At 32.3% G+C, this 72,089-nt stretch overlaps 3 protein-coding genes and 1 long non-coding RNA gene across 4 annotated transcripts in view; 1 reads left to right on the top strand and 3 right to left on the bottom strand.

The window, feature by feature from the left end:
- Positions 1 to 5,402, top strand: part of LOC105780451 (uncharacterized) — a 10,411-nt gene extending 5,009 nt beyond the window's left edge. Inside the window, exons 4-8 of the mRNA XM_012604798.2 lie at positions 3,316 to 3,407; positions 3,533 to 3,876; positions 4,245 to 4,308; positions 4,770 to 4,832; positions 4,992 to 5,402. Coding sequence (XP_012460252.1) covers positions 3,316 to 3,407; positions 3,533 to 3,876; positions 4,245 to 4,308; positions 4,770 to 4,832; positions 4,992 to 5,177 — 749 coding nt within the window. The 3' untranslated portion in view covers positions 5,178 to 5,402. The remainder of the gene's footprint in view (positions 1 to 3,315; positions 3,408 to 3,532; positions 3,877 to 4,244; positions 4,309 to 4,769; positions 4,833 to 4,991) is intronic.
- A 1,193-nt stretch (positions 5,403 to 6,595) lies between these two features.
- Positions 6,596 to 7,265, bottom strand: LOC105779306 (uncharacterized). The gene is made up of 2 exons (XR_001128950.2): positions 7,144 to 7,265; positions 6,596 to 6,856 (listed from the first exon to the last, which is right to left on the bottom strand). It is a non-coding gene; the product is annotated as an uncharacterized LOC105779306 (long non-coding RNA).
- A 36,700-nt stretch (positions 7,266 to 43,965) lies between these two features.
- LOC105779008 (uncharacterized) lies at positions 43,966 to 52,357 on the bottom strand. The gene is made up of 3 exons (XM_052629225.1): positions 52,288 to 52,357; positions 52,085 to 52,218; positions 43,966 to 44,418 (listed from the first exon to the last, which is right to left on the bottom strand). The coding sequence occupies exons 1-3, from the start codon at positions 52,355 to 52,357 to the stop codon at positions 43,966 to 43,968; spliced, it is 657 nt and encodes a 218-aa protein (XP_052485185.1).
- Positions 52,358 to 64,123: 11,766 nt separating this feature from the next.
- Positions 64,124 to 68,597, bottom strand: LOC105780162 (probable LRR receptor-like serine/threonine-protein kinase At2g23950). Its single transcript, XM_012604328.2, has 11 exons — positions 68,221 to 68,597; positions 67,992 to 68,124; positions 67,809 to 67,880; positions 67,585 to 67,728; positions 67,384 to 67,455; positions 67,229 to 67,288; positions 67,049 to 67,149; positions 66,827 to 66,958; positions 66,393 to 66,737; positions 65,422 to 65,801; positions 64,124 to 65,169 (listed from the first exon to the last, which is right to left on the bottom strand). The coding sequence occupies exons 1-11, from the start codon at positions 68,303 to 68,305 to the stop codon at positions 64,765 to 64,767; spliced, it is 1,929 nt and encodes a 642-aa protein (XP_012459782.1). The 5' UTR covers positions 68,306 to 68,597; the 3' UTR covers positions 64,124 to 64,764.
- Between the last annotated feature and the right edge of the window lie 3,492 nt (positions 68,598 to 72,089).

Raw genomic sequence — 72,089 nt, 5'->3', positions numbered from 1 at the left:
GGTTTGCTAGACTTAAGTTCTAGCCCCATGGCATAAAGATGTAGACATTTTTGTGATGAAGTGTCTTTGTTAATTTGACAAGGGCAATTCACAAAATTCAAGGCTCTACATTCTGCTGCTACCTATGCCAGATGCGCCTTGGAATAATTTGAGTATGGATTTTGTGGACGAAAATTGGGACCAATTTATATTTTCCAGCATTTTTCATCTACAAACAGATAGTAAAACAGAAGTTGTTAATCAGAGTTTAGCATATATGGCTAGATTTATTGTTGAGAATCATGTGAAGCATTAGTATTTGGTCTTCAAGCTACAATTTCATACAAGAACTCGACAAACAAAACAATTATAGAGACACCTTTTGTTGCTGCCTATGGACTCTAACCTCAACATGTGCTTGATTTAGTTCCTTTGCCACTTGGAACTAGGATGAGTTATGATGGAGAAGCTTTTGCTAATTATGACAAATTCTTCAAGAGGTGATAGTGATAGTGCCTTGAAAGCAAGTAATGAGAGTTTTGCTAATACAACATATCTACCTTGTCATATTAAGGAGTTTGAAGAGGGAGGGAGACTTAGTTCACGTACATTTGAGGCGAGAAAGGATTCCTTAAGGTACTTATCACAAGTTGAAGTCAAAGAAATTTGATCCCTAAGGTTTTAAAGAACATAAGCTCTAATGCTTATGATCTAGTTGCCTTCAGATTTGTATACTAGCCCAGTTTTCAATATTTGTATCTTGTATTCTTTAAGGGTTCTGATGGGTAATTTGAAAATTTGATCAAGTGCAGCAACTTATGTGAAGGTCCTGACTAATGAATCTTGTAACTGAACGATTCACAGGCAATCCGTTTGTCTTGCCAGGACTCTTTCCGTAATTTTTACCCTTTCCTTGCGAATGACCTATGTTGAACAAGTGAAACATGTCGAAGGGAATTCTAGACCTAAAGACTCGTTAGAGAGAATCGTAAATCTCGTAAAAAATTGGTTTAATCTGACTTCATTTTGTTGCTATCAATTGGCCTCTTAAATAGAGGTGACATAGATTTACTTATTTGAATAAAAGACTTATAAGCTAATGAAACGAAAATAAAGACTCCTAATATCTCTCTAAAAAACTTTTAATTGGAAGAAAGTCTCTTAAAAATATAAAATACTCATAAATTAAATATCCTAATAAAATAATTATAAACTAATCTAATAATAATTAATCAACATGTAACATTACTCCCCTCTTGGAAACAGAGCTTGTCCGTAAGCTCGAGATTGAAACTCCTCTTGATTTTGCGCATGATCCTCAAGATCTTTTATCTCCAACCAAAATAATTTTTTACATTTTTGTTTGAACGAGTATGGTTCATCACAATTGTAACAAAGACCTTTGTCTCGTTGTTTTGCCATCTCTACATGAGTCGATTTTTTAATAAAAGGATGATCTTTCTTCCTAGTACTAGAGTCTTTTGTCAATTCCCAACTATGCAGGTTAGCAGCTTGAGTTAGTTGATATTTTGTCTCAAAAGTTTGCACCAAATTCATAGCATGATCCAAGTTTTTAGGTTTCAGCATCTCCACATTTATTTGGATTGAATCTGTTAGCCCTGCAACAAATAAATTAATTTGTTGATCCAGTCTCATGGAATCTACACAGGCTAACAGTTCTTGAAATTGGCAAAGATAGTCTTCCACCGATCCTGTTTGAATCAACTTTGCTAATTCCCCCAAAGGATTCTTGTGCAGCAGTGGTCCAAATCGTAGAGTACAGTATTCTTCGAATGCCTTCCACGAAAAATTAAGCTCTTCTTGCTCCATTTGATAATACCACAATTGTGCCTTTCCTGTCAAGTGAAAATCAGTTAGACTTCACTTTGTCTAATTTTGTTGTCCTCTGATTCGCAAAAAACTTCTCACATCGGTGCAACGAAATTAGAGGGTCTTCTGTCCCATCGAAAGTCAGAAAATCCAACTGTGTATAATGGAACTACACCAAATCCTGTCTCTTATCTGTAATCGGTTTTCCTATTTCTCTAATCAACTCATTTTTGTCAACATTGTTGTTACTGCTGTCAATCCTTTTTCGCTTATCAAAGCTTTGATTGGAAATCATCAATTCTCTCATCTGCAGCATGAACTAATCAATCTTCGACTCTATTTCTGTTTTAAACGACTCCAAATCCTTTCTCATAACGAAATCGCCCATTGTTTCTGTTTCTGATACCAAATTGTTACGATCTTAATTGATGGATCTTGTAACCGGATGATTCACGGGCAATCCGTTTGTCTTGTTAGGGCTCTTTCCCTAATTTTTACCTCTTCCTCGCAAATGACCTATGTTGACCAAGTGGAACTCGTCAAAGGGAATTCCAAACCTTAGGACTCATTAGAGAGAACAATTGAGGCATTCGTAAAAAATTGGTTTAGTCTGACTTCATTTTTTTTGCTATCAATTGGCCTCTTAAATAGAAGTTACACAGATTTACTTATTTGAATAAAAGACTTATAAGCTAAGAAAACCAATAAAATAATAATAAAGACTCTAAATAAAGAAAGATCTTCTAAAGAAATAAAATACTCATAAATAAATCTCCTAATAAAATAATAATAAACTAATCTAATAATAATTAATTGACATGTAACAACTTACTAAGGTTAAAACAGAGGTTATTGAAGATGTGTTAGATTTTAAAGAAGCTATGTCTAGAAGGGGTGATCAGTATAGGAGATTTTTGGTGAAATGATTGGGAAAGCCAGCTAGTGAAAATACTGGGATAGCGGAAGAAAAGCTACAGAGAGCTAAAGTGGTGAAAGTTTTCCTTTCGATGTTGAGTTTTCCAAGCCAGAATGATACAGGAGCTTTTAATTATTTTGTTAATTATCGAACATAAGGATTGATGGCTAGGATTATAAGTTATCTTTAAGGCTGTAAAGTAGATTTCCAGCCACATTATTATTTTCTTTGAATTAATAAGCTTCATAAACTTGAGGTTTCTATAACCCTATGTTTTGTTAGAATACCAACTTCTACCTTACTCATTTCTCACCTTTAATTTTATTGATTTGCTGTTGTTCTCTCCCTAAACTGCATCATTTTCTTTCCTATCAATTGAATATTTTGATTTATTATGGAAATTTCCTTATCTTATTTGGTCAAGGCTCAGTTATCATAGCGAATGATGAAGCAACTATTTTGTAAGATATCTTATGATAGAAATAGAAGATGTTCTGGTTAAGCTTATTGGGGGTTGTATGCATTGTTTTCCCACATTTTATTTTTACAGTTGTATCTTATTTTTCTCGACTTTGTGTTTTTATGTTTAGATACTTGGAGAAAGGATGTAAAACCTTGTGATATTGAGGGGGAAATCAACAGTGCAGCACCTGGGAAACTCAGAGTTGTGTCAGTTTCTGAGGTAGTAGTTGTTTTAATGAATGGTGATTACCCAAGGGGAAAAACACTCCTTGATAACAGCCAACTGCAAAGCTTATCTGTAGTAATTACTCCTACATGCTTATAACTATTGTTGAATTATTGTAGGTTTCGCGTGTATTCCATCCCAACTTTTCTGCAAAATGGAGGCGCTATTTGTATATATTTCCTTTGAATGATCAAGAAAATGAGAAGCAATGCTGTGAGAATGAGAAGGAAGTTGAGAGTTTTAGTTTTGCTAGAAACTGTAATGAGCCAAGTAACAAGTGTGTTGAAAGCAGTAGTTCGGAAAATGTTGAGAATTTAATTTTCGGCAATAATAAAGAGTTTGAAGCACCAAACAAGCCAACTTGTTTCAGTGTATGCCGGGTTAATCAATTACTACGGCATCTAGAAGGAAAATTATTATCATACAAAATGTTTGCACGTGATACCAAAGCCTCTAGAAACATGTAAGAGTCGAACAAAGTTGACATCATTGAGAAACTCATAGTTGAGATGATGTGCATATTGTCATACTCTTGTTCTTTTGGATTTATTAAATATATCTGAATCTTGCAAGACTTTTGCAAGAACTGAAAACTGAAAATTTGGAGGACAAGAGGCTTGAAAGCTTGGGTTTAAACCCTAGCAACCCAAACCGACTTCATAAGAATTCTGTTGGTAGATTTATTGCGTTTCATATACATCATGTATTTTGTGTTATACAGGGTACTTTTTTTTTTCTATTTTACCCCGTAAGGTATCTGAGCCAGTTGTTTATTATCATTGCATTTTCCGTATAACCGTTTAATGACATTATTATTATTATTAATTTCAGAGGGCCACCAACGGAGTGCTTCATGTACCATGCTCGAGCTGCAGAAGCAAGAATACCCTGTTTGGTAATTATCTCTCGACTGTTATCAATGTTGCAAACTTATTTTCATTCCTCACTATTCACCCGAGAATGAACACGTCTGTAATTTTGCTTTCATGAGATTTCTAAAAGATTTTGCGTATAGGCTGCACGTGCAATTAGATATATAAGCTTTTCTCCAGTTTTGTGTTGCTACAACTTCATCTCATGTAGAAGCGTACCTTCTCCTAGGTATTATCATACGAATTAAAGTGTAACTTTTGAATACTTAATTCCAACTTTTCCTTAATTTGCTAGATTGATAAATAATCATTTCATTACAACTTTATAAATAGAAGGGATTGAATGAAGCTGATAAAATATTTAATTCCAACTAATCCCTATTTTTGCTAGCTTGATAAATAATTATTCCAGAAACAACTTTGCATGTAGAGAAGGGATTGAGTTTAGGTTAACCATTTACTAATAAAGTTAAACTTTTTGTAGGTTCATGAGGAAGGAAGGAAGGTTATGTGTGTTGAGTTGGTTGCAAATCGATTCCTACGCAAGGTATACACTGGTGTGCTTGTTTGCATGCATGCATGCTTGTGATTTCTTTTTATAATACTAGATCACATTGTTTGTGTTTCTAAGTTTATAATGGCATTACATCATGTGGTTACCGTTTCTCCAACTTGCTTTCTGATGGTATGTAACCAAATATGACAGATGGTCCGTGTGCTTGTGGCGACCTCTATAAGGGAAGCAGCTGCAGGAGCAGAAGAAGATGCATTGCTAAAACTGATGGAGGCTACCTGTAGACGTGCCACGGCACCCCCCGCCCCCCCTGATGGGCTATGTCTTGTTGATGTTGGCTATACTGATTTCAACCCAAAAAATTGTCTCATCCCATGAGGTGTGTTGTAAGTTCAGATGTTTACATACGTTAGTTTTGAACTTAGAACTTAAAATTTGGGATTCTTTAGGATTGTCAGGCAGATGAAAAGCCTAGCATGTACGGAAAATGTGGTCTTAAGCCCAACCATAGATGTATAACTCAATTCTTTAAGATACACTAGGATTACTTCAAGTGTTCTTAAAGTCAATTTAATTATTCACATCGGATTGGATGTTCAAGAATGATTACTTTTTTTCACATTAACTATTTACAGAACAATTAAGTAATATATATACAATAGAAAAAGAATAGATTAGCTGAATATAATGATACAAACAAATCGATCGGATTCTTATAATCATCTAATTGATTAGCAATAATATTTTAAAATTTTGAATATTATAGCTAGGACTTTTGAAAATCATAAAATCATTTGTTTTTCGATACGTAAAATCTTAATATTTATACAAAGGAGGAATTCAATAATGGAGTTGCCTTGCCTTAATAGGATAGATATGCTACATGTCAAAAAATTAGGCTGTTTTGTCAGCTAGAAACCTAATATCTTGAAATATATAAAACTAGTTTTTTAACTGTATCGCATAGGTTTATCGTATATATTAATTTACATTTGATTATTTCTTATTCTTTAAAATTTTGTAATGTTTCACTAATAATGTGATTATGAAATTAAAATATAATAATATATAAATTTAGTTTTAATATATATAATTGAATGTAATTTATTCAATTAAGTAATATATTAAATTTCCTAAATTATATAAATTCATTTTAAATATTCACTATATATATATATATTGTATTTGTAAAAGTGATAAATTTACTAAAAATTTTATACGATACTTGAATATAGTCTAAAAATTTTGAAGTCAAATTCAACTCAAAATCAACGATTCATAAAAACTTGAAACTTTTGGTCTTTGTACCATGGGAAGCTAATACGGTAGATCAAGCAACAGTTTTCTTTGCCTTTCATATTGGACATTGTTGATGCAAAGTTTGGTTGGCGGTGGAGTCAATCGATTTATCTCGTTTAGAACAAGACGGAGAGTTGATAGTGATGGTCGGAATATGATGAAAAGTGAATTCCCTCATAAAAAGTTTGAGAGAGAAATGAAGAAGACTAAGAAAAACAAAAGACAAATAAGGAGGAGCCCACCTCATTTGTCTCATTTTTTTTATATAGGTCTTTGGTAAATGATAGCCTAATATATTTAGGTTGTCATATGGTACAAGAATATGATCAATAGAACTTTTAATAAGATTGATTCATAAATATAATAAATTTTTGACAAAAATTTAACTAATATCGATTATCTTATCGTAGTCTAAATATCTCTCAAGGGTATTACTTTAAAATTTTAAACTAATATCGTGTTTTACAATGTCATCATTAATTAAATACATCCAAAAATTTAATTATTCTAAAATATAATTAATACAACGCTTAGGAGTTGTATACATTTTACCCATTTAGTTGTGTAAGAATATTCACAATATAATAGTTTTATTTAATTTTCATCTTTAATTGTTTAATCTCATTTGAAAAAAGTAAACCCTAATCTGCTAGCCCAAAAAACACAAAGGGTATAGCAGAAACCCTAGTAGCCGCCGCAGCAATCTCACCCTCGCACGCCGCCGCAAATGGCGCGCATGTGCTCCTCCAAGCATGTACCTGCAAAAGGCAACAAGCAGTATAGGCAAGAAAATCAGAAAATTGCAAATCAAGCAGATAATAGAATGGTTTTTTTTCCTTTATTTCCTTGTTTCATTATGGCTATAAAAAGCCAATTAAAATCTGTAAAATGGGGGATTCAGTGTAAAGAAATACGAAAATAGAGAGAAAAATACTGAGAATACAAAAGAAATTTTTCGAAGGTGAATCGAGTCTTTTTTTATTTTTTATTCATTTTTTATTATTTTATTTTGTAACAAGAATAAAAGGGGAGAAGGGAGACTTACTCGGTCTTATCGCGTTCTGCTCCATTTTCCGTCACGATCGGAGGCTAGGACGGCGATTAAAGCCATGGGGAGTTCTTGAAAACGGCGGCGCGGAAGGGTTAATAAAACCCTAAGGAAGCAGTTTCTGCTTCAGGGAAAGGGAAACAAAATATTTTCCCTAAATTTTTCTTTTTTTAAAAAAACTTAAAACAGAAGCAAAACGGCACCGTTTGAAGGGCGAGATCCGCCACCGACCGACCATAAGCAAGGTCCGCGTTTTGGCCCTAAATGGGAATTTGCGTTTGGTCCCCGTTTTCTATTTGATTTTAATGCGTTATTTCATGTACTTTCAAATTTAGCCATTTTTTTTGTTTTAATTTGGTCCATAGACCATGTGCATGCGCCCACTGGAACGGTGCCGTTTGACTAGCGTGGGAATATTTCCCTTTTGGTCCTCATCCTTTCTAACTCATTGTGATTTAGTTTTTTTTATTTTTAATTTTGGCCCTAAAATTTTGTTTAGTTTCGATTTAGTCCCCATTTGTTGTTAAGTTATTATTATTATTATTATTATTATTATTATTATTACTATATATACATACGCATATTTTTTACAATAATATATATACATACATTTGTTTAAAAAACTTTTATAAACACATGCACATATTATATATATATATATATATTATTCTATTTGCATAACTTTTATATACCTATATATACATTTACGTTTTATATACATATACATATACATATTTTTATTTTATTTTATTTCCTAACTTTTATATACATATATATACACTTTTATATTCAGGTTTCAATTTTTTTACTTTGATAAATATGTATATACGTATGTTTTCTTATATTATTCTTCATAAATTTTTATATATATTTTTAAATTAATTAATTTCAATATATGTAATTATATATATGTAATCATCTTTTATAATCTATATATATGTGTATAATTATTATTTTTTATATATGTACATGTATATATTTATATTTTTTTCTAATGAATATTTTTTATATTTATATATATACATATATATCTATGTTTTTATTTATTTTCAAAATGCTTAAATACATACTTATATTTTTAACGCATATTTTATAATTTATATATATTTTATATATTTTCTTTATTGTATTATGTATTTTGTTTGTATAAATTTTATAATCCAAAATTTTATATGTAAATCATATGTATGTCTTTTATTCTTCATAATTTCAATGTACATTATATACATTCTTTTCTTTATTTATCTTGCTTGCTTTCTTCATTCGCTATTTAATTGTGCTTACATTTATATTTTTATTCATTGGATATTTTGCATGTCATAGATTATTATTTTTATATATGTTCATTTCGTTTATTTATTTGTTTATATTATTTCTATGCCATTGTCGTATTTGTCATTGTGACATTTATACATACAATATAACATTACATCATCTTTTACTCGGGTTTAAAAATAGAATTTTTCAAAATAGAGATAATACTCGTATTTAGGATTTTCAAGAAAATTGAGCCCTAACGTATTGGGTTCTGATTTTCTTCGTTAAATCTAACAATCGAGAATTGCTCTTTGATTAAAAATAAAATGAAAAAGCTTGTTGGGAATTTAATATGTTGTGTCCTAACGCATTGGACGTGACATATTGATTTCTCGAGACAAAGATTTTTTAAAGATATATATATTAATAAAGGAAATATTCAATGTTTGGGATGTTAAGAAATTGTGCCCTAACGTATTGGGCTGCGGTTTCGTCATAAATCTTAAACAATTGAATATTCTTTTAAATTTTATCACACAAATCTTTTGGACAAACTCATCTTAAAGAAATAAAATATCGTGCCCTAACGTATTAGGTGTGATGTTTTCTGTTTCAAAATGAGGGAGTCCTAATAAATAATTTAATTTAATTAAGGATCATATTTTTAACTCTCAACGTTAAGACATTAATTCATCAATTTGGTACAAATTTTTGGGCGTTACGAGGGTGCTAATCCTTCCTCGAACGTAACTGACTCCCGAACCCGTTTTTCTAAAAACTCGTAGAGCAAAGTCGTTTTAGGTGATCCAATCATACCTTAATAAAAAATTGGTGGCGACTCCAAGTTTTCACCGACAACTATTTTTTATTTTAAAAAAAAATAAAGATGGTTTCGACATGTCAAATTTGTTAAGTATAAACGAATAAGTTAAAAAAATTGAAGTGTTTAACTTTAGTTTTTTTGTATGAAAATAAGATTTAAATGTTGAAGAAAGCATAGTTAATTATAGTTGTGCTTTATAGACCTAATGCCATTTTTAACATAAACAGCAGTATAACAAGAGCCAAAACAGTTTTTCTCGGATGATGCAGCCCCTTGGCCGCCGTATTGATCCTCGTCCTGGGTGGAGCTTGTTGCTCAACGGTACCGTTTTGTTTCATTGCGGTATCATCATCACCTGTAGGTTGTTCCATTTCCATTGGGATTTGGACATGTTTTTGCGATGATTTAAAATATTAAATATTCATCACGTTTTGTTTCATATGAATTAGAATTTATTAAATTTGTTGATATATTTTAAAAATAATAAAATTAGTTTATCAAATTTTTTAATAAAAAAACATATTGTAATTATAAGAATATCCATTATGTTTTGTTAAATATTTTATTAACTATTAATTCTATCTGCTTAAAAACATATATAGTTTTGAATATTATAATAATTTTATATTTATGTATTACGTTTTAACTTACTTATAATTATATTATAAATAGTATTTAATTAAGGTAAAAGTTATAGTTTGTTTATAATAAATTTAAATTAATAAAACATATTTAATTAAGTAGTATTTTGTATTAAATTGTATGCTTTCACATTCCTAATAAGTAATATTTTACTTACAATAACTTTAATTTATTGAAATTAAAATTAAAATATTTATTATAGTAGTTCTATTTTTTTTCAACGGTGGTTTTATTGTTATTTATTTAAAATGGTTAAAAAGTTATAATTCTATGAGATAAATTATATCATTCACATCCTACATATATTTTTTAAAATTTATATATTTCTAACTTTATATTCTGTATTTTAAATATATATATTTGAAGCTTATCTTGTGTATTATATTTAATTTTGAAATAAAACAAAAAAATGTTATATTTAATTTATTTGTGTGATATTCTCAACCTCCTAATTTTAAATTTGAATATTTTAAATCTACAATGATAGTATAATGATAAAATGGTGATATAAAATATAATTAAAAATAATGTATTATAAAGTTAGTATATAAAGAATTGATAAATCCTAAATTCTCTTTCTAATTTCAATGAAATGAAAACAGAATGTAACAACCCAATTTTAATCGGTGTTGAAAAATGCAGTTTAAAATTTTATTTTTGTAAATTGAGTCCGTAAAATTGAAATAGGAGGAATTTAAGGAGTTGGTATAAAATATATTAAAGATCGGTTAAGTAATTTAACCGAGAAAATCATTAATTAAGTACAAGAACTAAATTGTAAAAGTCCAATCACTATTAAATTTTAATTTAAAATGTTTGATGACCCAAAGGACCTAAATGGTTATTAAACCATTGTTTTCACATGTTAGTGGATGATTATGATAATCTGCACTTAGCTTACATGTTATAATTATAATTTAAATTAAAGTTTTAAATTAGTAAAATTAAGTGGGGTTAATTAAGTTAATTAGGATGTTAATCAAGTATACATAATATAAGTTAGTGGAGAGTTAAAATACATCATCTTATTCTCTCATTTGTGCCGTCCAACTAAGTGGAAGAAGAAGAAGGATTCAAGCTTCTAGTTTCATCCGTCCATTGAATTTCTTAAGGTAATCAAGCTATTTTCTTAAAAATTTTATAGATTTTTAATTATGAGAGTTTGATTTAACTAACTCATGTGTTAACTTGTTCAATTATTCGATGTTAAGCAAGTTACCATTAAAGTGTAACGGATGAATTTAAGCTTGGATTTGAAGAGATTGCTAGTTAGTAAGCTTGGATTATGCCAAGGATTAAGTTAGAAACTAAGCTAAGATTTATAGATAATTTTGTGACATTAGGGGTCAAATTGAATAAATTAAAAATTGTTAAGAAATTAGGCTATAGATTAAAGGTACAAGGTTTCTAATGAAAGGATATAAAATCAGATTTTGATTCGATGTTAAATATTGAAAAATATTGGTATTTCTGATATAAAGACTAAAATGAATAAAATGCAAAATATGTTTGATTTTATGTTTTCATGTGAATGAGTAAAAACTAATGTTATTTTTATAATTAAATTATCGAACGTAGCTAAAGACGATGTTGGGTCATCCCGAGTGGATGAAAAAACAAGTCATAGACAAGTAACAAATACGGTTTGTACTTTCATGGGTTGAATTCAATATATATACACATAAATGACTTGTTACAAACTAGTTTATGTGAGGTAAGCATCCTATTTGTCTCATGATTCGATTTGTATGTGATGATTTAAAATATTGTGAACTGAATTAAGATGAGCATGGTACAAATGAGTATTATGCGAAATTGTGATATGTGATCATGAGTATACATATGTTTGGAACATTGTTTACCCTATTAACTGTTTTGAGCAGAGTCAGGTATAGTTGACATGCCATAAGATTAATGTACGAGATTTGCTTCAGTTTATATTGATGAGGCATAGAGCGCATATTATACTTTGGACGTTCCAATGAGGTTTATACCGTTGAGGCGCGGAGCCCAAATTATATTCAAGACGTTTCGTTGAGGCACTAAGTACCAGATATATCGGTGTGATGGTTGGATGATCTGTGTATTTGTCTTGAGTTCGTGTCCAATTAATAGGAATTATGAAACATATACCATGCTATGTGACATGTGAAATGAGATGTTGATATTGTATAAGGTATCATGTATGTTAATGTTAAAGTAACAAAATATGGCATGTGAAATATCATGCGAATCGGTTAAATGAGCACTGATGGCTGATATGGATATGAAATGTACCAATAGATTGGAGAAAGAAATGAGAAAAATGAAATGAATTAGTGATATGCTATGAAAAATAAGTGTATGTGACATGATGATAGAAAATATAATATGATGTGTATATGTGATATAGTAAATGAAATAAGGTATGAGTTGTGTTGGTAATGAAAAAGAAAAGGGCAATCCCATGTTGGTTAGGAAAAGACTTCTAAGAGGTTTTAAATATAGTCTTGCTTCCTATCTTCATTGAGTAACTGAGGCTAAGGCCCAACACACGTGCGTCGTTGCCACTTGCTCGGTCCGTGTCCATTTCCTTTTGGACAATTTTTTTGTTATTTTTTTTACAAAAATTATTTCATTTCAATTTCTAAACTGCTATAAGTTTGACTTGATCTGCCAGACTGTTGCTTTTTCTTAGGAAACTAGCTTCTGGCCATTGTGTTTTTTAGGAAACTGACTCTTCAAATTTACCATTATACCCCTTTAGATTTATCGTTTTGCCCTTAAAAAATTATTATAAATAACTAGGTCATTCTCCTCATTAAAAACACAACAATACAAAATTCACTTCTTTCTTAAAGCTTCTCTGTTCTCGTTTCTAAAAACTTTTTCTGGTCAATTTTTTCGATCAAGTTTTCAGCCTTGCTTTCCGGACGTATTTTTCCAGATCTTTTTTCGAGAAGAGCAATACCAATTGTGTTCCACCTTCTTTATTTGGGTGTATGAATATTGAAGTTCTGTGTTAACCTTGGGGCGACGTCCACTACACGATAACACCGGCCAGGGAAAATTTGCTTCTAAATTGTTGGATTTATATTATTGCAAAACAAACCATTAGCACTGATAAGAAAGAATAAATTGTGCATAAATAAATGAAATAATTACTATGACATGGAAGACATGATAAGTGATTCTATGACTCGTGCATTTTAATAGATGAGGACCCAACAACCTATGATGAAGCTATAAAATCAATATATGCTAGTTTTCAGATAGATGTCATTAATGAGGAGCTAGAGTCTATTATATCCAATCACACTTGGGAACTAGTAGACTTGCCTAGAGGTTCTAGACCTATTAGAAACAAATGGGTTTTTAGAAAGAAACTTAGACCAGATGGGTCAATAAATATAGAGGTATAAGGCAAGACTAGTTGTAAAATGGTTCACTTAGAAATTTGGAGTAGATTAATTTGATACTTACTCTCCTATGACTAAGATCTCTACCATTCGTGTTTTGTTTTCTTTAACTTCCTGTAACACCCCCTAACTTGTATCTATCGCTAGAATGGGGTTACAGAGTATTACCGTAATAACGTAACATAAAACATACATTTCACACATTAATAAAATCATGAATTTAAATCATTTATTCACATGTTTATCGTCTCTTAATCGAGCCCTTGAGGCCCTAAAAACACTTTAGAAACAAATCGGGACTAAATTGGAAACATTTGGAAAGTTTATGAAAAATTTAGAAATTTTGGACTGTAGGTGCCACACGGCTGAGACACACGCCCGTGTCTCAGGCAGTGTAACAATCGAAATAAGGACACACAGTCGTGTCCTAGCTTGTGTTCGTGTAACTTTCGAAGTTGGGTCACACGGCCAAGCGACATGCCCGTGTCCTAGGCCGTGTAATAGCTAGACTTGCAAACCTTGAAACCTACAAGAGACACATGGCTGTGTTGCGTGGCCATGTGTCACACAAGGCTGAGTCACATGCCCATGTCTCAGGTCGTGTGGACATGAAATTTCCCAAAAACAAGCCAATTCCTTCATCAAATCATGCACTCACTTAATGACCTTTTGTGCATATAACTAAGGTATCAAAACATGATCAAAACCAACATAAATTGACCAATTCAATAGTTCATAACCATTCAACCAATATGCCATACAAGGCACCTCAATTGCAACGTTCAAACTTACCTAAACATATGTATATACTTGACCACAACTCATTCATAAACATCTAGTTCAATACCATTTTCAAAACATACCATAGCTTGACCATATTGAGGTCAATTCATCATATACCACTTTGGCCATTCAAACATGCATTAACACATTGCCAAAATAACACATACTAGAATGGCATCTATAAGTACCAAAATGACACTAACCAACCAACCAACCAACATCAAATGGTACCAAAACAAGTTATACATGCCAATATCATCAACTAGATTTCAATTAGATACCAACCCAAGTCCACCTATACATGCCATTATAACCTTGACCAACACATCAAAACTACTGATATAATTGTTGGATAGTGTGATAGATCTTCGAAGAGCTTCCGATAATCTGTAAAGTAAAGGAAAGTAATTACGTAAGCAATGAATGCTTAGTAGGCTCATATAAACTTTAATCATACATTCCATTTTAATAATAAACTTTATAGGGTAAATATAAACCTATACCAATTGCCAAAAGATTTATCGACTATATAACCATCAACTCACAAATGAGTAATTCCATCAACATCACATATATTTTCATTCCTAACATAATAGGATTTTATAAGACATATTACACAATCATTAACCTTTTCATAAGACTATAAACCACTCCATTTACTTACTTGCTATTCTATTTACTTGCTTGCATTTCATTTACTTGGCATAAGCTTCAATAACATTATCAATTCATGAATTTGTGTATTTATCCATGTCATAGGTAAATTCATCCATAGCATAAGTAAATTTCTCACATATTAGTACGTCATTTAACTCATCAATCCTTTTATATCATCATATTACATTTCAATTATGAACTTACTGTTTCATTACCTTTTCTTACCCGTTTCATTTGCATAATATAAGACATAAGCATACACATCAACCATAAGCTTGGCACAAGCCTAAGCACCATCAACAACACATATTAGTGCATCAACTCATAATTCACTTGAATTAACATAAAGTAAGTCATTATACATGAACAACTTCATTTGAAATCATCATTTACATGAACATAGCTATACTTTCATTGAACATTTCCTTTTCAATCCTTTTCATAGATTCATGACATAAGTCATTTAGACACTTATCATTTATTTCCTTTTCATGCTCGTTGAACCATTTAGAATAACATCAGATACGCGAGATCACACAAAGTGTGCTAAACATATGGTTGTAACCTTTCCTTTTCCTTTACATCATTGCTCACTCGAGCTGTGAAATGGGTCTGCTCACACAACTGACGGCCAGAATGTAAGCTACGCGATGCTGCTCACACAAGCTGTTGAGTATCCACAATAAATGCAGGACCTTAGCCATCGGTAGGACATTCAAGACCAACACCCGAAACATGGTAACCCTAATGACATGTCATTTGTATCCTACGTATTCCTAAGGTTCAAACGGGGCTCGATAATCATCGAACATCGTTGGACTTCCATCATTTAATTACATGAAAAATATCACATAAATATATAGATCAATATAACATTAAAACATCATTTAAGCATACGAACTTACCTGGCTAAATTGCAGCAATGACTAAGTACAAAGGCTATTTGGTAACTTTCTCTTCTCCTCAATTTTCCACTTGTTCTTGATCTAAATTAAAATTTTCATTCAATTCATTAATTTAGACAGAAAAACCAATTCATTTTATGCAATTTATTCGTTTTTGAAATTTTTACAAAAATTTCCCCGAACATTTTACTTTTATTCAATTTAGTCATTGAGCCTAAAAATGCAAATTAACCATTTTTACTCAAATTTAAGCTTAATCAATTTATTGGGACCTTAATACAACTCATATTTGTTGTTATTACACATTAAATCCTTGTACTTTTACTATTTCAATAATTTAATCCCTAATCATTAAATTCATCAAAATCACTTAACAAAATACTTCAAATTCATCATTTAACATCTAAAATCACAAAGATTTATCAATGAAAACATTCAAAATCTTTAAGAGTCTCAAAAATGAAGGTACGGGCTAGCTAGACCTAGTTGCAACGATTTAACAAACATAAAATTATTAGAAACAGGGAAAAAAGACCATACTATGCATGAAATTTCACCAAGGCTGAAAGCTTCCTTCCCAAATCCATGGTGTTTTCGGTTGTGTTTGAGAAAACTAAAAAGATGATAGCATTTAGGCCATTTTGTTTCTTTTAATTACTTTAATTATGAAATTACAATTTTGTCCATTTAATAATCAACCAAATTTCAAGCTTTTAATTACCCAAAACCGTCCACCAACAATTCAATTGGTATAATTACAAACTAAGTCCAACAATTCACCTTTTCATAGCTACTAGACACCTTTAATTAATAGAACTCAACTTTTGCACATTTTTCAATTTAGTCATTTTCACCTAATTAACCCTTTAAACATCAAATTTTTTTAACGAAACTTTAATACAGCCTTAATAACACTCCATAAATATTTATAAAAATATTTACAGCTCGATTTATAGAAATACGGTCCTGATACCTCATTTTCTAAAACCACTAGACTGTAGAGTCATACCACTTGAACCTAATTATTCTTCCATTTAACACAAATCATTAAATCAAAATTTATCATTATACTATATCTTATTTGTAAATATTAAATAATAATATTTTTAGACTCACACATCAGATTTGTGACCCCGAAACCAGTGTTCTGACACTTTAGAGAAATGAGCTGTTACACTTTCATTCACAATTTACTAGTATACCAGATGGATGTGAAGATAACTTTCTCAAATGGTGATTTAGGCGAGGAGATCTACATGGAGCAACATCTAGGATTCGGGCACCTAGTATGGAAGGTAAAGTTTGTAGACTCAAAAAATCTTTATATGGTCTTAAACAAGCTCGAAAAAAATGGTATGAACAATTTCGTAAAACTATTCTGAGTTTTGGTTTTATTGTCAATGGTGTAGATTGATCGGCTAATAACGTCACAGTAATAATGTGCAAGTGTACACTATCGATGCAAGTATAGTAGACAGATGTGAGTCTATCGGATATCGATCCTACAGGGATGGTTGTCTTTTGTCTATTAATGTTGGTGCAATAGCTAGCTAGAAACGAGTTGTCGGAGCAATATCTTGAAAACAATCAAATAAAATATGATGATGATAAATTGGGATCCCTAACATGAATCTTCAGCAGAATACTAAATGTTCACAAGGTATAAAAGGATAGGTGATTATCGATGCAATAAATTTCAATGTATATCTTACCAAGTGTCACTCCTCTAATTAGTCTGAGACTTAAAAATGCACACTAACCCCACCTTCCGATGGTGGCAATATGACACTATTAAGAACAAGTAGACTAAATTCCTCTAATCCTCACTCAACTTCTGTTGTAATGCTTGTTAGCTCGAACTGTCACTGCACCTTCTGGTGTCAATGAATGCAATAACACTTTCGTGCTAAAAACATTCAAACCCACAGATTAAATAGTTGAAACAAAATTGTATAAAATAACATTTAACCCAGAAATCATGTGTACTTCCATACAAACATGAAATAAAGAGTACTCACCAGTGTTTAGAAAGAAATGTAGAAGAAACAAGTGGAGAATACTATTCTTAGAAGAACTCGACTTAAATCTTTCTATTCCCTCTTGTGTCACACTTAGGACTCCTCGCCAGGAGTTGGTCTGCATCATTTTCACGTTGCTCACCTAGGGGAGACTTAAGCCGCCATGGCCGCAAGCTTCCCCCCAAGATAGGTTAAGGAAGATGATGGTCAAGAAAAAACTCTCATCTTTTTTTCTTTTCACGTCAATATTTATACCCTTCCAAATAGCACAAGTGTCCTTTCCTCAAAATCATGTTGTCCTTGTACGCACAGGTTGGTTATACCAAACTTGACAGCTCACGCATTTTTGTTCTTATCCGGACAGCTGTCAAATGAGGCGACAACTCTGGACGCAATCTGGAATTACTAATGCAGCGACATTAGTACCAAAATATGACAAAATTAAGGATAAAATAGGCTAAGATCCATTGAGTTATAAAATGCAATTTACTAAACTGAATGCTAAAATATGTGCTAAGGATAACTAAATGGGAACAAATTAACCAATAAGTAGGGAGAAAACATATGTTCTTTCTCGTACTATTACACCCTCAAACTTGAGTTTTTACTTGTCTTCAAGTAAATCAGAAACTAGCAAGGCTACAAAAATTCACTAAGGCAAATGAGCATTCTAGCAACTTGAATCACCTAAAATCCCAATGAATGAATAACATTTAGATGAAATAATATTTTTCCTCGAAAATACATAAGCATGAATGAATAAGTTTGCAACTTCGTCAAAGCCAACATCATGCTTCAAATCCTTAATTTTATCTACCAATACAACATTTATTGTACAATACTAAGTATTTTTATCTCTTTTTTTTGGAATAAGGGATACCGTTGCATTACTGTACCCTTGTTCCTGATAAGTAATGATGGAGTGCAACAAAACCCTAGGGAGGATGTAATTGCACCGACACACACTCATGCAGCGGCAGCCTTTGGCCAGATTCATTTTTCTAACACTTGTATAGGAGTGTTCCCTCTTTAACATTCCACAATGCACCCACTTTGGAGTGTCTCTTATTTATAACTATATATATATGTAAACAGCTGTAAAAGGCAAATTCATTCAAGATTCAATGAATGCTACTAGTCATTCATTACTAATGCAACCTAATTCATTCATCAAAGAATTGAAGCTACAGCATTCAGTCAAATTTATCCAACTCATTCTCTAATAATTCACATGATTCAAGAATTAATCATCTAATGTAACAAAAATTTTCAAACACATTTGCATTAACCATAATTAAACCTTGCATGATTCATTACCGAAAAAAATATTTTGAAATATGGGTGCATTTCCAAACCCCAGTGGATTCCCCCAAACTTAAAGTGTGCATTATTCCCAATGCACTAACATGAAAATGCAATGACAATAAAAATACAATGACAGTGTGTACTTAACAAAATAAAACTTACAGATTCATGAAATGCATGAATACTACAGCTAAAACTTAAAATAAACTAACTCAGTTGTCCTCAGCCGTCGATGTGGTTGCACGATGTTTCTTCCTTCTCATTTTCTTCTCCTCCTTCTTTCGTTTTTTTATCCTTAGAGCATATTCTCTTCTTTTCTTTAAGCTCTACATGGTTCTCAAATTGCTTCTCAGTTTTGGCTCTACCCCGGCATCATCAGCTGCTTCCTGTGTAGGAGGTGTCACCTGGAGTGGTTCGGTCTACACCACAATCGCCAATGAGTTGTGGTGCTCCTCACTGGTTACCTCAGTAGCTTCTGCCGGTCTCGCTCTATCTTGCTCCAAATTATCAATATTTGCACCTACAGACTCGGGTGCAGTGACAATGTTCACAAAGGCGTGATGTTTTGTATAGAGATATAAAGTTGGCGGGAATAATTGTGTCCAATAGGAATTGTGCCCGTTCAAAAGGATCAAACGGCTGGGTGATTTTTTATCCAACAGTGGAATGTGAGTTGCTCTGAATTCTAATGAGTTATAAATTGTAGTACGGAATTCGTTGACAATAAAAACTTCAATGCGTCGAAAATGATACCTAATTATTTTACAAAAAGGAAAGAAAACAAACTTTAACAAAACATAAATAAAATAAAATAAAATCACGGAGTGATAATTAAAAATTAAAATTTGTTCTCTAAGTATCCACCGAACAGTTTTTTTCAATTTCTGGATCAACATCGACAAGAAAATTCGAATTGCTTCGGGTCATAAAACACCTAAAATGAAGTTGAAGAAATAGCAACAAAGAAAAAACAAGTAAGTGACAACTAAATATTATATAAGAAAGACAAAGTGTAAAAACACACAAGAACAAAAATAAACATCAAACAAATGCCATCCCTGGCAATGGCGCCAAAAACTTGATCGACTGATAACATCATAGCAATAGCGCCAAAAACAATGGTATGAACAATTTCATAAAACTATTCTAAGTTTTGGTTTTATTGTCAATGGTGTAGATTGATCGGCTGATAGCATCACAGTTATAATGTCCAAGCGTACACTATCGATGCAAGTATAGTACACAGATGTGAGTCTATCAGATATCGATCCCACAGGGATGGCTGTCTTTTGTCTATTAATATCGGTGCAATAGCTAGCTAGAAACGAGATAAATTGTGAGGATAGTTGTCGGAGCAATATCTTGAAAACAATGAAATAAAATATGATAATGATAAATTGGGATCCCCAACACAAATCTTCAGCAGAATACTAAGTGTTCACAAGGTATAAAAGGATAGGTGATTGTCGATGCAATAAATTTCAATGTATATCTTACCAAGTGCCACTCCTCTAATTAATCTGAGACTTAAAAATGCACACTAACCCCACCTTCCGATGGTGGCAATATGCCACTATTAAGAACAAGTGACTAAATTCCTCTAATCCTCATTCAACTTCTGTTGTAATGCTTGTTAGCTCAAACTGTCACTGCACCTTCCAATGTCAGTGATTGCAATAACACTTCCGTGATAAAAACATTTAAACCCATAGATTAAACAATAGAAACAAGATTGAATAAAATAACATTTAACCCAGAAATCATGTGTACTTCTATACAAACATGAAATAGGGAGTAATCACCAGCGTTTAGAAAGAAATGTAGAAGAAACAAGCGGAGAATACTATTCTTAGAGGAACTCGACTGAGTTATAAAATACAATTTACTAAACTGAAAATGCTAAAATATGTGCTAAGGATAACTAAATGGGAACAAATTAACCAATAAGTAGGGAGTAAACATATGTTCTTTCTAGTACTATCATAGATGCATGTGTGTATTCTAAGATGTTTGGTACTGATTGTGCCATCATAAGTTTTCATGTGAATGACATGTTAATTTTCAGCACTAATATAGAAGTCATTAACGAAACCAAAGATTTCTTATCTACCAAGTTTGATATGACTTATTTAGGAGAGGTAGATGTAATATTAGGGGTTAAGGTTACTAAATTAGAAAAAGGGGTTTGTTTTAAATCAATCTCACTATATAGAGAAAGTGTTGAAGAAGTTTAATAGATTTGATGTAACCCCTATGAAAACTCCTCTTGACTCTAGCATAAAACTGATAAAGAATAAAGGAAATAGTGTTTCTCAATCAGAATATGAAAAAATTATTGGAAGCCTTATGTTCTTGATGAACTACACTCAGCCTGATATTGCTTATGCAGTCAATAGACTAAGTAGATATACCAACAATCCTAACAATAAGTATTGTAGTGCTCTAAGGCGTTTCCTTAAATACCTTAAAGGTACTATAACTTGAAAGTTGGAATTTTTTGGATACCTTGTTGTCCTATAGGGATATTATGATGCAAATTGGGTAATTGTGAATAATGAAGTTAGCTCTACAAGTGGGTATGTCTTTACTTTGGGTGGAGCAACTATTTCTTATAAGTCTGCTAAACAGACATACATTGCTTGTTGCACGATGAAATCAAATTTTATAATTCTAAACTTAGCTAGGCAATAAGCGAGTGGCTTAGGAATCTACTTGCAGAGATTCCTTTATGGGAAAAATTGACACCTCTCATATCTCTATTATATGACTCACAAGTTGTAATTTGTGTTGCAAAGAGTCAAGCTTATAATGGTAAGACGAGACATATTCGAATAAGGCATGAATTTGTGAGACATTTAATAAAGAATGGAGTACTTGCTTTAGAGTACGTGAGGTCTGAAAAGAACCTAGTTGATCTACTAACCAAAGGTTTAAGTAGGAAAATGGTTTTTGATTCGTCGAGGAGGATGGGTCTTAAGCATAGTAGTTGAGGAATTAATGATGGATACCCAACTTAGTTTTTACACTTAACGAATTCATATCCTAGGGTTTGGGTGGTCTTATTGAGACAGACTTGATGAATTCAACGACATGCAATGTTGAGTTTTTTACTCTTAATGAGTTCATATCCCAAGAGTTTGGGTGGTCCTATTGAGACAGACTTGATGAATTCACCGAATTTAAATTTGAGAGGTTGAGCTTAATAAATGCTCTTAATGATTTCATAGTACTAATTCAGGTAGTCTATATTGAGATAGAGTTGATTAAATCACCTACGTAAGTGTAAAGAACTAACCACCTTCTATGAAATACATTGGACAGTCTTTCTAGAGCACTTACCAGCATCCCGAGGTGTACTGGCTAAAACTTCTTGATCTATCGCAAAACATCAATTGGATCTATGATTAGTTGTGTGTCATGAGTTAACCCCTATCTTAACAAGTTCAAGATTTGTTCACTTGTTAAGGAGAAGGATCACTCATTCACTCTATACTAGTTCAAATCCATAAGATAATAGTGCTTAAACGGCTAATTTTCTTATTGTTCTTCTCACGTTTTATCTTTTCTCATGTTTACAAAAAGTTTTTCTAATTCTTTTGCATTAGTGAGGTAATGTTGATAATGCAAAAGAAAAGGGCAATCTCATATTAGTTAGGAAAAGGCTTCTAAAAGGATTTAAATATAGCCTTACATCCTACCTTCATTGAGTAATTGAGGATAAGGCCCAACACACGCGCACAGCCGCCGCTCACCTGACCCGTTTCTTATCTTTTTGGATAATTTTTTTGTTATTCTTCTTTAATGAAAATTTTATCATTTAAGTTTCTAAACTATTACAAATTTGACTTGATCAGCCAAACTGTTGCGCTTTTCTAAGAAACTAGCTTCTGCTATTGTGTTTTATAGGAAACTGACTCTTCGGATTTATCGTTTTACCCCTTTCAAATTTATCGTTTTGCCTTTCAAAAATTCTTAGATATAGTTGGCTCATTCTCCTCGTTAAACACACAACAATACAGAATCCACTCAATTTCCTGTAAAAGTTCAAGTTTTTTTTTGGAAAAAAAATAATATAAGTGACCAAAATGAAAACCTATTAAAGTTGGGTGAATAAAATGAGTGCTCAATAACATTTAATTAATTGGATGATCAAAATGAAAAATTATTAAAGTAGGGTAACAAAAATGAAAATTGTTGTTAACGAAAATGCCTAATTTACAATTTTTTATTTTATTTTCGGTGCTCAAAATGAAAACTTCAAGTTGGGTGATCTGCTTTATAGTTTACCCAATGTTTAAACCTAATAATTTTGGTTCCCATATTGTAACATTTGATAGTAGGGTGGCAAAGTAAAAACTTAACTTTAGTTACGATTTGTGTTGTTTTCCTAGAAAAACAAAGTTATTCTTCTAATGGGGTGTTTGGCTTACATAATGCAATATTAACTTTAGTAATAATATTACTATAATATAAGGTTACTTAGCACATTGCCACATATGTTTCATTACCTTATTTGGTTCATTTAGATAGAATGTTAGATTTTTGTTGTTTGCTTGATTGAATATAAAATTATTTAAAAGCACATTTTAATAAATTGTCCTCGTAAAACTTGTTTTTTTTTCTAATAAATGTTGGCATGCTTTTATTACTTTACCAAAACCTAAAAATACCAACAAAACAAATAGTCTCTCTGTGTTTCAAAAGAACAACCAAAACTAGCAAAATTAAAAATTCATCTCCTTCCCTTGCATGCCAGGCAAGAAAACCACTTCAAATCCCTTCATAGATTTCAATGACATGCTCTAGTTTGAAGTGACTCAACGAAAGCACTTGCTCTTATCCCCTGTTGCAACGCTGTTGTAACCCCCAAAACTCGACCTAGACGTTATGACCAAACCTCAGAAGTCACATTAAAACCATTGGAAAACATTTACTTGTTGAAGGTAGTTAGGTTTCAAATTTTTTTGCGGAAACTCAAAAAAAATAAGAATATTAATATTAAGTAATTTTTGAAACCATTTATTAAAATTTGAATGTTTCAAATTTTAATTACTATATTGAAATACCGTCTTATATCATTAAACCATGAATTTTAATATTTTGAATATTTCGAAAAATAATTTTTCGTAAAAGCCTTTCACAGTGAACTTTCAAAATACTTAGAAAATCACAAATTTATAATCATGTATTAAACCAAGTAAAATCATAAATAATTTAAATAAACTCAATAATTTAAAATATTTGAAATCTCATCAAGCATGCATGCATAGCAGTTTAAATTTGTAAAATAAAGAAACAACCCAATAAAAATCTCCAATGTCTAAAGTCCAAAATAACATCCCAATAGTTTATAAACTCATTAAAATCCATCGAAGAGGTTCCACCGAATGCCGAATCCAAGTCTGATGTCCGAGTATTACTTAAAAGTTAATGAAACTAAGGGAGTGAGCTTTTAAAGCCCAATGTGAGCCTTTTAAAAAAATAAAAATCAATAAACATATAATTATCATACAAAATAATCAATTCTCTTTATGCACATGATCATGGAAATGCGATTTTTATGAAACATTTATGCAGATTTATTTTAAAAACATCCTACCCATCACCACTACAATCCAAAATCGAGTTCCCAGAACTCATCCATCCAAACACTCCAATTTCTGGACAGGCCACTACTAATGCAGACAAGCTGCCAGTAATGTGGTCAAGCCACCAGTAATGCAGATAAACTGTTAGTCGTGTGGAGAAGCTGCCAGTAAAGTGGTCAAGCCACCAGTGACTCAAATAAACTGCAAGTACTTTCTCCTTACACATGTCCCACCCCATACATGTGATATGGGCACAATAATCATATTTTCACTTTGTTACAGAATTTCATTTTTAGGCATATGGATCATGCTCATCCAATCTTTTAAATAGTATCACATAGGCATGTTTTGACATGCAATTTACACATTATCGATATATCAAAACATCACGTTTTAACAGTCATATAAAACATTTATGCCATAATGTCACATAACATAAGAATAGGAACAACATGCTTTTTAAATCAATATTAAACATAACCACACAACATACTTTCACAAAATAGTTGGTTCAAAAACACTAACTTGTATAGTCCGTTTTGACGGATTTAATCTCCCATTTTAGAATACTTAAATTATTTGTATAAAACATAAATCAAGCAATAATATTTTATTTAATCATTTTTAACAATATTCGTATAAAACAGAAATCAAGCAATTTAATCTTTCATTTTAGAATACTTAAAGTATTCGTATAGCGAGGACCTGACGGAGGAGGAGGGGAGAAGGGTGTTGCGGCACTAGGGAAAACAAGGAGAGAATGAAAAGGGAAAAAGAAATAAAGAAGAAGAAAAGAGAGAAAGAGAGTTATTTTCGATGGTGGTGGCCACGGTGGTGCTAAGACGTTGATAGAGAAACACAAAGGAGAGGAGCGGCAATAAAGGGGAGATCCGGTGATTGTTCAATTGGAAAGGGAGCGGTGGAGGAGAGGAGGAAAAATAGTGCAAAGGTGGTTGATGGCTAAAACAAAAGAAGAAACATTGAGAGAAAGGGAGGAGCTAGAGAGAGTGACAGTAATAGGGGGAAGAGTGTAATGAAAAATGATTCAATATGTGAATTGTGTTTGTCTAGGTACAGTGAATCAATTCATATGGCAAGGATAGAGTAAAGGGCATGTTGAGGGGACAAAGGAGCAAAAATGGGATTATGTTTGAGTAAATAAGGCATGTTGGCTTGAAAAGAAATGAAAGAATATTCCTCATGAATGGTAAGTGAGTTGGACGGCAATTGAGGTGTTGACATGCTAATGTTGGAAAATAAAATTAATAGAAAGTTTGTGAGTGTGGAGACTTGAACCTAGGACCCTTAGGAAATTTTTTAAGCTCCTAACCATTAAGTCATTTAATTTTTTGTTCACACTTCTACCACAATTATTTTAAAAACATGGTGTGACCTTCGCTAAGGTTGGAAGCAAAATTGCACCACATAGAAAATAATAAGAGGGAAGGGATTCAAACACTGATCATCAAGGACAACTCTACCACTATTCAATCACTATACTTGATACTAATTTATTAACAAAAGAATGAAAGGTAATCTAAAAAAAATCCAGTGTGACCACTCTCGGTTCATTAACCCAATTTCTAGTAACACGATTTTGAGATGTGACATCTGTCTCCATTCCTATTGTGACCATTATGTGGCTCTAGACAGTCCACTTTCCTTGATCGCCACTATCTCCTAAATCGTCGTCGACCCCTCCTCGACCCATTGAATGTCCCTCTTTCGAATGAAGCCCTCCTTCACTAATAGGTGAGCCACCCTATTACCACCCCTTTCGATATTTTGGAATTTGAAACTTACAAAACCCATTACAATATGTTTAGCTTTCCAAATGTAGTTACTAACCTTTAATCTGTCTAACCCTTGCATCCTGAGCTTTGAGAAAATCACAAGTGGGTCTCCTTCAACCTCGACTTTGTGAAACCCGATCTCTTGGGCAAATCGAACGGCCTGAATGCCTGCCAAAGCTTAGTTACCTTGGAAGATGGTATGTTTCTATTCCAATTACATGCCCCCCATCATCAAACCTAAGGTGTCCCTAATGATCATTCTTGAACTTGATGCTTCCAGGTCACTATAGAAACCCCCATCGAAGTTAACCTTAACCCATGGATCTGTTGGAGGCTACCATCTCTCTATTTCATTAATCACACTTCTCGGGTAAGAATCCTCCAACATTTCCAATTCTCTGATATACCCCATTATGAATGTGTTAGAGTATGCCCAAAGGCAATGTCATTGTTATTTTAGTTTCTTTTTCTGTGTATATAGATAAACTAATCAATAATAAAGTCCTAAGAATAATATGATTATTCTTAAAAGTTTCTTAGTCAAGTATTATTGTGGGCTTGGATAATAATAATGCATTGAGACTAATGTGTAGTTGATTGATAATAAAGTGTTGTCATTGACATAGGATGTCAAAATCAATACATGAGTATGTGTCAGGGAACAACATACCAGACTAACCCGCCATAAGCATTTTTCTTGGATTATTATGTAATAGTCACAAACATTACTCATAGTGATATTATGTATATGATCCTCCGACTTGAGATCATCATTGTCCCAATATCATGAGTTGTATATTTTGATATAGTTAAACGTCTACTATAACAGGTTAAACTATAAAGACTGATGTTGGATATACCACAATCCATGTAGTGGGATATGATTGATCAAGATAAGATTTATCCCTCCTACATAATGGGAGTAATATCTTGGGTCACTTGATGAAGTAAGACTAGAAATGCATGACCATGCTCAAGTAAGTTGATATAAGATATCACGCTTATTTGTTTAACATAGTCTACTCAGATTATCAAGAAATATGAGATTGGACTATCTACGTGTGACTATACCTTGACTTGTGTCCAATCTAGATATAAAGGATAAAATGATATAATACATGAAATGTTTATCATAAAAAGGTTATGTCAAATCACGGCTTCTTATAACTTGAATAGGAATGATACATTGCTAGATGTCACTCATTGCTTGTAACATTAGAAATCATCTAGTATTACTACCAGTGTTACAAGAACCTAAGGGTCACACCCTATGGTTAAAGCGAACAAAATCATAATTTCAATAAGAACCTACAGGGTCGCACCCTATGGTTAAAGCGAACAATATCATAATTTCAATAATTTGATTACAAATGTTTTACAAATCAAAGATCAATCAAACACAAGCATATTGTCCCTTATTCGAGCCCTCGAGGCCTTAGAATGACTTTAGGAACAATTCGGGACTAAATCAGAAATAATTAGAAAGTTTATGAAAAAGTAAAAAAATTTGAACTGCAGGGATCACACGGCTGTGTTCCAGCCCGTGCTCGTGCCCATGTAACTCACTAAATTGCGTCACACGACCAAGCCACACGCCCGTGTGCTAGGCCGTGTAACTCTTGAAATGCAATCTTTAAAAACCTACAGGAGACACACACCCGTGTCGCATGGCCGTGTGTCACACACAACTAAGACACACATCCGTGTCTTAGGACGTGTGGACAAGAAATAGGTTAAATTCAAACCATTTCTTTCACCCAATTCAATCACACCCTTACAAGCTATTTGCACATATGACCAAGGTATTAAAACATGTTCAAACATGCATAAAATGACCAATTTCCATTCAACCAATAAGTCATAAAGGCACCTCAAACAAAAACATTAAACATACCTAAACATGTGCAAATTTAACCATTTATCAATTAACTTGTTTCCATATCAAAACATATCAAAATGACCTTACCACTTGAACCACTTCTCGCATGCATCATAACAATTTAAATGTCATCAATCTAGCCTTTCCCAAATAGTTCCAACAACCAACATATGTACATACCAAATTTATGACGAAACGATCATAGTTCAACCAAACATACTTGACTAAATTTCATATCAAAACATGCCTTAAATGAACACTTTGCAACCATGCCAATACTTACCACTTTGGCCATAAACCATGCATCAATTTGATCTTGTAAACACCAACCATTAAGCATCAAAGTACCAAAAGCACACCAAACATCAAGGCATCAAAATTACATAGGTTTCACAAATTCAAAGCAACATTACATGCCAATATCACTAACTAAACATTCAACATAAGTCTACCTATGCGTGCCATTATAACCACGACCAAAGCATCAAAATCTACCGATAAAATCGATGGATAGTGTGATAGATCTTCGACTAGCTTCCAGCTTGATCGAGCTTTCGATAATCTATAAAGTAAGAAAAAGATAATCATATAAGCAATGGATGCTTAGTAAGCTTCTATAAACTTTAAACATAACATGCCATTTTAATAATGAACTTTATGGGGTAATTATAAACCTAAACCAATTCCACAAAGTTTATCAAACTTTATAACATCAACTCATAAATGAGTAAATTCACCAATATCACATATATCTTTCATTCCTATCATAATAGGATTTGTAAAACATATTACTCAATCATTAACCTTTTCATAATATTAAGAACCACTCCATTTACTTTCTTACCATTCCATTTACTTACTTTCCATTTCATTTACTTAACATAAACTTAATTAGCAATATCAATTCACTAATTAGTATATATATTTTTCACGAACTAAATAAATTCATCCATAGCATACGTAAGTTTCTCACATATAATTACATCATTCAACTCATCAATCCCTTTTTCATCATTTCACATCTCAACTCTGAACTTACCTTTTCTTACCTGTTTCATTTACATAATACAAGACATAAGCATAAACAACACCTACACGATAAACCATTTTATTAGAAAATACATACTTTTATTCTTACCACCCTTTCATGAACGTAAGCATATTTCTATTTGGAAACTTACCATTTCAATGCATAACTTTAAAAGTAAACATAATACAATCCAACCAATAGCTTGGCACAAGCCTAAGCATCATCAACAACACATGTTAGTGCATCAATTCATAATTCACTTGAATTACCATGAGATAAGTCATTAAACATGAATAACCTCACTTGAAATCATCAATTTCATGAATATAGACATACATTCATTTAACATTTTCTTTTTATTCCTTTTTCATAGTTTTCATGATATAAATCATTTGAATACTCAAATGAACAACAAATTCATCAAATTCATTAAACAAATTACCTTACCAGAATTTCAATTCGAAGAACGACTTAAGGGTAAAAGTATATCGTCAGATCAACCGAACATACCAGACAAAAGCTCATAAGAGCTAATCCAACCGAAACACACCAGACAGAAGCTCATAAGAGCTAATCCAACTGAAACACGCCAAACAAAAGCTCATAATAGCTAATCCAACTGAAACACGCTAAACAGAAGCTCATAAGAGCTAATCTAACCGAAACAAGCCAAACAGTAGCTCATAAGAGCTAATCCAACCGAAACACACCAGACAGAATCTCATAGAGCTAATCCAATCGAAACATGCCAGACAGAAGCTCATAAAAGCTAATCCAATCAAAACACGCCAGTCAGAGAGTATAACACGAGAGTTCGCAAAAAATACTGAACCTCACTTTACTCGAGTAATATACAGATATCTACCTCCAATACCATCTCCACTCCAAGCCCTCGTAACACACCAAATCACGATTGTACTCTATCCCGCGTTCAATCCAAACGAAGCATAAAATTCAATAATATATCTCAATTTAACATTCGTTATCAATAATTAAAAATAAATATATAAGTTGCTCCATGATAATCTACTCAAAAATTCATATTGATATTAAATTCTAAACCGTATGAACTTGGCTAAATTGCAGAAATGTCAAAGTATAAGAGCAATTTGGTAATTTTTATTCTTCTCGAATTTCCGCTCGATCTTGATCTAAATTAATAATTTCATTCAATTTATTAATTGAGATAATAAAACAATTTATTTTATGAAATTTAGTCATTTTTTTACATTTTTATCAAATTGCCCCTAACATTTTACATTTATTCAATTTAGTCCATGAGCCTAAAACATGCAAATTGACCATTTTTATTGCAAATTCATATCATCTGAATATTCATGGCACCCAAAACAGCCCACATTTGTAATAATTTCACATCAAATACTTGTATTTTTACTATTTTCATAATTTAGTCCCTAATTAATAAATTCATCAAAAATCACTTAAAATATTTTTAAATAAAATAATATTTTAAACTCATCATTTAACATAAAAAATTACTAGATTCATCAATGGCAACATTCAAAATCTTTAACAGTTTCAAAATCGAAGGTACAGGTTAGTTGAACCTAGTTGCAACGATCTCAAAAATATTAAAATTATTAGAAACTGGGCTAAAACGAACTTACATGCATCATCCAAAGCAAGGCTGAAGCTTGAGTATTCTTTCATGGAGGTTCGGTGATGAACCAAGCAAAATGAGAAAGAAAACATTAGGTTTTCTTTATATTTTAAACATTTTTATTTATTTTATTAACAAAATAATATATATAACCTTAAAATTAAAAGAAATTAAAGCATCCACCGTCCCACTATTTTAAGGATGGTTTAATTATCCATTAAGGACATCCAATTATAATTCTTTAATCAATTAACATCTTTAAGCTAATAGCGATTGCCTTTTTTAACTTTTACGATTTAGTCCTTTTGCTTAATTAACTATCGAAACATTAAAATTTCTTAATGAAACTTTAATACCACCTTAATGACACTCGTAACTTTTTATAAAAATATTTATGGCTCAATTTATAGAAATGAGGTCCCAATACCTTATTTTCTAAAACAACTTGACTTTAAGGTCTTACCACTTGAACTTAAATTAATCATTCAAATAGCATAAATGATCATATCAAAAACCTTTTAAAAACCATAATTGACTTGTAAATATGCATAAATAATATTTACGAACTTCATCATCAGATTTGGTGGTCCCGAAAATACTATTTCTAACACCATTGAAAAACGAGTTGTTACAAAAGGATTTCAACACTATTTCAACCCGATTTGTTCCGCGTACATGGATCCGTGGTTGACGATCACAGAAATAAGTTTTTCACTTTTCCACGGAGTGTACCTACGGTTCAACAGAATATACATAGTTCACTAGTGGATTGCATTTTGTCTTCATGCAATAACTTATTTCTCGATAACCATAATGCCCAGATAATAACAATAAGCAGTGCTTGTTGCTGAGTATTCCTTGGATCCATTGAAACAACGATTGCCCTGTCTTATTCAAATTCCATATGTTACTCAGTTGTTGCCATACTTGTGTTGTATAAGTGTAACACCCCTAACCCGTATCCATTACCAAATTAGGGTTACGGAGTATTTTCATACAATTGAAAACATTTAAACTTAACATCATTCAATAATATAATTACATCACAAACCAAATCATATACATACATACTGTCCCTAAATCAAGCCCTTAAGGCCCTAACAATATCTTAAAAGTAAATCGAGACCAATTTGAAATAATTTTGAAAACTTAGGACAAACATGCAAAATTTTCAAAAAAGGGGTCACACAGCTGAGACACACGCTCGTGCCTCAAGCCGTGTAACCTTTGAACTAGGGACACATAGCTGTGTCCTAGCCCGTGTCCTTACCCGTGTAACTCTCCGAGTAAGGTCACACGGCCGTGTGCCAGGCCGTGTAACTCTCTAACTTGCCCCACACACTCGTGTACCAGGCCGTGTGTTAGGCCGTATAACTCATTGACTTGTACCCTAAAGAAATCATCATATGAAACATGACCGTGTCGTTAGGCTATGTGTCTTACATGGCTAAGTCACACGCTCGTATCTAAAGCCGTGTGGACCCAAATTTACCTAAAATCAAGTCATTTCCAAGATCATTTCATGAATAAACATTTAGACCAATTAAGCACACTTTAAAAACACCAAAACCTTATCTAAACATACATATATTTGCCATTTCAAGATTCCTAATTCAACTAACCAATATGCCATTCAAAGGCACCACAAATAACAACCAAACATCACCTACCTAGACATGTTCATATGCTTAATTCCATGCATACAATTCTATATCATTTAGGTATTAAAACATATCACAAAAAGGACCATTATCAAGCCCCTACAAACTTTCCAAAATAACCTTATATACATGCACTTATAAGTGACCAAAATGAATTACTTAAGCAAGCATCACGATAGTGCGAGAGATGCCATTATAAACCATAAACATACTCATAAAAAACACCATTATAAGCCATCCTATACATGCCATTATAAATCTTGGCCAAAATGCACAAAAACTACTGAATTGACTTCTAGATAGTGCGATAGATCTCCGACGAGCTTCCAACCAAATCGAGATTCCAATAATCTATATAACATAGGAAAGAAACTATGTAAGCAATTAATGCTTAGTAAGCTTGTATAAATCAAAACATAACTTACCATCTCATATGCATAATATAAAGTATAAGTATAATATAATCCAAACTATAAGCTTGGAAAAATCTTATACATCACCATCAATACACAAGTTAGCACACTTGTACATAATTCAAATGAACTAACCATAAAATAAGTCATTTCCATATGAAATATATCCTTAAGTTCAAGCATTCTTTCCATAAGATTGTGCTTAATTCCATTTGAAAACTTACCATTTCAATCCCTTTTCTTGCTCGTTGAACCATTTAGAATTTCATCGGATTCTCAGGAAAGCTCACACGAAGTGTGCCTTTACATATAATCGTAACATTTCCTTTACATCATTGCTCACACAAGCTGCGAAATGGGACTGCTCACACGAGTTGTGGGTTAGAATGTAAGCTACACAATCCTGCTCACACAAGTTGTGGACTATTCGTAACAAATGCAGGACCTCAGCCATCAATAGGATATTCAAGACCAGCATCCGAAACATGAAATCCCTAATGACATTTCATTTGTATATTAAGAATTCCTAAGGTTCAATTGGGACTCGATATCCATCATAGTGTTGATATGATTATACATCGATTCATTCACATTATAAACAACATAATAAAATTTGATTTAAATAACATTAATACAATAACTGTTCATACGAACTTACCTCGATTACTAGAGGCGTGGAAGTTAAATCGAACTAATCTAAAGCTTTTGCTTTTCCTCGATCTAGGTTCGTACGTGGTTTATCCTGATCTAAATAAATAATTATATTCAATTAAGTATTTCAATTAACCTTAAACATTCTATTCAATCCACATTTCATATTTATGCAAAATTACCAATTTTCCCCTAATATTTAAACACAGCCCAAGTTCTAATGCAATGCTAAAAATACTAATGAAATGTCCTAAAATGCAACTTGATGTACTTAAGTACATGAAATTAACTAGGTCCAAAGGAATAAAATATAACTCTTTTCAAGAGTTATTACACCCCCAAACCTGAGTTATTGCTTGTCTTCAAGCAAAATATGCATAAATGCCAACATTTTGCCAACGCACCAGACCAACTCATACTGCCAGCCTATTCGAAGAACAACAAGTACATAGTTCTCAGCAATCTTCCTTTTTCCTAAAACTTGTTCGAGTGTCAAAGGCTTGCTCCACAGAGGCAGTGCAAAATTTTTTACCTAAACACAGAATCTCCTTAGTACTCATGTATTTTCTTCTTTTGGCCTATAGCAATCATCTTCTAATTTACTTAGTTCATTTATTACCTAAACATAAGTTCTACTCGAAATATATTAATAATTTTTATGGGTTTTTTTTCTTTCTTCTTTTTTTAATTAAAACATGTTGTTGTTATTATTAAGGGATTTAGCATGTCACGAAATTCTTTGACTTGACAATCATAGTGGAACATACACAAAATTGCCAAGTACTCAATCACGTCACAATTTAAATCGAAAGTCACCCATGAAGCTCAAAATTTTGACTAAAAAGATGGATGGAGCATACAACTACCTCCTTAGCTCCTCAGTCCTTTTTGCTACAACGGAGTGCCCCTAATTTTATTTTCATGAAACACACTATTACTTAGACTCACCTTTCTAATCAACAACACGATGGAGCAAACAAAGTGATGTTGACCTACTTGGCAATTCTAAACAATGGTGTGCTTACTATCCTTTATTAAATAATGCTATGGCAATATAACTAATGCTTGGCTTTAAAAATCCCTAAGTGTATTAAAAGATACCTACTATATCCCAAAAAAAACTAAGTATAAGACATCCTATCTTTAGGAATTAATTTTCAAGCATCTTATCCTAAGCTAAATTCATCCAATCCACTGTCACATGTTTTAGGTGTATCAAAAAATATATACTCATCATCAAACATCATAAGCATAAAATGTACTTCTTATAGACCAACAGTACTTCGGTGGTTACAATATAGTGGCAAAACATTCATATTATTTAAGTGCAACCTAAATGCACAATACACCCCCAAACCTAAGGGATGCATTGTCCTCAATGCATGTGCATCCAACAAAAATTATGCGAGGGATAGACAAATATCATGGCAAAATGAAATCAAATGCATGATCATAAAAAAAAACTTATTTGGCTTGGGATGTATTGTAGATACTCTATCCAGTTCTTTGTGTGGACTTGCGGACATTGCCATTAGACCTCATCTTCCTTTTTAAGGGCTTTACATCTTTTCCTTCCTTATCAATTTCCATGAGATCATCGATCAACTGATTAATTGCACGATCTTGTGTAGTCACAGAGGCTGGTGGAGATGGTGGTATAGGAGTTTGGTCTTTTATCCTGCCTTTGAAAAGTTGCACTAATGTATAAAAAGCATAAATGAAATAAAAAATTTAGCACATTACCAATGAACAGAAATAAATAAAAAAATAAATTTAAAGTAAAGCAAATAAATAAAATAAAATCCAAAATTTCTAACTCAAGCATTTCAAAGGTCAATGCTCTGCTTGTCATGCTCCACATTAGCACCCAGTAGTGCTTCAAGCATTGTCCATTCACTTTGAAAGTAACACCCATTTTCATGTCTTTGATATCAACAACTCCGTGTGAGAATACCTAAACTACTTCAAAAGGACTTGACCAGCGAGATTTCAATTTACCAGGGAACAATTTGAGTCTAGAATTAAACGGTAATACCTACTGTCCTAGTTCAAATTACCTTGGCATAATCCTGTTATCGTGCCATCGCTTGGTCTTTTCCTTGAATAGTCTAGCATTTTCATATGCTTGCGCCCGAAACTCTTTTATTCCATTTAACTCTAACAACCTTTTATTGCCAGCAGCAGCCCAGTCCCTGTTCAACATTTTGATAGCCCAAAATGTTTTATGCTCAAGATCAATAGGTAAGTGACATGGTTTCCCATAAACAAGTTTAAAAGGTGACATCCCTAATGGTTTTTTAAACGCAATCCGATAGGCCCACAAAGCTTCATCAAATCTGGTGGCCCAATCCTTACGAGATGGATTCACCATTTTTTTCCCAAAATTTGTTTAATTTCTCTATTAGAAATCTCAGCTTGTCCATTCGTCTGGGGATGATATGTTGTAACAATCTTATGATTCACCCCATACCTGCGCAAGATATTGGCCACTAGTTTACAATCAAAATGGGATCCTTAATCACTGATAATGGCCCTAGGTGTACCAAATCTTGTAAAGATGCTCTTATGTAGGAACTTCAGTACTGACTTAGCGTCATTAGTGGCTAAGGCTACCGCTTCTACCCGTTTAGAAACGTAATCTACCATCAAAAGTATGTAAACTTTGCCCACTGATGGTGGAAATGGACCTATAAAGTCTATTCCTCATACATCAAATAACTCAACCTTCAGTATACTTTGCAGCGACATTTCATGTCTCCTAAATAGATTCCCCACTCTCTGACAATGGACACACGATTGGCAATATTCATGAGCATATTTGAACAAACTTGGCCAATAGAATCCTGACTAAAGCACTTTAGTTGTGGTTTTCATTCCTCCAAAATATCCTCCATAAGGAGTTGAATGACAATACTCTAAAATATTGTGTATTTCGTCGTTAGGGACACACTTCCAAATGATTTGATCAACACAATGTTTAAATAAGAAGGGTTCATCCCAATAATAGTGCTTAGTATCATGAAGAAAATTTTGCCTTTTGTAGGTGTTTAAATTAGGCGGCATCACACCACTCACCAAGAAATTCACTATATCAGTGTACCAGGGTAATGTATTGGCAAATAAAAATTGTTCATCTGGAAAATCTTCTTTAATAAAGTTATCATTGACATCTACATTACTCGATTCTATCATTGACAAATGATCAACCACTTAGTTTTCAATCCCCTTTTGGTCTCGAATTTCCAAACCAAACTCTTGTAGTAACAATACCTACCTAATCAATCTCGACTTAGCATCTTTCTTATGCACCAAGTACTTAATAGCCGAGTGATCTATGTAAACTGTGACTTTGGCACCTACTAGATAAGGACAGAATTTATCGAATACGTACACCATAGCTAACAACTCTTTTTTCGTGGTGGTATAATTAAGTTGTGCATCTGTCAAAGTTTTGCTAGCATAATATATTGCACATAGTATTTTGCCTCTCCTCTGCCCCAACACTACTCCCACGGCATAATTATTGGCATCACACATGAGTTCAAACGACAAAGTCCATTGTGGAGCTACTACAATTGGTGTTGCTACCGGTCTTTTCTTTAATTCTTCAAAAGCACCTAGGCAGTGTTCATGAAAATCAAGGGATCTATTTTGCTCCAGCAATGTACACAAGGATTTAGATATCTTCAAGAAATCCTTAATGTAACATCCCGAAATAGGGCCGAGTCGGAACAATGGTTTTGGGACCACAAATCTGACGAAGAAAAATTTATTTTTATTATATTTTTAATGGTCTACAATTTCACGGAATGATTTCGTGAAAATTTCGTTCAAAAATTTTGACGTTTGGGCACTCAATTTAGTCAAAAGGATAAAATTGTAAAAAGTGCAAAACTTGAGTTCTTGAAGCTAGAGGTGTCCAATTGTTATGAAATTTTAAATTGGAGGTCCTTAAATGGTAATTAGACCATTGGTTAAATTGTGGGAAAAAATGGACATGAGAAAAGTGAAATAGGATATTTTTAAGTTAGGGGAATTTTGGTAAATTGGTAATTAAATGGAATAAAAGACAAAATAAATGCCAAATTTCTTGTCCATCTTCTCCATATGGCCGAATATGTCATGGAAGCCATGGCTAGGGTTTTTTTCAAGCTTCCAAGCTTCATAGTAAGTCCATCTTTGCCCCATTTTTAATGTACTTTACATTTTTGAGATCCTCGTAGCTCGATTTAGCTTATTCTACCATTAATTCATGTTAGGGTTCATATTTGGAAAAATACCCATAGGTGAAATGTGTTTATTTTGATGTTTTATAGTAGAACACGAAGTGTGAAATTATATTAAACAACTTTTGCTAGGCTATTTTAAGTGAAAACGAGTAAAACAACATAATCGGTAAAAACACCTAATGTTCATAAGTAAATGTTAGAGTGGGAATTTGATGTTGCCATAGAATGGAAAGATGTTCAGCATATCATAAAACATAAGAATAAGGGATGAAGTTTAATTTTCGAGCTTTGGGGCAAAAGTGTAAATATGCAAAAGTTTAGGGGCAAAATCATAATTTTGCCAAAGTTCGAGTCAAGGACTGTTTTGATGAATGTGAGTATTAAATAAGCTAAATTTTCTATTATAGATCAAGAGGAACGAATTCCAGAGTTAGACCTGGGAAAGAAAAAGGTTGAGGACTAAGTTGCTAGATTTGATCGTATTTTGTACCGAGGTAAGTTTACGGTAAATAAATGCAATATTTCAATAATTATTATTAATGTTGTTATTTTCCAGAAATTATGTACTTCTTTCATGAAATTATTTAATGTTGACTCAAGTATGAGATGATAGAGAATCAGTGTTAAAAAGTCCCGTTGAAACATTAGGAATGTATCGGATACAAATGTCATGACATTAAGGGAATGAGATCCCATGTAATACCATGTTTGGGACATGGCATTGGAATTATTGAGGTTATGAGAGGTCCCACGTAAGATCATGTCTGGGACATGGCGTTGGCACCGAGATGAGAGGTCCCCCGTCAGACCATGTCTGGGACATGGCATGCACCGATATGAGAACTCCCATGTAAGACCATATCTAGGATATGGCATTGGTAGTACAGGAAACATCCCATGTAAGACCATGTCTGGGACATGGCTTTGGCATGTTATTATCAGACAGGAAACCTGAGTATCCTTAGTATTCCAAGTGGTTCAACGGGCTAGTAGATAGACTATGTTACATGAAAGTTCAGGTAAAAGCATAATAAATAGATTCAGGTGAGTTATAAGGGTTAAGAATATCTCGGTTATCAGTTGAGAAAGAAATTTCAGCAAGGGAGGACTAAGTTATAATCATGAGTTATTTGAGTAAGCAAGTAAGTAAACAAGTAAGAGAGTAAGTAAAGAAGAAAGTAAAGATCATGATACTTGATGATAATTTATGAGTATAATTATTTATGATAAATGTTGTTATTTATTTGCTTGTAAACTTACTAAGCTTTACGCTTACTCCCTTTATTTTCCTTCTTTTTTTATAGTATCACCAAGCCAATTCGGGGACCGTAAAGATGTCGGAGATCGTTTCACACTATCAACAGATCATCTCAGTATTTTGTAAATCAAAATGTTTTAAGTAATGGCATGTATAGGGACTTAGTCATTTTGTGTGTGTCCTTATGATATGGCTAATGAATAGCATGGAAATACTCAATAATGATTAGCTATTTAAATGGCTATTTAAGAACATGTTTTGGTGTTATGTATGCCTAAATGATAGTTAATACGAAGAAATTATAAAAGAGTAAAAATTTGTAATGGAACGGTTTTTGGACAGCAGCATTGATGTGATTTTGAAAAATCACCAAGGATAGTAGAAATGGAATTAGAGAGTGAATGAGATATAGAATTTAATCTTATCGGCTCTATTTTCACATGAAAGAAACGGTGTAGGCAAGAGAATTTTATATTATGAGATATTTAAATTTTAGTGAGACAAGGTCAGAATGGTTTTTGAAATCCCCTGTTCTGACTTTATAAAATCATTAAAACTTGTATAGAAATAATTATGAGTTATAATTTATATTTATAGATTCCTTAGTGAGTCAATTTTCAAAAGAAACAAACGATAATATTATCTGAATTCCGTACCATGAGATAATTTATTTTTAGTGCAGAGGGGTCAGAGCTGTCGAGTAGTGAAACAGGGGAGACTTCAAAGAATAAAATGTACTATTTTGCTAAACCAAAAATTATGGAAATTTTATGGTAAGAAGATATATGAGTCTAGTTTCAAATGAAATTTACGGATCTAAATTTTGAGTTTCGTAACTAGAGTTATAATTAAATTAGTGACTGTTACGCAGATGGATAGTTTTATTGTGAATAGTGAAATAAATTATTTTGATTTGTTTAAGTATTCGAAAAGTTTTTAATGTTCCCGGTTTGGACCCGAACCATTTCCATTGCATGTTTTAGGGCCTCGAGGGTTCTTTTTAGGGGCATATTGAATAAACGTGAGTGAATTAATTTTAAAAGCAAATTTTTATGCTCCGAACAAGTAAGTTAAGTTAGATAACTCCTCGTGCTCGAATCCGACAACGGTCTCGGGTAAGGGGTGTTACACTTAATGAATCTTCAATAAAATCCTACATGACCTAGAAAACTTCTAACACCTTTGACGCTGGTGGCAGGTGGCAATTTCTCTATTACTTCAATCTTTGCTTTGTTTGCTTCAACTCTTCGCTGTGATATTCTATGCACTAAGACAATTCCTTTAGGAACCATGAAATGACATTTTTCTCAGTTCAAGACAAGATTTGTTTCTTCGCAGTGGCATAGAACCAATTTCAGATTTTTCAAACAATCTTCAAAGTCGTTGCCAAATACAGAGAAATCATCCATGAAAACTTTAAGGAATTTCTCCACCATATCCAAAAATATAGCCATCATACAACGCTGAAAATTTGTCGAGGCATTACATAATCGAAACGGAATCCATGTAACAGCCCGTTTTTAGTAAAATCCAAAGAGTGGTTTCGGGACCACAAATCTGAAGTCAAAAAATTTATTTTATTATTATTTTATTGTCTACAGCATGAGATAAATATCGTATAAAAATTTCGTTAAGAAACTTTACTGTTTACATGCTTAATTTGATAAAAGGACTAAATTGCGTAAAGTGTAAAAGTTGAGTTCTAATAGCTAAAGATATTAAATAGTTATTTCATAGTCTAGGATCTCTACCCACAATTTCGTAGTCTAGGGTTTCCTCCTTTGCTTCGTTTTAAATTACTTTTTTGTCTTCTTTTTTTCTTCAGGATAATTCCATCAGCCCCAAGATTTATCTTCTCCTCTTTTCTAGGTAGATTTATCATGTATAAGTAGAGTTGGGTTGAAACTGATATGCACTAAATGCTGACTGGACACCTTCCCGACATTGCTATTGCATACTAGCTGGTAATCTGACCACCTTTTTGCCCTAGTAAAACTTCACTCCTTTATTTTTTATTCCTCATCCTACACCTGTCAATACCACAAAACATAACCCCTCCACGAGCAATTAAAAGCACCTAATATTTAAACGCAGCCCAAGTTCTAATGCAATGTTAAAAATACTAATGAAATGTCTTAAAATGCAACTAGATGTACTTAAGTACAAGAAATTAACTAGGTCCAAAGGCATAAAATATAACTCTTTTCAAGAGTTATCACCTGTTCACTAAAGGTGATATTGACTACACTCTCTTTCCATTTCCTACTCTGCTCATTAATCAGATCAGCCACAAAATTTATCTCATTAACTTATGGTGATCTAATTGTAAGGTCTGTCTCCAGGCAACCAGGCTACACCCTAAACTGGAATTGATTTTCCATCACCACTTGCCAGCTACTCCCCTTCAACAAAAGCCCATTTACTGCCCAAATGCTTTTCCATATAGCCGAAGGTTGACTCCTGAACTCCGATTTTAAAAATTCACTACTTGCATAATATTTTTCTTTCAAAACAGGTGCTACTCATGAAGTAGCATTACAAATCAACCGCTACCCTTACTTGGCCAAAAGTGATACATTAAACTTTGTTAGTTTCCAAAAGCTCAATTCCCTACCCTCCTTCAGATTACATAACCTCTCCCATGAACACCAATGAATACCTCGATTCAACTATGATTTTTCCACCAATAACAATAAAATACAACTTCTATTTCCTCACAAAAAGAATTTGGCAATAAAAAATAGGACATGACATATGTGGGGATCACTTGCAACACTAATTTGATAAAAATCGCCTTCCTCCCTTGCAATAACCATCAATTACACCATCCATTTATTTTTCCTTGAATTCAATCCATAATGTTTCAGAAAGCTAACTTTCTGTTTCAACCCACTACTATAGGCAGCCCTAAATACTTCTTAGAATCCATAGAGCTCCTCACACTTAACTCCCTTTCTCTTAGTTGTTGATTTCCTTCACTAACATTCGAACTAAAATAAACAAGAGATTTATTCAAATTAATCAGTTGCCCATAACAACTCTCATATTCTTTCAAAACATTTTTCACGTATGTTGCCCCTTCTAAAGATGCATCCCTAAAAATTAAGCTATCATCGGCAAAAAAAACGATATTATAGGTCTTGAACGACTCGTTTTCACTCATTTCACCAAACCTTCTTGACAAGCTAATCATAATCGAGCTGATAAACCCACACTACAAAAAAGAAATAAGAAAGGGCTCAACAAGTCACCTTGCCCAAGTCCTCTAGAAGGGGAGATTTGCCCGCTTGGTGTCCCATTCAGAACCACTGAATATTTGACGAACTTTACACATCGCATTACCAACTTGACCCATGTCTCACCAAAACCCATATTAAGCATTACCTCCTCAATCAAATGCCACTCCACTCTATCAAACGTCTTACTCATATTCAGCTTCAACACAAAAGACTTTATCCGTCCACCCTTTCTCTTCTTGAAAGAATACAGCAATTCGAAAGCCACTATTACATTATCCATAATCAATCTCCTCGGTAAAAATGCTCTTTGCGCCTCATCAATACAATGTGGCATGATCATTTGCAATCTATGGACAATTGCCTTGGAAATTATTTTAAGCAAGAGTTGAAGCTTATAGTATTTTATTATATTGATTCAATACATTTTTCTAGTAAATTAATTTATCTCTTTTCTCCAATATATAATTTGGAAATAAGAAATAGTAATAAGGAAAAAAATTCAAATTTTTAATCAAAGTGACAGGGAGAAAAAAAGGGAAAAAGTATGTTTTAGTTATTAAAACATGTTATATGTTATTATTTAAGAATAAATTTGACTAAAATGATAAAAAAATGATAATGTATGACATATAAACTATTAATTTTCCTCAACTTATAATAATAAATAGGTTTAAATATGTTTAGAGGTCCTTGTACTCTTGAAATTTAAAGTTTATCCCTATACCTTAATTTTGAAACATTAACATGTTTGATTGGCATGAATGGGTTATTCAATAGTTTAGTTCATTGAATGGGTTATTCATCAGTTAAGAATAGCTATTCAACATCATCGCGTAATAGAAAATTTTTGTTTTAGGCTTAGTTTGGATGGGCGATGTGTTTAGCTCCGGTGAGGTTAAAAACAGCGGTGGCGGTGAGATTAGGTACTGTAGTGGTGAGATTGGATACTGTAGCAGTGAGATTAGAAACAGCGGTGGAGTGTGTGTTTGGATTCAAACGCAGCTGTAGCGGTGAGGTGAAAATAGAAAATGACTTTTCAGGACATTAGATTAAAAATGATATATAATAGAAGTTTTTAAAATTATTTAACAATTACAAAATTAATAAATGATTAAAAATTATTACAATTATATTTATTTGTATTGCTCTTACAAAATACCCTTTATGTGTATTGCGCTTACAAAAATATCAAATATAAATCTGTGTTAACGAATTAAAAATCCACGTCAACTAAGCAAAGTTTAATCAATAGATGTGTTTCTTATTTTCTTTGAGAATATATATACCTTAACCAAATATCCAATATTTTATAAAATAATAAATATTATTTTGAAACTGTTTTATATTTTTATATTAAGATTAAAATTCAAAATACCATAAATTTTTATATTTTAATTTATACCACCTACTCAGTTGAAAATAAGAAAACTTGATTAAGCTTAGAAGCTACTAGAATCAAGCATTAAGAATTCAAGCTTATTTCCAAGCATAAACCCACACAATTTGCAATTTCAAGCATCTCATTTGAAGGTATAAAATCAAAATGTAAATAGAAATGAGAGAGAAATACATCAGTCAAGCATATTCACAAGCTTAATTAAATAACACAAAAAATATTTCAAAAGGTTTGGGTAAAGAGTGTAAAGATCAATAACTGAATTCAAATCATTCAATCAAGATAAACTTTAATATCAATTCCATTATCAATGAGGGATTGAACCACAGCTCTGATTTTGCCTTCGAATTTGTCCCTCTCCCTGGGAGTATAAGAAGTTGTATACACATCGGCTTCTCTCGCTCTCTCAGCTAATATCCGCCCGATTACCAAGCAAGCCGGAATGTCCGATCTGGATCTCAGTACTGCTTTAATGTCTTTCGAGTTTGTGCCTGCGACTGCAACTTGCTTACATGTCACCCTATGTGTGACAGAAGTGGAAACAAACCGCTTTGAGATGAAGACATCAAGTGTAAATGGTTCCATGTAGGCTTCGGTCCGTTGTTTAAATGAGACATGCTTGTTCGGATTCTTCGACTTTTTTCCTTTCTGATAAGTGTATGGCTTGCTATTATCATCATCAAGAAAATTCTCTACCCCAAAAAAACTTCTTGGTGAACAATGAACCTGTACAAGGGAAAATGTTGTATAAAGTCTGCAGCTCTGAACTTCACAAGCTAATGAAGCAACACTTCGGCACCAGTGGGCCTCGAACCCAAATAAAGGGATAATATCAAACTATACACTTCTCAATATTTGAGCATTCAACAATAAACATGAGACTATAAGGAAATCATGCATTTTGACCGACAAAAGAAAAAGAAAATTTTGCATGTTTTGCGGATAAATTGGACTACTCTTTAGACTTCATTATCAAACACACACATATATGCATATTGCACCTTAGTTCAACAAGCCAATGCTTTTATTTTTTGCAAATTGCATCTTAGGCATATAAGCATAGATTGATAATATGAATTGGACAGACGATGGGGTTGAGATTTGATGCAAACAGAGTTATATGCATGCAGATTAAGCAAAAAGAAATAGGAAGAAGGAATGAAGCAGGTATTTTTCTGGAAAAGTAGAACCTTTCAACTAGATTTACACAACTTCCTTCCAATTAACATATCAAATAAATGAACAGCTTATATACATAGTCAAACTAGATTTACACGATTTTCTTTGAATCAACACGTCAACAAAACAAAGATGCATGAACAGAGCTTATGTATTCCCTCTCTCATCTTTCAAATTTTCTTCTCCACCATTTTCAAACCCCTAATGCAGGCCATGCTTTACTTTAAGTTTGCCGTATGGATAGATGTTACATTACTTGTCGAAACCGTTTTTTGAAAACAAAAATTTAGTGTCGACTTTTTTTAAAACACAAAAATTGGAGTCGCCATCGATCCTTTATTAAGGTGTGATCGGCCCACCTTAAAAATAATTTTGGGTCTGCAAAATTTGAGAAAACAGGTTCGGGAGTCAGTTACGCACGAGGAAGGATTAGCACCCTCGTAACGCCCAAAATTGGTACCAAATTGATTTTTTTAATGCCTTGGTGTCGAAAATTTGAAAAGATTTTAAATAAAAATTTTTAACCCGAATGAACTTAAAAAAAAAGACATCCTAATTTCAAAGAAATAAAACATCACACCCAGTGAGTTAGGGCACAATATTTTTAAATCTTCAAAATCACGTTTATCTTTTGATTTTAAAAAATTCTTATTTCGAGATGACGAAATGTCACGACCAGTAAGTTAGGACCCGACATTTTGAATTCCCGAGAATAAGCTTTTATTTGAAAATTGCAAATTTATTGTGAAATAAATACTTAGCTTGTTAAATTCATCAAAAAGATGATCACGATCCAGTAAGTTAGGACACGATCTTTTTCGAGAATCATGATTGCCAAATATTAAAATGTTTTTTAAAGGAAAAAACAATTTCAATGCTAACAAAACCAAAATATACTTTCTTTAAAAGTATGATAAAACATTCGTGCATATATATACAAAAATCACGAAAATGAATCAATAATACAATGTACATGCATTTAAAATAAAAATAAAATAAACATAATAATGTATAAACATAATATATTAGTAATTATCAAAAATGTGGACATATGTACAAATTTAAAAAATATTTATAAAGGTATAGAATAATATATATCTATGTATATGTATATATATAAAAATATTTGGATCATAAAATATAGAAAACATATATATATTATAAAAGTATATACGCATACATATGTATATAAGGCTAAGAAAAATAAAATAATAATAAAATCTATGATATGTACATATTATAAAAATGTATAAACATATGAATTATAAAACATGAAAATATAAATAATTATAAAATATGAATGTATATAATATATATATAAACTATATATAAAAGAACAAAATTGTAATAATAATAAAAATAAAATACGTACTACATATATATTTAAAACATTTAATATATATATATTATATGCTACATACATACATACAATAATAGTATAATAATAATTAAAAGTAATAAACAATAAAAATAACATAATAAAATAAACTAAAAACAAATTAAGGGCTAAATTAAAATATCAAATGAAGTTGAATGCGAATTTTGAAAATAAAAACAAGAAATGGAGTAAATTAAAACAGTGTAATAAATAAAGGACCGAAAAAGTAATTTTCCAACCCACCCTAAAACGCTTCACTCTATTGGATCAATTTGAAACGAAAATAAAAGGTGCAATCGATTTAGAATCAATAAATAAGTTAATTTGAAAGGCACCATAAATCATGAGGACTAATGGCGAAAATAGTCCATTTTGAACCCTATTCTCCCATTTTAGAACCCAAAATTCATTCCCTTCGCCATCTCAAAAATCACACCGACTCTCCCTTCTCTCATCATTCAAGCCCCATTCCAACCATCGACGGTGATGCGTGGGCACTCGACGGCATCCCAACAGTAAGTCCTCTCCTCTTCTCTTTCGTTTTTATTTTTATTTTTAAGAATCAAAGGAAAAACCCCAAAATAAAATAAAATAAAACAGAAAAGAACAGAAAAATTAGAACAAAACCGATCACCTTTCCAAAATCCTTTTTCTCTTGATTCTTCACTTGTATTTCTTTAATCTTTCCATACAATATTTTGCTAACCCCCCTTTACAGATTTTTCACGGCTTTAAATAGCCGAAATGAAAAGAAAAATCAACAAAATCAAAAGAGATCTATTCGATATAGTTGGTATATTTGCCCGATTTTTGCTCTTCTGCTTTGAGTTTGTTGTTGCAGTGTATTGTTGGCGCATGGAGCGGTGCACTGGGAGGGTCGTGGTGCGAGATTCAGCGGTGTGTCTGAGGGTGGTCTTGAGACTGCTGGGCTTGCGGCGTTGGGGTCAAAGCTGCTAGGGTTTTCGGTAGAAAATTTGTTTAGTGGGCTGTTGGGGTTTGGGCCTAGGTTTAGTTTATTGGGTTGTTTTACTATTTGTAAGGCTTGGACCATTTGGGCCGATTACAGCTGCCCCTCTTTGCTCGTTGTCATATAACGGGAATAGAGCAAAGACCACAAGGCCCAATTGTGCCTGGCCGTACTGAGCCTGAACTTATTCAATGCTTCTCCTCTTTAAGTAGCTTCATTCCCTCCTACTGCATCTTCAGAGGTATAGGAAACAGTGCTTTAAACCATTCCACTGCAATGCCAGGGAGATAGGATTCATACTTCGTAGCTTCTCAAAAGAACAAAATTTATCATCTTTGATCTACTCCACTGCAACTTCAGGGAGATAAGTCTTATAGCTTCAACTTGTTCTGCTACAATTTTAGGATAAAAATTGACGAATCTGCTCTACTGCAACTTCAGAGAGATGAGATCTGCGGTTTTAATCCACTCCACTGCAACTTCAGGGAGATATGATTGATTTCTTCTGTCTATTTCACTGTTGCCCCGGGAGATAGAATTATTGGCTACAATGTACTCCACTATAACCTCAGGGAGGTAAAATCCATCATCTTTGATCTGCTCCACTACTGCTTAGGGAGATAAGATCTGTAATCTTCAATCTATTCCACTATTGCCCAGGGCGATAGAATTACTGGCTTCAATGTACTCCACTGCAACCTCAGGGAGGTAAAATCCACCATCTTTGATCTGCTTTCTTCGATCTACTTCGCCACCAGTATGGGAAGACAAGATCTACTATCTTTGATCTACTTCACGCCAATACATGAAGACAAGATCTGCTTTCTTGGATCTACTTCGCCACCAGTATGGGAAGACAAGATCTGCTATCTTTGATCTACTTCACGCCAATACATGAAGACAAGATCTGCTTTCTTGGATCTACTTCACCACCAGTATGGGAAGACAAGATCTACTATCTTTGATCTACTTCACGCCAATACATGAAGACAAGATCTGCTCTCTTGGATCTACTTCGCCACCAGTATAGGAAGACAAAATCTGCTATCTTTGATCTACTTCACGCCAATACATGAAGACAAGATCTGCTTTCTTGTATCTACTTCGCCACCAGTATGGGAAGACAAGATCTGCTTTCTTCAATCTACTCCACCACCAGTATGGGGAGACAATATCTATTGTGTTTGATCTACTTCACGCCGATACATGAAGACAAGATCTATTTTTTTCGATCTGCTTTGCCACCAGTATGGGAAGACAAGATCTGGTATCTTTGATCTACTTCACGCCAGTACATGAAGACAAGATCTGTTTTCTTTGATCTACTTCGCCACCAGTATGGGAAGACAAGATTTGGTATCTTTGATCTACTTCACGCCAGTACATGAAGATATGATCCGTTTTCTTCGATCTACTTCGCCACCAGTATAGGAAGACAAGATCAGATATTCGATCCACTTCACGCCAATATAGGAAGACAGGATCTGCCGCTTTTCAACTCGCTTCTCTTTGTTGCTCGGGGAGACAATGCTTTATGATTTCACCGATCCGTTCTCGTGGAACATGACCTGTATAATTCACTTTATGAACCTAATTATGCCTAATGATTAGGATGTCATGAACATAATGAATCAAATGCTCCTAACTAGACATGTATGAATGACATTTGAATGAATGCAGAATGTCATTTTCGAGGATGATATTTTAACGTTTGAGTTATTGTTACTCCAAGTTTATTAAGGTTTCCTCACTAATGAGCTATAACACATTCTTGCTCAACTAGCATCTCCGAAAAACACTTAACCAGATTGCCCCCACTGTAAACCTCCAAGTTTGATCCACTGGGATGCAAAATATGTACCATCTTTCTCCTGTTGTAACCCAAGAGTAAAAAGATTCGGCCTTTTCTCAATCCTCTGCTATCACAATTCAAGGATACAGGATGCGAAACTTTTTGGTCTCTTATACCATTCCCAGGGTGTCATACCAAATGCCCATGCACAAATGAAGAATTCTTCTCCAAGAACAACTTCTTCTTATTATTCGGTGATCATTGCTTGCTTGTTCATTGAAGCTTTGTCACCAACACGACATCTTGCCATTTTGTTAGACGAAAATTCAAAGGGGTAGTCTTAATTTAGACTTTTCTTTATTAGATTTCCAACCTAGTGCGTTCTAAACAATAGTCCTATTTGAGGTTCCTATATTATTCAGAAACTTCTAGAGTAATATGCAAAACTCCCCTTGTGAAAGTTTTATTAGTCCATTAATCATTATTCCAATGCAACATGCTTGCAAAAAAGATTATGGATAAGAATAGAGTTGGTTCTGAGCATAGCTTGAAATGAATAAGTGATCAAAGATAATAAAGATAAATGACAAAGAAATGTGTATCTTGGAAATGAATGAAGTGTTCCAAGAATAACAAAAATGGTATAAGGATTAGGTGCCCCAGATATCGTAGCTTGAACTCCTCTATACAAACTTGCTGAAGACCCTTCTGGGTTTGACATGTGTTTAGGAGATCTACCATACTCTATCGATGCCCCAAGATGTCGCATACCCTTTCCTGCTGATTCTGGTATAGCAAGACCATCAGATATCACATTCGATCGAGATTTGAGCTGCTCTGATTACTTCATGCCCCATTCTGATCAATATTTGAGCCGCCCTTTTCGGGTTTTCAACTCAAATCCCCTTTGGTCTAAGGCACCCTTTGCGAGTTTTCACCTTAGCCTCTCCATTTTTTTACTCAAGGCTCCCTTTGTAGGGTTTCACCCTGGTTCTTTTTTTGACTCAAAGAGCCCCTTTGTAGGGTTTCACCTTGGTCCCACCTTTTAAGAAAAGTACTTCCGAACGGAATTTGAGTTTACAGAGCTTGGCAAATCTTTACCATCCATCTTACTCAGGATCAAAATTTTCCCCAGAAAAGGCTTTCTTTATGACATATGGACCCTCTTAATTTGGCATTCATCTTCCTCTAAAATCCTTTTGTATAGGAAGGATTTGCTCCCCCTTATGAAATTTTCTAAGACGAGCCTTTGGATCTTCCTCTTGGGATAAAAATGCAGAGAAATGACAATTCGACTTCAATGAGCAAAACTATGATAAACCAAAGTGAAAGACATTGCCCCAGTAAAGGAATTTCTCTGAGCATATCCGGGTATGACCATGTGAAGACATCATTGAATTCCTAGGGTAACTCATAAGGTCTTGCTTTGTTTCTTCAGTCATACATGTTCCCTCAAGGTCACAGTCTTCATTGTCTCTTCATGAGGTAAAACTGCTTTATCATCCTCAACAAATCAGAAGATAAGCTACGATCTATGACATCTTCAAAGTCATGAGATCTCTCTAACCCATGTCTCGCTGAAAAGGAGATTTCTGAGCTTGTAACAGCGTCACTCAAGTCATTGATATCTAAGGACCCACAGTAGGTACCAAAAAATGTACACAAGAATGTATGAATAATATGAATGAATGAATGAATGGTTTGGTAGAAAAAAAATCCAAAAGAATAGAAAAAGATGATTGTGATAATGTATTTCATTAAAATAATAATGTTCAGACATGAGCCCATTTCACAAAGAAGTTCTTATTGCTTCTAGGCTAAAAGCAACAAGTGTGTTCTGAACATTACTCTAACAGACTCTAAATAATATAGCGGTTTCCTCTGCAGTCCCATTATTTTTAACACCTCCCAGGTGAATATCTGACCAGAAAGCATTGCGTTCCCTCCATTATCAATCATGATTGGGTAATGGATTTTTTGCACTTGATGAGTCACCAAACTTGACAACACCCATGTCGATGAGTCTTTCAACTTGCTTCTTGAAGGCAGTGCAATTCTCAATCGAGTGTCCCGTAATTCCCGCATGGTATTCACATTGCGCGTTCGCATCATACCATTTGGGATACGGAGGTTGTAGAGGCTTCACAGGAAAAGGAGAAACAACATGGGCATCAAACAAATTTTGATACAGTTTCCTATATGGTACTGGAATTGGCGTGAATTGGGGCCTCTCTGTATTTTGTCCTGTACCAGCTTCCTGTCTCGATGAACCTTGCTAGTTAGCAGCCACCTTTCTTGGCTGACTTACAGTAACTGATTTAGAGTAACCCATGTTGTTCACCTCATCTTCTCTTCTCCTTGAGACTGACCTCTTGTTACTCTCTCCAGCATCGATCTTTCCATTTCTTATGGCATTTTCGATCATCTCGCCATTCATGATTATGTCGGGAAAGCTTTTTGTGGCACTCCCCAACATATGTGTAATGAATGGGGCTTTCAGTGTGTTAATGAACAGCATGGTTGTTTCTTTTTCTAAGAGCGGTGGCTGAACTTGGGCTGCGACTTCCCTCCATCTCTGCGCGTACTGCCTAAAACTTTCGCTCGGCTTCTTCTCCATATTTTGAAGGGTGATTCTATCAGGAGCCATGTCTGTCACATGACTATATTGTTTCATGAATGCTTGCTCCAAGTCCCTCCATGAACCAATCGTGGCACGACTCAATTGATTGTACCACTTGGATGCTGCCCCTGCAAGGCTGTCTTGGAAGCAATGTATTAATAGCTGGTCATTATTAACGTATCCAGCCATTCGCCTGCAGAACATGGTGATATGAGCCTCTGGGCAAGTCGTCCCATTGTACTTCTCGAATTCAGGCATCTTAAACTTATGAGGGAGTACTAGATCTGGCACTAAACTCAGCTCTTTTGCGTCAATGCCTCGATAACTTTCAGTGACCTCTATCGCCTTGAACTTCTCCTCGAGCCACCTACACCTTTCCTCTAACTGTTTCGGTAACTCCTCCTTCATTCTTTCCTTCTCAACCACTTCATCAAAGTCAGGAATGGCAGAGTTAACAGGATTATTTTTAGGATTAGAACCCGGCCCAGTTTGGAGGTTCGAAATACCAGCCCGAAACTGCTGAGGCATGATGGTGACAGTAGATTTGCGCGGGTATTCAGCTTGAGCTCGCTCATGTGGAGGGGTGAAACCTGGAGGATAGAAAAGTTCATCATCATTTCCCTCATCGACATCTGCCATGGGGCCCTTTCCTTTGTCACCTCCCTTAGTTATCAGTCGGGTTAACTTGGCCACTATATCCTCTTGAGATTCCCGCATCTTCTCAGACATTTCTTGCTTCATCTTGTCTAACCGCTCCTGCATTTGTAGCTGAAGCCGGTCTTGCATCTCTTTCTGGTACTGTTCGAGCTTCTCTAATCTCTGATCCATATCTTTTGTCTTCGCTCGAGTGCCGTATCGGTGTTGGGTTGGTTGATTGGATTCCAGGTTAACTGAGCAATGATTTTAGTTAATTAGAATCTTTGAATAATCTTTGATGCATATGATGTAATGAAATGCGAATGCATGAAATGAATGCATAAAGAGACGTTGATTCTGATTCAATTCCATTTAGAAAACCTTACTAGAGGACAAATTTCTTTACATAAAGCGGATATATATATACGGCTTTGCCCTCATACTCGAAGCAAAGACATCTTCTCCTTTTTCATCCGGATGTTAAGATAAACCTCGCGAACTTCCAATGGATGTCACTGCTAGCTCCTTCTGCTTGATTCTGGTCGCAATCCGTTGTCTGCCTATCCTCGTAATGCTCATTAGCTTCTTTAAGAAATTTGGAACGTTAAAAGCTCTTAGACAAATCATCTTGAATCCTCGGGCCCCAAAGTAAAGTCACGAATTCTTCTGTCACCCTTCTTGTGTTTCTTGGAATATATTTAGGCAGTCGTATTATTTTCCACTTTATCAAAAAACCCGTATTCCATGACAAGCTTTCTAAGTTAGTAATCGAATGTGAATCAACACCTCTTTTCTATAATGCAAATGCAATGTAATCATGATGTCATGCAATCAAAACAAAATAAACCCAAGTCAGTATCAGGTATAAACATTAAATCCAATACAATCAAGAAATAATAAAAACTCCTAGTCAGGTATCTACTAAGGTCTAGAGTACTTCTACCTAGGGTAAGTTCCTAAAGCTCACTATATGAGGCTTAGTTTCTAGAGTAAGGGTACCCGAACCAGCAGATTCCTCGATCCTCACCCATTATAGGCTCATATGGACCGAGTTCAGTTCAGCAGGACACATTTCCCTATGGCTGCACGGAGATGAAAATCTCACGAAGACATAGGTACGGATGTATCCCGGAAGCGGTCCACTACCTTGCACGGAGGTGAAGACCTCACGAAGGACTAGTTTCTCGCTCCCACTTAAAGGGTAAAACTGACCATGTAATGCAAAACGTAAATGCAAATACAAAGTTGCTAACACCATGATGGGAAAGAGAAAAAAAATCAATGAGTATGAAGGGAACTCATGAATTTTTTTAAAGAAACTTTTGATTTCCGACACAAAGACAAACATAATCAGTTTATGGCTCGACTCTCTAAAGTCCCCAGTGGAGTCGCCAAGCTGTCGAAACTGTTTTTTGAAAACAAAAATTTAGTGTCGACTTTTTTTAAAACACAAAAATTGGAGTCGCCATCGATCCTTTATTAAGGTGTGATCGGCCCACCTTAAAAATAATTTTGGGTCTGCGAAATTTGAGAAAACAGGTTCGGGAGTCAGTTACGCACGAGGAAGGATTAGCACCCTCGTAACGCCCAAAATTGGTACCAAATTGATTTTTTTAATGTCTTGGTGTCGAAAATTTGAAAAGATTTTAAATAAAAATTTTTAACCCGAATGAACTTAAAAAAAAAGACATCCTAATTTCAAAGAAATAAAACATCACACCCAGTGAGTTAGGGCACAATATTTTTAAATATTCAAAATCACGTTTATCTTTTGATTTTAAAAAATTCTTATTTCGAGATGACGAAATGTCACGACCAGTAAGTTAGGACCCGACATTTTGAATTCCCGAGAATAAGCTTTTATTTGAAAATTGCAAATTTATTGTAAAATAAATATTTAGCTTGTTAAATTCATCAAAAAGATGATCACGATCCAGTAAGTTAGGACACGATCTTTTCGAGAATCATGATTGCCAAATATTAAAATGTTTTTTAAAGGAAAAAAACAATTTTAATGCTAACAAAACCAAAATATACTTTCTTTAAAAGTATGATAAAACATTCGTGCATATATATACAAAAATCACGAAAATGAATCAATAATACAATGTACATGCATTTAAAATAAAAATAAAATAAACATAATAATGTATAAACATAATATATTAGTAATTATCAAAAATGTGGACATATGTATATATAAAAAACAAATTTAAAAAATATTTATAAAGGTATAGAATAATATATATCTATGTATACGTATATATAGAAAAATATTTGGATCATAAAATATAGAAAACATATATATATTATAAAAGTATATACGCATACATATGTATATAAGGCTAAGAAAAATAAAATAATAATAAAATCTATGATATGTACATATTATAAAAATGTATAAACATATGAATTATAAAACATGAAAATATAAATAATTATAAAATATGAATATATATAATATATATATAAACTATATATAAAAGAAAAAATTGTAATAATAATAAAAATAAAATACGTACTACATATATATTTAAAACATTTAATATATATATATTATATGCACATACATACATACAATAATAGTATAATAATAATTAAAAGTAATAAACAATAAAAATAACATAATAAAAATAAACTAAAAACAAATTAAGGGCTAAATTAAAATATCAAAGAAGTTGAATGCCGAATTTTGAAAATAAAACAAGAAATGGAGTAAATTAAAACAGTGTAATAAATAAAGGACCGAAAAGTAATTTTCCAACCCACCCTAAAACGCTTCACTCTATTGGATCAATTTGAAACGAAAATAAAAGGTGCAATCGATTTAGAATAAATAAATAAGTTAATTTGAAAGGCACCATAAATCATGAGGACTAATGGCGAAAATAGTCCATTTTGAACCCTATTCTCCCATTTTAGAACCCAAAATTCATTCCTTTTGCCATCTCAAAAATCACACCGCACTCTCCCTTCTCTCACCATTCAAGCCCCATTCCAACCATCGACGGCGATCGTGGGCACTCGACGGCATCCCAACAGTAAGTCCTCTCCTCTTCTCTTTCGTTTTATTTTTATTTTTAAGAATCAAAGGAAAACCCCAAAATAAAATAAAATAAAACAAGAAAAGAACGAAAAAATTAGAACAAAAACCGATCACCTTTCCAAAATCCTTTTTCTCTTGATTCTTTACTTGTATTTCTTTAATCTTTCCATACAATATTTTGCTAACCCCCTTTACAGATTTTTCACGGCTTTAAATAGCCGAAATGAAAAGAAAAATCAACAAAATCAAAAGAGATCTATTCGATATAGTTGGTATATTTGCCCGATTTTTGCTCTTCTTTTGAGTTTGTTGCAGGTATTGTTGGCGCATGGAGCGGTGCACTGGGAGGGTCGTGGTGCGAGATTCGGCGGTGTCGAGGTGGTACCGAGACTGTTGGGGCTTGCGGCGTTGGGGTCAAAGCTACTAGGGTTTTCGGTAGAAAATTTGTTTAGTGGGCTGTTGGGGTTTGGGCCTAGGTTTATTTTATTGGGTTGTTTTACTATTTGTAAGGCCTGGACCATTTGGGCCGATTACATTACTAGCATCATAATTTCTTCAACAGGCACGTGGTCAGAGCCCTGGGCTCCGAGCACATGACTTCATATTCTATTTCACTCTCCACAGGTTTCATTTTCTCATGGTACTACTTTGCTATCGAGGAGCATTTAGCCTTATTTCAGTCAACACCAGTTCAATTCTTTTATTCATCAAACCAATATAAATGGGTTTCTATCACCTTACTCAACTTTGAGATGAATTTCATCATATCTAACTACATCCTTAGTCTTACATCTATCTTAAGATTTGTGTCACGGCTAGACTAGTGTTTTGTATATATTGCTCCTTGTTACCCCAACATTCCCTACCGTATAGCAAAGCAGGTCTCTTAGAACTGTCCTATAGCAAAGTAGGGCTCTTTTTGTCACAAGTCTCCACCTTTAATCCTATAGTTAACATCTCCATTAATCTCTCTTATCTTTCTTATTTATATTGCCCCTAGGTACTTAGAACAACTCTTGACAATCAAATTGCTTCTTCAAACAACTCTTGACAATCAAATTGCTTCTTCAAATAAATGTACATAGCTATAGACTCGATTTTCAATCTATACTCAATTGCAGTTATATATTGCAAAAAAGAAAGACACTAGAAGATGTAACTAATATTGTACAACAATATTTGTTCACAAAATTTAGATTTGAATCAATCAAAGTGTGATGAAGCTATAGTATACAAACAAATGAATATTTGGTTTCCAAACATGTAAAAAAATTGTCATACAAAAAAGCATACTTGTGTGTTAATCCAAATCAAGGAAAAAGCGGCAAGAATCAAGCCTCTTCTTTCTTTCTCAAAGTTCTTTGTAAAATAATAGGTATAATGAAAAAACAACTAAGAACAGGATTTAAGAGTAATCAAAGAGTTTGATGAGATTCAATAAGCAATGTATTTAGCATAATCTGAACAGCAGCATCATAGATAGCTCCATCATAATGCATGCCGTCAGATGTACAATGCGGGCCACAATTCCAAGTTAATGACTGAAAATCCAACAAAAACAGCATAATTCATCGACTAATTCATTAAAACAGCATAATCCACAATTCCAAGTTAATGACTGAAAACCCAATAGATAATCTGTAATCTTCATCGGCTACTACACTTGTCTCAATTTGATGACAATCAGCATAATTCATTAAAATAAAAATGTTAGAAATCAAAGAACGACCATCGCCTTAAGCCAAGACCCAGCGAAGAATTCATGGTAGATTTGCATGAGAAAGAGAGAAAGAGAGGAAACAAAACAGAATATGCTGAGAAGAGAAGATGAAGAACGGAAGAAGAAAAAGGAATGAAGAACGAAAGAAGGAGAAGGAGCCTTAACTGGATGAAGGAAGAACCGGAAGAGGTCCTTGACCAAACTGATTTGCAACCCAAGGGGAAGGGGAAGAGGAAAGGAGAGAAGAAGGGTAACCAAACATCAGAAAAGGCTGAAGAATGCAACTGAAGAATATATGGATAAAAGAGGAAAAGAAAAAGCAACTGAAGTTGCTAAATTTTTCCTGGAGCAAAAGGCTCTAGTCTAGAATTAAACCTCTGGTGAGGTGAAATGCATTTTCAACGTACTGAAGAATGCTTTCCAAACAGCCTTGCGTTTACTAACATTTCAGTTGCAATTTTTTTTAGCCTAAAAAAATCAACGCACTGAGAACCAGTTGCATCCAAAGGAAGCCTTAGTCAATTTTACCCGGCGTTTTCTTTTTTTTTTCAAACTCACCCTCAGTCATTTTCAAAAACTTCAAAAATAAATTGCAGAACCCATTTCTGTTTCCACCTTGTTTTTACTTTAATCTTACTCCTCATTCTCTTCTACTCTCCATCAATTTCTAGAATATAACAGGAAAAAATAAAAATTCATTTATCAACAGTTTCAACTCTCAATCAATTTCCATAAGATAACAAAAAAAAACTAAAACTAAAACCCACTTCTCAATAATAGATCTGCAAAATTCTCTTCTACTCTCCATCAATTTCTAGAATATAACAAGAAAGAATAAAAATTCATTTCTCAACAGTTTCAACTCTCAATCAATTTCCAGAAGATAATAAAAAAAAACCTAAAACTAAAGCCCATTTCTCAATAATAAATCTGTAAAACGTGATTTGGAGAGGGAAGCTTTCTTACTCATTTTTCTTACATATAACAGATAAATAAAGGGGGAAAACAAGAAGATGAAAATTAAAGGCTTAAATTAGAGGCTTTTGGAGCAGGTGAAATAGTGGACCACGGCGCCACCGGTGGTCGGCTGCGAGTAATTGACTCCAATTCATGTTTTTAGAGAAAAGATTAGATGAAGAATGTCGAAACCATTTTTTTGAAAAAATAAAAATTTTAGGTTGTCGACTTTAAAAAATGAAAATTGGGAGTCGCCACCAATCTTTTATTAAGGTGTGATTGGATCACCTAAAAAAATGGCTTTGGTCTACGAGTTTTAGAAAAACGGATCCGGGAGTCAGTTACGTTCGAGGAAGGATTAGCACCCTCGTAACGCCCAAAAATTGGTACCTAGTTAATTAATTAATGTCTTAATGTCGAAAATTTGAAAAATATAATCCTTAGCAAAAACTCTTAAACGTTACGTATTAAGACCCTTATCATTTCAGAGAAAGAAAATGCCACACCAATGCGTTAGGGCACGACATTCTAATTTCCTCAAAAATGAATTAGGCTAGAATACTTGTGTAATAAAAATTTAAAAGAATATTCATTTATTCAAGATTTAAGAAATCGCGGCCCAATACGTTAGGGCACAATTCCTCCAAAATCCCAAACTCGGAATATTTCCTTTATTATTTTTTAGAAAAAATTTTCATTTCGAGAAATCAATGCGTCACATCCAATACGTTAGGACACAACGTGTTGAATTCCCAATAATGAGTTCTTATTTTTTGATTAAAGAGAAATGCTCGATTGTTAGATTTAACGAAGAAAATCGGAACCCAATACGTTAGGGCTCAATTTCCTTGAAAATCCTAAATACAAGCATTATCTCAATTTTGAAAAGTCCTATTTTTTTAAAATTTGAATAAGAAGATGATGTAATGTGATATTGAATGTGTGTAATAATGTCGCAATAACAAGTACAACAATCTTGCACCATATTGGCAATCGAAAGGTAATGAATTAAAAGCTAATTTTCAAAAGAAATAAATCCTCGTGAAATAATAATATCTTGATAAACTTTTAACTAAACATTATATAGGAAAAAAGTGATATATGTAAAATACGTATATTTAGAAAAGTAGAAGACTTAATAATAATATACAATAATATATGTAAAAATAATTTGATGTAAACGAAATACATTAAAATAGGTAAAATATAATAAAATAGTTTTTTTAAGAGGAAAGTTATATATGGTAATAAGACAAAATGAAATCTATAATTTATAACAAGAATAATTTAATATCCATCATGTATATATACAAAGCATGGTATCGTAAAAAATATTATTATATAAATCTATTAAAATATAGAAATATATTTAAATGAATAAAAATAAAACCAAAATCGTTGAAGATATACCATATTTGGAGGCAAATATATAAAAGGAATAGGAAAAATATATTTATGAAATTAAATAATGACATATAATAGTAATATAAAAAAATACATAGTAAGATAAAACTATGCGCATGAAATTTAAGTAAATTGATAAGAAGAAATAATGAAAATAATAATAACAATAATAGTACAAATAATAATAGGATTAATAAATAATAATAATAATAAATTAATTAGTAAAAGCACAAATACAAAAGGGATTAAATTGCAACTAAAACAGAATTAGAGGGAAAAAAATGAAGGGCCCAATTAAAAGGCGCGAATAACTCATAGGCCTCAAATGGGAAAATATCACCATCCTTTGAAACGCGTCCCTTTATTAGGGCTAAATAAAAAAATAAATAAAATTCGCAGTGGTATCACCTTCTCCCTTTTTTTAAAATCGTAAATAAGTAAAAAATAATCGAAAAAGAAAAAAAATAATAAGCCACCTTTAAAAAACTGCCAATCGTTCTCCTTTTTTTTATTGATTTTTTTTCTCCCTTATCAATGAAGGGAGAGGCCTCTATTTATAGCTGAGCCTCCCCAAATCCAACGGTACAGATCAATTACATCAACGGTGAAGATTAAAGGGTATCTACAAATTAAATCTCTAAGATTACAAAATCACATCTTCTAAGATTACATATCATATCTAAGATTGCATATCATCCCTAAGATTGCATATCCTCGAAGATTATGTTTCCATATGTGATTCTGGGCTAAAATTGAGTATTACAAAGAAGATGAGTGGCTAAGAGTGATGATGAAGTTTAGAGAGAGGCACGATAAAAAAAAAAAGAGAAACAAAAATACTAGAAAATAATATTAAATTTTCTATAATTAGGTGGGTTTTAAATAAATTTTAAATATAATTTTTAAAATATAATTACATGTATTTTTTATACAGTATGTATATAAAAATACCCAAAAGAAATTTTGAACAAAATAATCTTTCAAGTATAATTTATAAAAATATCTCTTGATATTACTTTTTATCATAATATTCTTATTTTATTAAATCTAATTAATTTAGATATACATTAATAAAATAAATAATATTTATCTAGTTTAAGGGTTATAATATGTATTAATTCATATTTTAATGATAATTATATTAATAATTTTATTAAATTATATATTATTTTTATTAAATTGTATTTAATAATAATTATATTAAAATATTATTAATTAGTTATTAAATTTTAATAAAATTAAAATTTAATAACAATAATTACTAAAAAATTCTACTAATAGTACTCTAGTCATTTCAAATTTTTTCTATGCTATTACAAAGATCTATTCCATTCAACCAAACATAATAATACTATTACAGTTCTATTCTATTTTATTCAACTAAACAATTGAATTACTTATTATAATTTTATTTCATTACAGTCCTATTTCATTCAAATGAACCAAATGTGCTGTAAGTTCCTACACTTCAATTGATTTAAAATTTTATTTCCTCCTTCCAATTTTTCGCTAAAGTTGTTTTGGCAATTATAAAAGGTAAAATGATATTTTAGCCCTCAATGTTTACAGTTTTTGTTAATTAATTGTTTTAAAAATATATAAAATTATAAAAAATTTAAAATTTGATTTTTTTGTTTTTAATAAAATTTAATATTTTTTATAAACTAAAAATTATAAAATATCAAAATTATAAAAAAACTTTAAAATATAAATCTAAAAATTCATGAACGTATTTTCCTTGCTACGAAAGAAAAAAAACCCTTCAATTGTAAATCTAAATTATATATATTGTAATCCTAAATATAAATTTAAATAAGTATTCTGATTCGAGATTATGCTTACAAAATTACAACAATTTTTTTTAAATCTTCAGATTTTGAATCTATTCATTTTTAAATTATTGACAATCTTTCTCTTCCAAACGTCACTTCTTTAGTCTACTACACAAGCAAATTCTTCTTCTTTTTGCTTTGTCGTAAGTTTAAATTTTTAAATTTAAAATTTAATTTTATATTTTAATTTTGAGACATTGGGTTTTTTTAAAAAAATTTAGTCTCTCCGTCAGTTTAGCTAAAATAATTTGGTTACAATTTTATATTTTATATTTTTTTAAAAAATTAGTCTCTCCGTCAGTTTATATTTTATATTTTTTCACATATTTTGAGAAATGTTGATGTAATTGTTATATAAAAGCTAAAATAATTTTTTTAACTTTTATTATTTACAATTTTTTATCAATTTGGTTCTTCGTCGATTAATGCAGTGTTGTTCGTAGGAAGGTTGAGTATCCAAAGTTAGATCGGCAAAGGTTGTTAAGCAACCCTACCAGGACCAATGAGATACCTATGTTAGAACTATATGTTGAAAAAAAAATTCAGTTCGAAAAATAATTTTCTTGTACAGTAAAAAAATAAAAATTTAAAAATTGAGTTGATTTTTAGATTTATAGCAAAAAAAAAAAATTCCCCGAAATAGTACCTGTGTTTTGGACTAGACGAGTCCTAGTCGTTCCTGACTTCCAACCAAACAACATTCTCCACTACTCTCGTACCACAAACTGCTTCAAGTGTGGGCTCAAACAATTTCGAATCAAACACAGAACTATAAATAATTTTCTTATTTTCAATAAGAAAGTAAATCTCTCTCTTATAGAAATCGATAGAATTGTTATTTTCGAAAAATATAATTTATACTTAGAAATAAATTCTAACTATTTTCGGGTAGAATAATAATATCTCAAAAGTTGTGTATAACTTCTTGTATTTTTAGTCCAACAAGTGTCATCTATTTATAGAGAGAAACCCTAGTTGAATTAGTAGAATGCATTTAATGCCTATTTAATAGAAAAACAACCACTTAGTTGAACTAAGAAAGAGAGGGGCTAATAGGTTGTATTTCCCCTCATATGGATTATGATGGAGATTCGGGCCTCTCTTGTATTGAGTCCAATTATATGTGCTTCATAAATTTTTAACTAAACATTTTATAATTTAATCCAACCTAATACATGTTTTTTTATTTCCCAAAATAGATATTATTTAATTTTTCAATTAAATAATTTTCTCAATCTAATTCTAATTTCTTTAAAATCATGACAACTTTGCTATAAAAGAATCCATGAGAAAATATATTTAATTTCTATATTAAATGGATTCACAATGACCAATAAATTTATTTCCATTTTCGAATTTTAATTAATTAAATAATAATTTAAAAACTTAAATTAATTTTCGGTCATTTCCATACTATGTGAGAAACCACATTCATTTTCGAATGTAACATATTTCTCTAATATTATCATTTCTGTTCAATTGATTTATCATGCAATTCAATTTTTATTTCAACGAGGTAGTGAAGAGATTGATTGGACATATGTGATTAGGGCTCAAATGATTTATAATTAAGTTTCAACTTTTCGCCTATTAATTATAAAAATCATTTTGTCACAAAGTCATTCCACTATAGTATTGTGGTTGAGCTCTCTCCAATTACATACCATTACGAAAGTTACTCGTCCATTAAAAAAGGAGGTATTGGTTTGGAAATAACCTATTAAAATGTTGCATTCAAATTATATATACGCAATATCATATATGATTTTTACATCATGTATAAATGTGCAATATCATAGATGATTTTTACTATCATTATAATATCATGCATGAATACTAAAAACTCTATCATTATATATGAATTTTATTTTAATCATTTTATTTCTCTTAAAATTATTTTTAATTAATGAATAAATATATTCTAATAGATATATGCAACAAACGCATGCATAGCACGAAATAATATATATATATATATATATATATATATATATATATATATATATATATATATATCCTCCAACAATGTAAAAATAACAAAATAAAAAACTGTGACAATTGTTTTGTGGGAGAGTCAAAGATTCATGTGGGCAAAGCTCTTTCTTTTCAGCTTTTGCCTTTAAATTTTCTCATCTCTTTGAAGCTGTCTGTTGCTTTTTCAACAAAATCACAAATTATTTGCAAAATTAGAAAAATTATTAAAAAGTTTTTATGAACTTTTAAAAGTTTTAACTTTTTTTATGTATTTTAAAGAGAAATGACCAAATTAACAAAAATTATGAATGTTGCAAGCTAAAAACTTTATTTTTCCTTTTGCTTATAATTGTCACATTAATAACTCTAACTACGGAATTAAGTAAAACGACCAAGATTTTTAAATAAAAGAGTACAGAAATTAAATTTTAAACTTTAAAATGGTTTAGAGACCTCTAATATATTTAAGCCTAAAGAAGTATAAATCAAATATTACTCGAATAATATATTAAAGAACTTAAGAATTTGATTCACTAATTTTCATTATTTATTCATTTTGATTCAAGTAAAACTAAAGTCATTAAAAATATATAGTATTAATATTACTCATATATTTCAAAATCTTAATAATTTTAAAATTTTAAAATTTCTAACTTAAAATAATGTTTAAAATCCAAATAAAAAAATCATATGCCAGAATCTCCAAGCAAGTTTTAAGTTTTAGTTGCGGAGCATTGCGGACTAACATTAGAGGTTAAATTCTTCTATTAGTGTTAATACTCACTAAAAATCTAATTAATAAATTAATGATTATCATTTAAATCAATATTAAAATTTCAAAAATCTAAAAATATAAATATTTGGATGATCCATTTAAAAATATGAATTCAATTTAACTACTACGGTTTGAATCATAATCGGAAAGTAAAAACTAAATCTGATCAAATAAATATAAAATAAAAATCTTTTACAAAGTAAAGGAGCTAATAACAAAGTTGGTTAATTTAACCAACATTCAACTTTGAAGTACCAAAACGGGAGAAAAAGCAAAGGGCAAACAACAAGCGCAAGACACTGCAAAGACATCCCCACCGCATCCTCTCACTCACCTTTGACAATTATCCTTTCACTTTCACAGACAAGGCCAAAATAATATCTCAAATACCAATAATGCCAATTTTCCTTTCATTATTTTTTCTCCAAAGGAAAAAAAAGTCAACCGTCAAACTCACTGAGTTTGAGCCTGTCCCTGTCCCTATCCCTGGCCCAGACTTGGGAGCAGAGGCATCTGGTGCTGTTTTTACCTGTAGTGGTCTTATCCCCTTATCTACACCCCCTATTTGGCAGAATAAGTTAAAATTCAAGGCCAAAAACAAATAAAATAAAACATGGTAAAGGCTATTTACATTACCATCCCAGAAAATATATAATCTTTACCATCAAAGTTTTTAAGCATAACATTGCCACTACACCTATTTCTTCCTCTTCAAACTTGGGTGGATTAAAGAATTTAATAAAGAATTCATCCTCTCTATATATTTCACTTTCACCTCTTTTTCCCTTCTTGTTATCTTGGACCAGAGAGTTCCATGGCATAGGAATCCAAAGAATGTTCATCATCATCATCATCATCCATTCCTGTGCCCAACTTGTTGCTTGATTCATCATCATAACTTTTTTCATCATGTTTTGATCCAGCGGTAGGGGGCGCCTTACTTTTGTTACTGAAGTTGTTAGGAAAGTGGTTCATGGTGGAATTGCTATGATCATGAGATGCTGCCCATTTCTCAGCAAGCCCATCGCCTTCAAGCATCCGGACCACCTCGGACATTTTTGGGCGGTGGGTTGGAAGGTACTGAGTGCATAGCAAAGCCACTTGGAGCATCTCCCCCACTTCAATCCTGTCATAGTTGTTCCCTAGCTCTCTGTCCACCAATACTTCCTCTTTCTTCTCTTTTTGTATTTTCTTCACCTGTAACAACAATATTCCAAATGGTCATCAGCTTACTTCATCTCTCTCTTTTTATGCTTCAAAAACCGATTTCAACCTATTAGCATGAAAAGGTAATGTAGTCAAATGCATTTAGATAGAAATCCACTGATCAATACCGGGTTTCTTTGAAAATCTAGTATACCTATGAAATTGGTGATCATGCAAAACAACCGAGTTAATACTAATAGGAAGCAAGAGTTTAAGATTACTATAGTTTCCGAGTAAACTAACCCACTCAAGCATTGCTCCTTTCTGGCTAACTGTTTTTCCGAACTCAAGAGCCCTCATTCCCGTTATGAGCTCTATCAAGAGAATTCCAAACCCAAACACATCAGTTTTCTCTGAAGACTGGCCAGTTGAAAGGTACTCTGGTGCAATGTGCCCAACAGTGCCACGGACAGCAGTGGTGACATGGGAATCAGCATGATCAAGGAGCTTTGCAAGGCCAAAGTCACCAACGATGGCTTCACAATAATCATCCAGAAGAACATTAGCTGCCTTCACATCTCTGTGGATTATTTTTGGATCACATTGCTCATGTAAATAAAGAAGTCCCCTCGCAGCTCCAATTGCAATCCTCTTCCTCGTATTCCAGTCTAGAGCTGGTTTTCCTGCCAAACCCAACTCAATTACAAGGTATGCTAAATTACAGTCAAGAATCATTTTCAATTTTAATACTACATTATGCTTGAGACTTGTTTGCATTTTTGGCGAGGGGACAATATAATAGCTTGTCATGTCCAGTCTTAGACTATAACCTATTCTACTAATCCGTTGTAGTCTGTAAACCAAGAACTATAGTAGTCATAAAACCTGAAAAAGCTAACTTGGTAAACATTTATAAAAAATAGGAATTAGATGATGCAGATAATGGGTCCTCCCTCTCGGTATTTATCATTTCATATTCAGCCCCACTGAAAAGAAATGAAATACAGTAATAGCTTATGAAGGCAGATTGTAAAAATGAATTCCTACAAGAGTTAGGCCAACATACAATGAAGACTATTGTCAGCTAGAAACTATTTTGAACAGTAAATAATTATTATTAGAAAAGGAATAATTACTCCAAACATGGACGGGATCCACAGACTGGGTCATAATAATCAGATTGTGCAGTTATTCGACAAACAAAATAGGTAATCAAATTGTCCAGCATGAGAATTGAATGAAAGAAGTTTTAGCAAAGTAAAGCTAGGACCAACCTCTGAGCCTGGATGCCACACTGCCATTAGACATGTAAGGGTAAACAAGAAGTCTCTCATTAGAAGTAGCACAATATCCAATTAAACGAAGCAAATTGCGGTGAACTGCCAAGCTGATCATCTCCAACTCAGTCCTGAATTGTGATTCCCCAAAACTTCCCGTCAAGTCTTTTAGCCGCTTCACTGCCACAAGAGTATCATCTCCTAACTTTCCCTTGTAGACATTGCCAAAACCTCCGGTGCCTAGAATGTTCTTGGAGCTGAAGTTATCTGTAGCAAACTGGAGTTCCCTGAAAGTGAAGTTTCTCAGGTTACCTAGGCTTATGAGGCCTTCTTCTTGTTTGTCTGCAATATACGTGTGACAACATTAAATCGTATTAAATAAACATATAAAAGAAAACTTTCGACATTTTGGTTTGTTAGTTGTCACCAACCACTAATATTCAGAATCGTTAGCCTTTTTCGTTTGTTTCTGTGCCAAAGTAGGGCAAATGAGAGGAGTATGAGAGTGGCAAAACTGAGGCTGATTCCAAGTGCAATAGCTAACTTGTTGGATTTTTGTTCCGCTGATTGATGAGGCAAAAAAAGAAACATACATAAACAATTAATAAGGAGAGGATAAAGAGCTGTGGAGAGTTACAAGGAGGGTTTGATACCATTTGATGAACCCAGGGAAAATGAAAGGGGATCAGCATTGACAGATCCAGAGCAAACTTCAGTTGAACTGCTTCCACAAATCAATGGATTTCCCACAATGCTACAATACACGTACCAATAGGCAAAATTAAAACTAAACTATAATAATTGATCAGAGAGCTATAGCAAATAAATCATACTTGAAAGTTCTAGCAGGGAACTTGGGTACAGGTCCACTGAGATTGTTATAGGAGAAGTCCCTGAAACACCAATTATCAGATTCTGAAAATCAAAAGCAGGGTTCAGGTAAACATGTTAGAGAAAGAGATGGGAAAAGAAAGAAATTCACACTCACAAGAAAGCAAGTTGAGGGATTTTTGCTAAAGATGCAGGAAAAGGCCCAGACAAGCTATTATTGTTCAGCCTCCTGCTCTCGTTACAGGCCAAAACAACCAGAAGTTCAAATACAAAAACATATAAACTTCTGTTTTCCTTCCTTTCAACTCTACTATCCTTAGCATATAAACAGGAAACAAGTAAGTGAAAAGGAACTTACAGGTATTGCAAACTATTTAACTGTCCAAATGACCCAGGAATTTCATTGGAAAAACGGTTGTTGGATAGATCCAAAGTCTGCAGTTTGGGAAGAGTTCCAAGCTCGGGTGGGATTTTACCAGATATGTTATTGTTTTGCAGCAACCTTCAAAATCACACCAGCAATTTACAACATAAAACAAAACGCAAACTTAAACATTGCTTAAAAATGTCATGTCTTCTTACACTTGGCGAAGATTGGTGAGATTTCCTATCGTCCCGGACAAAGTTCCTGATAAGGACTGACTTGGTGCTCCCCTGAGAAAAAAAAGCCCGTTAAAATGATGAAACAGCAAAAACATTTTAGCTTACTTGTACGATGCTTTCGAAACAAGCAAGCAGAAAAGAGAGAGAGAGAGAGAGACTAACAGGCCAATAACAAGGTTTTCAGAAGAACAAGTGATCATTGCCCAGCTGCAAGGATCGACAGAGTCTTCATCCCAATTATTTAACACCCCATGTGGATCATTCAATTCTCTCCTTATACTTATCAATGCTTCCACTACAATCCCACCAGAAAACAAAAAAAAAAGAGAAAATATCAAACCCCATATGAAAGAAAAAAAGGACAAAATTTACTTTAAAACATGTTCCTTACCTTCATGGTTACGAGGCTCATATGAAAAAGAAACAGTAGCAGAAGAAAGGAAGAAGAAGAGAAGAAGAAAAAGACTCATTTTCATGACTCAATAATAGTAATACTAGTTAAAGATGAACATTTTCTCTGGTTTTATATTTTGGGTCTCAAACCAAAACACACAAAAAAGAAAAAGAAAACCTTGTCACTCTGTGCTGCCAAGCTTCCTTTCTTGGGTTCATAACAGAGTCCCTCCCTTTTTCTCAGTCCACAAACACAACTTTTGAAAGAAACAATACTTTAATTTTGTATATAAACAAATAAACAAAGTAAAAGTCCAAAAGACTCTCCATTTTCCTTTTTGTTCCTATAAAACAAAATAAAATAAAAACTGAAACAGAAACAGAAACAGAAAAAATCAGGTGGGTGATACGGGTGTCAGGAAGAGAGTGTGCAGAAATTGAGAGAGACGTGAGTACTGTAAATTTTGTACTTACTGGACTCCACTGCCTCAGTAACATGCACCTCTTTTTAAAAAAAATTAATTTGATTCACTTTTTCTCTTATTTATTTCACAACCAAAACATAAAAGAAGAAATAAAGGGAGGGAAACAAAAATGGAGTAGGTTATGTATCCGTATTAGGTTGATAACTCAGTCTATATGATTTACTTTATTATATAAAGTTAAAACATTTTCGCATAATAGTTTATTTTTTAAATTATTTTCATTTTTATTTTAAAAATGTTAATGTCTTAATTTTATTGATGTAACGTCCATATAACAGGTCAGTAATTAATTAATTTTTGAAAAATTTAAAATATTTTTATAATTTTAATAATTTAAAACAAAAATTAAAAATTAAAAAAACTAAAATTAAAATATTTGTTGATATTTGATATTGTTGTGATTTGAGTGGGTTTTTATTTTATTTTTAATGGCAGAGATTTGAGTGGCACAGGCTATGTTTGGTGTAGCTACAACCTCCTAACCGACTATCATTATACCCTACGTTTCTTTTAGTATATTTATATTATATGACATGTAGAGTATGTTTTTACTTTTTATTGGATGTGAAATATGACATGAAATATGCCTGCAAGCTTCATTGTTTTCCCTAAGAAGAAGAACATTTATTGGAAAACTAAAATAAGAACCAATTTTCTAATTTTTTAAAAATATATATATTTTAGGAAATTTAAAGTTTATATTAAGATGAGTTTAAATAGGCGGTACGTTTACTTGTTATTAGTGTAAAAATAACAGTGACGGTGAGATTAGATACTGTAGTATGAGACAAAAAGTAAGCTAAATGCACCGCACCCAATCGTTCATCCAAACTCACCCTAAATAATTGAAACCCGATAGGTGTTTCTCAATGGTGCCATAAGGGTTAAGTCGCAAAACGAACAAAAGGAATTTGGTTGTGTTATTATTACATTAAACATTTAATTTAAAACTAAATTATATTAATATATTAAATTTATAAATAAAATAAAATATAAATTTGTTTAAAATAGTGAAATCATATATTTGATTTTGTGTTTGATTGTGTTTTATCAATAAAGGGTATATTACATTTTTAAAGAGAGACGCAAGTTAAAATCTTAAAACAATATTATTGGGAGGATAATCACAAAATAGACATTACGACTACAAAAAGAATCATTATATTTGGGATTCAAATCTCATGATTTGAATGCATTTTTAAATTTATCAAAATAGTATTTCTTGTTTTATAAAATAAATGAATTTTAGTAATTTCACAATTAATTTAAGATTTGATTGATGGATAACACCAAATTAATTAAACTCTTGATATTAATAGAAATGAAATCCAATGATAAAACTTATGGAATGAGCTTAATTAATTATATAGGCAATTTAAATAGTCTTAGATTTACTCTTTGAAAGAAATTTGAGATTTAGTTTTGTAAAAACATTTAAAATTATATTTTTAATTCAAAAATTGAGATTAACATTAACATTATTAGTATTTTTGCAGCTAAAATTTGTCCCATCAATCATACTAATTTATAAGTGAATCATTATGAATATAAGTAAATTTAGATATAAAATATTATTATAGTGTATTTGGTTCATGAAATGTCGATTATATTATCGAAACATAAAATTATTTAACATATTATCGAATATATTACATTACCTTATTTGATCCATTAGATCAGTCTATTCAGTTAATATATATTAGGTGTCTGCAATATTTATTGTTAATATGATTAATTAACCGTTGATAATTTAATTTTCATAAAAACCTAATTCAACCATATGGATTAAATTCAATGGTGAACTAATTTAGCATTGTGGGTTAATTTGGTTTGAATAGAAACTAGTTTTGTTATCCCTACAATGTATCAATTGAACTTCTTAACATTTTAATAATATTAATATTGGAACAATAATGATAAATAGAATTATGATATTTTGTATTATATAAAAGTATATGTAAATTATTTAAAATAAAGATGAATTAATTACTAATATTCTTCCAAATGAACAAAAGAGCCCAAGATTAGAATTTATAAAAACATGTCTTGAAAATAATAATAAGTTATTACCATGTGTAATGATCTGAAAAGTTATTTTTATTTTAATATTTAGACATTTTGCCAATATTATTATGTATAATAATTAGAACGCACGATAATAAAGAGAATTCAACAAATTTTAACCTCTGAAAGAAAATGGTTTTTGCGTTACGTTCCTAAAGAGGCTAATTGGATAGCAGATGCTTTAGCAAAAATGGTTCTATCAAGTGATAAAATATTACATATGTTTGAGGAATCCGGATGGAAATTAAGGAAATTTTGAAAGAAGCATTTTCTTCGGATAACTCAATTATGAATGTTTCTATCTAATCTTTTGTTTTATTTATAAAAAATAATTGAAAAGCAATTTTCTTTTAATTAAGTACACGAATTAATTGTATTTAAAAAATATACTTAATAATTTTTAAGGATCGCTGGCTTAATAAGAGAAAGTAAATATTGTAAAAATTACGATTATCTTAGCATGTAGAGATGAAAAACAACTTACAGCTCAAAAATAAGGACTAATTTAAATTACTCATTCAATTTATAGGTATCATTTCGTAATTTATTTATTATCTTTAATCAATGTGTTTCACGAAGTGTCAATCAACTAGTAATGACACTTGTCACACAGAGAACTCATTACCTTATTTTGAATATGATATTTATCAAAAGAAGGATTTTTTCTTAGTTTCTTGCTGTGTGTAATGCATGGGTTGGGTTGATTATGTATGGTAATTGTATAACTTTTTATATATTATAAATTATTTTTAAAAATATTTAAATAATTTAGAATACATTATATTAATAGTTTTAAGATTAAAACAATAAAAATGATATTTTATTACTATTAATATTAATATTTATAATTTAAATATTATACTATTTTATAGGCTATTTATTATATATGAATTTAATTTAAATATTATTAATATTTTTGTAAAATATATTTTAAGTTTATCAAGTAACTATTGACTCATTTTAATATTGTTCAACTGATTGCAAAAACAAAATATTTCAATTACATAAATATTTGTAATAGAAGGATAAATTATTTAAAATCAACTTAATATTTAATCTATGGAAAAATGAATTGAATAATTTTAAATCGAGAGGATCCACTTACACTGCTATAAAATTAAATATTCAAACCAATATTTTAACAATCTAACCACTGAATTTATTGATATAGTTGTACTTGACATATATATAAAATTTCAAATCGATCCAATATATGTATCATATCAATTAATAATATTATATGTATTAATATTTATTTAATGATTGAAAGTGTTTTTTCATAATATATTAATTTACAATATTCTCTTTAATTCATCTA

This window comes from Gossypium raimondii, chromosome 4 (assembly GCF_025698545.1).
Source record: "Gossypium raimondii isolate GPD5lz chromosome 4, ASM2569854v1, whole genome shotgun sequence".
NCBI lineage: Eukaryota > Viridiplantae > Streptophyta > Magnoliopsida > Malvales > Malvaceae > Gossypium > Gossypium raimondii.
The sequence above is the reverse complement of the archived record's forward strand: the minus strand, read 5'-3'. Positions and strand labels throughout refer to the sequence as shown.

Coding starts and splice junctions, on each gene's coding strand:
- LOC105779008 (XM_052629225.1), bottom strand. CDS start 52,357: ATGTCTGAGAAGATGCGGGAATCTCAAGAGGATATAGTGGCCAAGTTA. Junction 52,219..52,287: donor CCGACTGATAACTAAGGGAG/GTGACAAAGGAA, acceptor TCTATCCTCCAG/GTTTCACCCCTCCACATGAG. Junction 44,419..52,084: donor CTAATCCTAAAAATAATCCT/GTTAACTCTGCC, acceptor TCCCTTGTACAG/GTTCATTGTTCACCAAGAAG.
- LOC105780162 (XM_012604328.2), bottom strand. CDS start 68,305: ATGAAAATGAGTCTTTTTCTTCTTCTCTTCTTCTTCCTTTCTTCTGCT. Junction 67,289..67,383: donor ATCCCTCAACTTGCTTTCTT/GTGAGTGTGAAT, acceptor TTGGTGTTTCAG/GGACTTCTCCTATAACAATC. Junction 65,802..66,392: donor TGTGGCATCCAGGCTCAGAG/GTTGGTCCTAGC, acceptor TGGGTTTGGCAG/GAAAACCAGCTCTAGACTGG.